At 40.5% G+C, this 72089-nt stretch overlaps 1 protein-coding gene across 1 annotated transcript; it reads right to left on the reverse strand.

The window, feature by feature from the left end:
* Positions 1–2386: 2386 nt before the first annotated feature.
* On the reverse strand, positions 2387–34698 carry LOC104241550 (MICOS complex subunit MIC60, mitochondrial). Its single transcript, XM_009796497.2, has 12 exons — positions 34537–34698; positions 34178–34241; positions 22336–23055; positions 22153–22254; positions 21876–22016; positions 21604–21681; positions 21344–21436; positions 21138–21257; positions 15306–15383; positions 6649–6828; positions 3264–3365; positions 2387–3172 (listed from the first exon to the last, which is right to left on the reverse strand). The coding sequence occupies exons 1-12, from the start codon at positions 34545–34547 to the stop codon at positions 2939–2941; spliced, it is 1923 nt and encodes a 640-aa protein (XP_009794799.1). The 5' UTR covers positions 34548–34698; the 3' UTR covers positions 2387–2938.
* Between the last annotated feature and the right edge of the window lie 37391 nt (positions 34699–72089).

Genomic DNA, 72089 nt, shown 5'->3' on the forward strand with positions numbered 1-72089 from the left:
AACTTCAGCTCTAGAGCTGAAGTTTTTGCTATTCATTACTAAGAATCTACAATAATCTTCAAAGCGGGAATCACATCGTATGGCAATCCACGACGATTTTCAAAGTGTGAATTCACATCGTATAGCAATCTAAGTCCTTGTGAAATCAAACAACTAGTATTCTTGCCAAATTACTTGTCGCATTTGAGTTTTTAGTACTTACAATTAAAAGGAATTTTGAGTAATAGTAAGAAATATGTATTTAAAGAGATAGCTGAAGAATAAATTTCGTCAAGAATATCTCCACAACCCATGTCAAATACTGGAATATTTTCACAATCAGCCACTTCAGAAAGGAGTGGCCTATCAGATTGAGGGCGGATATAACTTTGAGGAGGAAAAGGAGGAGGAGAAAGGGGGCTGAAGTCGTTTAAAAAGTGGGTACACATTAAAACTTTTTTTAAAAATAGGAACAGGTTAAATGGGGGAGACCAAATAGGGCCCTCCGTGCAATTTTTACTTGAATTTTTGATATATGTTTGCCTTTGGAATTTAAGTATAGACTATTAGTGAAAGATATAGAAATTTGGATAGTCAGTTTTGAGCAGTTACATATGGTTCCCGATCGTGTGTAGGTTCAGATAGTGTAGATTTAGGTAAAATCTGAAATTTAGGGCAAGTGGGATATAAATCTAAAAAATTTAAATAACAATGAACTAAAAAATATTAACATCTTGTTAAAAAATAAAAATAAAAACTGAATTTTTAGTTCACAAAAATAGAATATAGACTTTTATAAGAGATTTTTCTCCCAAATAGAGGTCTAAAAATGGAGCCCTTCTTAAACATACACATTAGTATCTGAATAAGCTTTAGAATGTTTTTGACCTTTTGCTTCTTTAAAAATAAGAACTACACAATTTTAATTCACAAAAGTATTTTGTTTGAGATTTTTCCCCCAAATAATCTTTTAGTTCCTATTTTGTTGGAGCTATGTCCTAAAATGCCAAATGTCTTATTGTGATGATGCCACTTGTCCAAAAATGGTGGCTTTTGCCTGTCCTTTTATTAATAGATAGATTATGCATTCAGAGTAGTTATCACTTGAAAGTACACGTTCTATTTAAGCTGGACTATTTCTGAATGGAGTTAGGTGAACCTAAATGAGTAAGGAGCATTTGCATCTATACCCGCTTTTTGTGTCACGTTTTAACTTGTGTCTGCTTTGCAAAAAAAATTGCAAGCGCACCCGCTTTTTCGCATAACTTCAGCATACGAGGCTGAAGTAGCAAAGGTAATCACGCAAAACTTCAACATTCTAGTAGCCGGGCCTGAAGTTCAGCTCTAGAGCTGAAGTTTTTGTTTTGTAACTGGCGAACTTCAGCTCAGAGCTGAAGTTTTTGTTTGTAATTGGCGAACTTCAGCTCTAGAGCTGAAGTTTTTGTTTGTAACTGGCTTATGGTTTCTGCTATTTCTGAAAATTTCTTGCTATCAGAAGCAAATCCAACCACTGAGCAAATAGTTTCTACAGCTGAAAACACAGAGCAATTAGTTTCTTCCACCAGTGATGATGGAGTGTCAACCATCGTATCAGCTCTCCTTTTCGTTGCTTTCGTTGGCTTATTCATTCTCACTATAGGGGTAATTAATTATAAGTTTCTTAATTATATTAGCTTGGTTGTTGTTAACTGTGGATTTTCTTTGTGTGAATATAGGTTATATACATAGTCGTAACAGATTTCTTGCAGAAAAGGGAGAAGGAGAAGTTTGAGAAAGAAGAGACGGATATAACTTTGAGGAAGAGGAGGAGAAATGGGGCTGAAGTTGTTTAAAAAGTGTATACAAGTTCAAAGTTTAAAAAAAATGGGTATAAGTTAAATGGGGGCGACCAAATAGGATGCCTCGCGCAATTTTTACTTGAGTAACGTGTCTTGACTTATGGTATCACTCTTTTATTTATGGAGTTGTCAGTTAAGAGGTCGTTATCTATATAATTTGGAAATTATGTCGCACTGGAATTAGATGAGCCTCCTTAAGCAATGTATCATATTTGGTATCACATACTTCATGGAGTTCCCAATTTAAAATTCTTATTTTCGTTCTGGTCTTTTTAAAGAAAAAAAATTCAACAGCTATATTAACTGGAGAAAAACACGCCAAAATCTAAAAGCAATAAAAAATAATCTCTGGAAACCCAGCGTCCAGACTGAACTGCAGAAGCTTATTACCTACAAGTCTGAAAGATCGTCAAAATTTCAGGTTTAGTTTCGAAAAGGTTTAACGATCAAACAGGTACTATAACAATTAAAAGGAAGTCTAGTAATTTATTAAACATGTAATCCCATTAAAGTTACAATTTCACAAAAAACTTTTGCTTTCCAAGCCGATGTTTTAGAACTTCTGAATATAAATGAAACTTCAAACCCTTACTAGCATTTCATAATGAATTCAACCAGAATTGTTAGAATATACATAATCGATGTTTCTTGAGAAATTTCAACCTTAATTATGTCCACGTATCCTCGAACAGAAGAGAAACCTTGCAATGCTTGGCTGAGCTCTTTGAAATCCAACTCCTACGGAAAACTACCGAAGAAGTTATACAGTTGACTGAGCTGCCTTTATTATATATACCAATCAAGGTAACAGCTAATAGGATCGTCCATCAAAAAAGAAAAATCCAATGGTTACTGTTGCTAAATATATCCTCTTCATGGTTGACCTAAAAGAAATGAACAAAAGTAGCCGGTTTTACAACAATGCTGCTCAATAATGATGTATCTTTCAACGAAGATTATTCCCGGATAAAGAAAGGCATAACTATTTTACTTGGATTGCAACAAAAATAGAAGTGCCACAATCACTGAAAATTTCAACATGTTAATCATCAAAAAGCCATTCTCGAGCAACTTTGTAGGCAGCAGATAAACTGAACCTTGATGCTATAATGATAATGGTTTCAAGTTATGCTGATAGTGGTGGCATAAGATTGCAGTAAGGTTAGTGCTTGCTCGGTTATAGCTCTATTCCTAGCACGCTTAACCCAATCATCAACAACTCCTGCCGCCTGAGTGCCCTTTAAACCCTTCTCAAGTGCATCAGCAGCTTCTGATAGTTTCCCTTCAGCCAATAAACTCTCAACTCTGTTTATGAGGGATTCAACCCCATCACCAGACTGGTCAGCCTCCTTAACCTGAAATCAGTAGACAAAATTATCTTGTATGAATTCAGTAAACTTGAATAATCAGACTAGTTTAACTCAAAGGAGGGCAAAGCAAAGAAACCTTTAACCAGGATGCTACACTAGCCAAAGAATGTGTCAATATCCCACCACCACCTGGAGGAATCAGGCTAAAGTGACGAAGTGTCCCCTTTAATGTATCAAACTGTTAAAATGAGAAGTAATTAGAGATAGAACCATCGAGGTTTTGCTCACTGTAGAAGTATCAGCAACAAATTGTAACAGCAAAGAAAAGAGCTGCAGACTTCAATCTAAGCGCTACAAATTCCATTAAAGGAAAAACCTGCTCTACTTATCCCCCCCACCCCACCCCACCCCCCCACCCCACAAATCCAAGAAAATACTTTAGGCACAAGGAGCAAAAGAGCAAAGAAACAAATCCAGATAATTTCCAGCAGAAACCACACAATTCAAGTTTCAATTCTTGAGGAACAAGTCGACTGTTGACACGCTAATTAAATGATCAAAAAGAGATGCAAATAGAAAGCTAGGATAATTTGAACAATGACCAAACCTCCTCGATCACAGTCATGCACATTTGTTTAAGAGTGATGATTCAACCAGAAAAAGATCCATTGAACTTGCCGAAAAATATCAACTGTGTAGAGGATTAGCCAATTTAATCAAATTATTCAAATTCTAGGATTTTTTGATAGCACATCTCTTTCTCAAACATTAGGGAAAATCTTTAGCTTTAAATTTGATAACAAACCACATGAAATCCCAGTTTTTGACAATAGTCCTACCGAAGAAATGATCTTACATAATGGTCCAATGAAATCTATTGTAAGGCTTTGAGTTCTTGAAGCATAAATTGGTTCAAACTCTGATATACCATGGTAGGACAAGAATAACTATACTGTTGTGAAGCAGTCAAAAACGCTGAGAGATCAAAAGGTCGATCCAAGAGTACCATGATTACGCCATTCAAAGAAGCTTGTTAGTCTATAGACAAGCTTGAGTCTATTGCCACCTCAGAGCGACCGGGGAATTAGAGCAGGATTCATAACCACAGCAATGCCATATCCCCATGGCAAGAATTTTCGACCTAGTGTATCTAAAGCCACTTATAAGTACCTACTGGACTGAGCAAATCATAAAGTCTACATCAAGCATTTGAGCCTCAGAAGGTAAACCCGACCTTCATAGACACTCCGCATACTTGATGTGCAAATTGGCAGACTTTTATAGCTTCCAAGTACTGACAATGAAAAGGCCTCCATTCTACATTGCCAAGGAAATTGAAGCCAAGATAATCATATGGGAAACTGGAAAATGTCTTCACCTAAAACATGTATGGAATCAGCTCCAACAGGGTTCCTTAAAGGCTTTAGAGCCCAGGTTGACATTGCCTACCATTCTATTGTTTGGCATATTCAGACTGTGAGAGATAACAGGGCCTAGACACAAGCTAGTCGATCAGTTGTCCTAGCAGAGTAGCAGTTAACCTTTCTGCGAGATCACGGAAGTAAATGCATATTGCAGATGGCAACAAGAATCAAATCAAACTTTAGAGCTTAAATACTACTGGATCCTACGCCAACACCACTTTTCAAACCAGTAACTTGTATAAGGCATGTACCTCTCAAATGATTCAACTCTGTGACACGTCACAAGTCTTGTCCGTCTTCCACCCAGAGGCCACTCCAGTGTAATGTCGAGTTTGGCCCCTAGCACCCTACCCAGAATATTTTGTCTTTCTGTGCCCTATCCTCATTCTCTTTGCATTATCATTCTCAACCAAAAATCATGGCACCTTCACAACAATTATCGGATCTAAACTGGATGCAAGTTTTATCACCCATATACATACCGATTTGGGATCGGAAAAATTTCAATGTCTAATATACAAATGCTCCCTTAGAATATCTCAGAAAAGAATTGAAGTTTAACCAAAACTGTAATACAGCCGCGTCCATGGAGTTCCATATTTGAAACTTCCTCCAGGTTCACATTAGTAAGAGTCCTACATGAGTTCTAAATCTTGGAAATTAAATTAAATTAATAGGAATACAACTTGGAAGTTCGAAATTAGCTTAGGTCTTCCAGACAGCTGGTGTCAGGACAACACTAATCTTGGATGGACAACAAAGAGAACCAGGTTACAGCTCTTCTAACACTTCACATAAATATAAATGAAGGAAAAGCATCTCTATTTAAAAACTGTAAACCAAATTATCCAGCTCCTTTGCAATGAGGATCCTTGCTTTACCAATGCATCACCTTCGGTAGCATTCCATTTCCAATGATTTCTTCTTCACCAACACAGAGACAGTAATTGTATCAGGTTCTTCTGGTTTTTTTGGGACTTAGCATGAAAGTTCAGAAGACAAGAGAATGCAGCAGGGAAGGGAAGATTTCTCCTGCCGTAGTAGTAAAAAATGTAGCAAAAGGAAACAGCAAGCGTCACTCAGGAAGAGCACTATGCTAAAGAAAAAAGGAAAAAAATATTCCTTTTTGTTTTCTTCTGTAAGGGAGAGAGAGAAGTTACTAAGTGGATATACCATCAAGGCTTTAAAATATTTGGCAAAACATAGGTTGCAAGCAGCTAGCAACTTCAAATGTGTAAAGAATCGGGTGAAGATGTCAATCACCTCCTTTTTACATTGCTGGATAGCATCTCGATTGCGGTGGGAAATACTATGTTGGTTTAGTCTTCAATGGGTGATGCCAGGCACTAGAGGTGGCAAAATGGTTAAAAGAAAACAGTTATCCATCCATATTATCCATTAAAAAATGGGTTGGATAATGAACTTTTTAAGAACGGGTCGAATATGGATAAGAACCATATTATCCACTTAGAAAATGGATAACCAATGGATAACTAATGGGTTTAGCTTTTACATTTGTAAAGCCTCAAATTGGGGGTTCCTCAAGTTTGGGAGACTAGGAATTCTCCCAAAAGTGATCATATTCAAGAAGCCATGGATAATATAGATACCCATATTATTCGTCGGATAACCCGTTTTTTATCCATCTCAAATACGGGCCGGGTCGGTAATTTATCCGTTTTCGACTCACTCATATCCGACTCGCCCGTTTGCCACCCCTACCAGGCACAGTCAGAGATTTAGCTGGACCTTTAGAAGACGTGAGAGACAACACAGGTCGTGGGATGTTGCCCCACTAGCACCTATGTGGTATCAAGAGAGAGAAATAGGAGAGCTTTTGACGGAATAGAGAAGGACTTTGTACACTTGAGGAATACCCTTTTATCCCTTATTTCCTTTAGGTGCACCCATAAGGTCCCTATAGGTATAGAACATTGGGTGTCATTCGTGAAAACCATATCATTTTGTAAGGTTTTCTACTTTTTGGATACTTCTTGTATAAGGGTGATTTTCTGCCCATTGTTTATAAAATCTTAATAATTGGTAAAAAAAAATAGGAAATGTTCAACCCTAAATCACAGTGCTTCAGATACTTGCCTTATGATTCAGTTGTAAAACAGTATCTGAACCATATCTCCGTGTTTCCTCAGGAAGAGATGATAGAACCAATTCCAGTAGCGAGTTGTTATCTATTCCTTCGAGAGAAGTGTGAAGAACTTCTATTTCTTTTTGAATTGGTAACCCCCTAGACAGTGCATCTTCCAGAGCAAGCACCCCCTGCAACAATAAACAATCAAAGATCGCATGCATAGCTTATAGACTTATATACAAGGTTTAGCTAATATATGAATTGTACCCATTATTTCCCTTTGAAAACCCTTGCTAACACTTAAAAGAAAGGGATACTTGAGCAGTTGGACTGACAATTGGTACCAGTCTCAAAAAAAGAAGCAGTTGGACCGACAATACAATTCAACTGTAGAAATTAACTTGGCTTACAGCTGAACAAATAAAGAACAAATTAGTATCATAACATCCCCGTTCTTCCTCAGCAACAACCACTGTGCTACTCTTCTGGTTGGATGCATTACGTTTCTTGTATTTTAGATGGATAATTTGTTCATGTTCCAAATGTTATTTGCTTATATTGACAATATGGTTTTAGCTTCCTTTTTTTTTTTGTTGAGTAAGGTGGCATCAATATGGTTTTAACTTTCAACTTCAGAATGAGTAACATATCACCTCGTTTTACAGTCTGAATTTCTTTCTCCTAATATACAAACTTTGATAGGTTTTTCTCTTAATATACATTATTCTTGGAAGATATATACTTTCATGAAGCACGAAATCCAATGGCCATTTTTTTATCAGTGCACGAGAGAGCTAATTGACTGGAGCTATAGGAGGAAGAAGAGTGTCAACCTTGTGTTTCAGAAGTTATTTAGCAATAGCATTTGTGAAAATGGTGCTACTGAAATGGTGATTACCAGGAAGGCAGGAATAAGTGAGATGGTTACAGAAGAAAAAGTTTAGCATAGATTTAGGAAAGCTTCAATTGTTCAAAACAGAACTCAAGATCATATTTCACAGAGAAATGGGAGCTGTTACCCAAATTGTTCTGTGCTTTTAGATGTTGGTAAAAGTATTTCAGGAAAACAGAGAAATGACTATTTTAGCTGGTCATTGAGAACGGAAGATGGTTTCTGATGAGAAAAATTTTGAGACTTTGTGGAAGCTGCAATTTTCTAAAATAAATTCAACACCATTTTTGGAAAAAGGGATCTGTTTAGACATGTTACCTAATTGTGCCTTTCTTTATGTATTGACAACAGTATTTTAGGAAAATAAAAATGGGTAGAGATTATTCAGAACTTACCTCAAAAATGCTGTCAGGCACTTTCCCCCAGACATTTCTCTTTCATGAATCCTAGGATTGTATCACCACCCTCCAAGAGCCAAGCCTATCGCGACCAAAACTCAGTGAAAATCTCCGGTGTACGACCAGTCGACCACCCACGCGCCGTCACGCGCGGCCCAGTTTCGGCGACTTCTCAGCCCCGCGCCGGTGCGTGAGGCTTATCGCGACCAGATCTCACTTTTTCTTCTTCAGACAGCTTCATAGCGAGGCTGTTCCGAGCCTACCCATCCAAGAATCTCCAAAATACGACGAATTTCACTATTTTCTGACCAGATCTCACTTCTTCTTCTTCTTCAGTCAGCCTCTTCGCCAGGCTTTTCCGAGCCTACCCATCCCAGTTCCACCAAAATCCGAAGTTTTTTCTATTTTCCGGCAAAAATCTTCAGATTCCGGCTTCATTCTCTAATTTTTCCGGCATCGTGCAGCACCGGAAAATCCCCCTTTCACTCCTACACCCTGTTTACAGCTACTGTGACTTAAAACAGTAGTCATTTATTATGGGGGAAAACGGAATTTATTTTAACGCTGGTTTTAAATCCTTTTGACCCCTTTCCGAGTTCTTCTCTATTCATCCTTCTTCTCTATTCATCCTTGTGATTTAGCAAACACCCAGCAGCTATAGATAGTATTTTGGGACAGCCGAATTTAGATATGATGGATTCTAGAGAGAGAAGTAGGATCAAAGCCGCCTCTTGGCCAGCCTTAGAACTTAGGGGAAGATGTCATCGAAAGCTCGATGTAGGGCAGGAACCGCACTTCTCGCTATCTGAGTAGCACACTCTCAGGCGTAAGGGTTTCTTGGAATCTTGTCTGATTGGGACTTTCTCCAAATGGGTTGGTTCTCCGGAGTCTGTTAGGAACTAGGCAGCAGAGGTATGGAACGTCAAGGACGGGCTGAAAATATCACAACTGGAGGACACGCAATATCTCTCGATTTGTCGACGAGTCTCAAGCTTCAGAAATTCTTGTCAGAGGAAACAGGTGATTCGATGGGAACTTCTTAAAGCTAGACAGATGGGTGGAGCACGATGGGTGTTTCAACCCTCGTTTCTCCGGCGAAACATTGGTGGTCAACATGGTGGGTCTCCCGGTGCATCTTTGGTGTCTTGACCTATTCAAAAAGATTGGGGAAATCTGTGGGGTTTTTATTGATGTCACTTGCAGCCTACACAATCTCTCGCGAGTGAGGATTGTGGTGAGGAAAGGGGGCAGAATCCCGTTCTCCACTGTGGTGGAAGATGGCTACTTGAGTTATAGGGTTTGGTTGAGCCCTGAATTTCGCCCTATCTTTATGCCAGTGGTAGTGGCGGAAGAAAAGGGAAGGTCAAATAAAAGGAATGGGAGGGAAAATCAGTCTCTGAAGGGAGGGGAGGGCTCATCGCATTAGTGGACAAGCCGGAATCAGACGTTAGATCGATAAGAGATGGGGGTTTGGATTTAGGAGAAGAAGACAAAATCTTATCACGAAGAAAAGACGTGAACGCCCCTGGATTCGTGATGCAGGCTGAAAAGGCAGAATGGGTCAGTCCTCTTTTTATTATTATAGGGCCGACCAAGTTTTGAGCAAGTATAGGCTTGGGCCTCCACACATGGGCCCAACAACTTTTCCCAATTCTATTAGAATTGATCCGAAGGGGCCCAGATTATTTTAGGATACTTCTGATAAGGCTCCTAAGCATATGGGAACAATCGCTCCTTCTTCTTCCACCAATGGTGCTTCACACAGTGGTATTTCTTCACCAAGCTCTAGTGACCTGCGCCCCTTTTCGATGGCCGCTGCTTCAGGGGCAGTACCGGCTAAAGCTAGTGGTGTTATTCCCCGGCCTCCCGCCTCCGGTGGACCCAGCTCCATCGCCCCCTCATCTTCTCATGTGCTTAGCTGTGCTGAAGTTACACTTCAAGCTCCTTTTCTTCTGGGGAGATTGTTGCGGTTGTCCCAATTGATGTTAGTGTCGGACCAGTAATTCCAGTTAATATGCCGCCAAGGATTCCATGGTCTCTTCATTCCCGCTACCCTACTAGCGTTTCCGACCATTCCTATATCAGCGAGGTATTAATTCCAGAGGTTGGTGCCTCTCAAGGAAATGGTGAGATCCTTCCAACACCTAAAGTTCCTATTGCTAGCAATGTTATGGTGTTGTATTCCTCCGGTAGGAGCAAGGAAATGGTACATATACAAGATGCCTATCCAATTTCGTCACGGATTGGAGGAGGGGATATGTCCTTCTGGATGGAGGATAAACTATTAAACTTTGGAAAGTTTTTAGGTGTTTCTTTTGAAGGGAAGGAAGATAGGGTGTTAAACTATTAAGGGAGATCGAGCAATAGTCTTTTTATGATGGTGCAGGGAGGGAGTTGGGTCAAGGTGATAAGAAAAATAATTTAGGGGATGTAGTAGTGTACCAGAAGGGGTCGGGTGTGTGACAGGGAGGAAGGGAGCTCGGCTAGGGGGTGGGGAAAAGGGGGATATTGTTACTTATGGAAGTTAAGATTCTTTCATAGAATGTAAGGGGGAAGAATGACCCAAACAAAAGGGTCATCATCAAAGTGGAAGCTAAAGAGTGGGGTGCCAACCTAGTTTGTTTTCAGGAGACCTAAATGGAAGTTTTGTCGGAGGCGATCGTGAGGAGTGTCTGGGGGTAGTTGGGTGATGGCTGGGTGCCAGCAGCAGGAAGTGTCGGGGGCATTCTTCTTATGTGAAATGATAGAAGCTTGGAGGCAAAGGAGATTAAGAAGGGAGTTTTTTCTTTAGCAGCTCTTGTCAAAGATAGAGTGAGTGGGGCGGAGTGGGGATTTGGGGGAATGTACGGATCGGTAGGAGAAGGGTCCAAGGTGTCTTTCTGGAAGGAACTGGCCAATGTTATGGGGGAATGGGACATTCCATGGGTTCTAGGGGGAGACTTTAACACTATTAGATGCCCGGAGGAGAGATTAGGGTGTAGTCTGATTTCGAGGGCCATGGAGGAGTTTTCTGACTTCATCAATGATCACTTTCTCATTGATCTTCCTCTGTCAGAGGAAAGGTTTACTTGGGCCAGGGCGGAGGATTCCAACTCAAGGTCTAGACTTGATAGATTTCTAATATCACCTTCCTGGGATGAGCTGGTGCCGAATGTGCTGTAGATTCCTTTACCTAGGCTGACTTCGGATCATTTGTCTATCTTGCTAGATGGATGCAGAGGGGGGTGCTCCTTTCCGATTCGAGAACATGTGGTTGAAAGTGCCAGGATTTGGTGACAAAGTGAAAGAATGATGGACAAGCTACGGTGTATCAGGGACACCTTCATTCCGTCTTTCGAAGAAACTTAAATTGCTCAAGGGAGATATTATTAGGTGGAATAAGGAGTTTTTTGGGAGGGTAAAGGTTAAAATGAGGGAGCTTATGCATGAATTGGGGGAATTAGAGAGAGGGTAAGGGGCGGGAGAGCTAGATGAATCTGAGAAAGCGACATTGAGGGAGGTTAAGAGGGAAATAGTCGAGTTAGCAATAGCTCAGGAGACTAGTTGGTAGCAAAAATCGAGGGCGCTCTGGTTAAAGGAGGGGGATTCGATTACCAAGTTTTTCCACATGGTTGCGATTGCAAATCAAAGGAGAAACTTCATAGAATCCTTAGTTGTGGATGGGGTGAGGAGGAGGTAAAAGGGGCGATAATGGGGTTTTATGAGAACTTATACAAAGAGGAAGTTAGTTGGAGGCCTACTTTGGGGGAATAGAGTTCAATCACATAGGGGAGGGAGACAGTGAGTGGCTAGAAAGGGCTTTCGAGGAGGAGGAGGTGCACGAGGCTGTGTCGAGTTGTGCTGGTGATAAGGCCACCGGGCCTGATGGTTTCTCATTGACCTTCTTCCAGCTCTGTTGGGACACCATTAAGGGGGAGTTGATGGAAGCCATTGAATACTTCCACGTGAATGGTGTTTTCGAGAGAAGTATCAATGGTTCTTTTATTACTATTGTGCCTAAGAAAGAAGGTACATCTTGTATCAGAGACTACAGGCCTATTAGTCTCGTGGGGAGCATTTACAAGATTATTTCTAAAGTGCTCTCCAATAGACTCAAGAAGGTTCTTGACGTGTCTGTTTCATCCTCCCAGATTGCGTTTGTGGAAGGTAGTCAGATCCTGGACGCTGCTTTGGTGGCAAATGAACTTGCAAACTCCAAAAAAAAAATAGAGAACCCGGCTTACTATGCAAGTTGAACCTTGAGAAGGCTTTCGACCATGTCCATTGAGAGTTCCTGGATTTCATTATGATGCGGATAGGGTTTGGGGTAGGGGTGGCAAAATGGTTCAAAGAAAACAGTTAACCACTCATATTATCCACTAAAAAATGGGTTGGATAATGAACTTTTTTCAAAACGGGTCAAATATGGATAAGAACCATATTATCCATTTAGAAAATGGATAACCAATGAGTCTAACTTTTACATTTGTAAAGCCTCAAATTGGGGGTTCCTCAAGTTAGGGAGACTAAGAATTCTCCCAAAAGTGATCATATACAAGAAGTCATGGATAATATGGCTAACCCATATTATCCGCCGGTTAACCCGTTTTTTATCCGTATTAAATATGGATTGGGTCAGATAATTGATCCATTTTTGTCATTACCCGTTTCCAACCCGAACCATATCCGACCCGACCCGCCCGTTTGCCAGTCCTAGTTTGGGGTAAGATGGAGGGGATGGATCAAGTTTTGCATTTCTTCAGCCAGATTTTTTGTCCTGGTTAATGGTAGCTCGTGTGGTTTCTTTGGCAGCTCCAGGGGTCTCAGGCAAGGTGACCCCCTATCCCCCATACTATTCATTCTAGTGATGGATGCTCTGAGTAAAATGATGGACCGTGCGGCGGGCGGAGGCTTCTTGAGAGGATTCTCAGCTCCGATCGGGATGCTCAGTGCCCGAAGAGTCTCTCATTTGCTTTTTGCTGATGACACCCAGGTTTTCTGTGATGCCGATATGGATCAGTTGACCTACCTGAAGCAGGCCTTGTAGTGGTTTTAGATAGTATTAACAGTCAAAATCAACCTCAGCAAGTGTGAGATTTTCTCGGTGGGTGAGGTTACTAACATTGATGCTTTGTCTTATGTTCTCAGATGGAAGGTGGGCTCTCTTCCCACTACTTACCTGGGTCTCCCATTGGGCGCTTTGCATAAGGATACTACGGTTTGGAATCCAGTGATCGAAAGGGTTGAAAAAAGATTAGCAGGCTGGCAGAAACGATACTCGTCAAAAGGCGGTAAGGAAGTGCTTATTAAAAGCACTTTATCGAGTATGCCCACCTATTACTTGTCCATGTTGCAAGCTACTGTGAGCATCACAGAAAAACTGGAGCGGCTTCAAAGGAATTTTCTTTGGGATGCGGCGGATGGAACTAGAAAGTTTCATCTAGTGAATTGGCAGACAGTCACTTCCCCAAAGAAGTGGGGTGGACTTGGAGTAAAAGATCTTAGGGTATCCAACAGAACTTTGTTGGGGAAGTGGCTGTGGAGATTCGGGGTAGAAGAGCATGCTCTATGGAGGGAGGTCATAGTAGAAAAGTACGATTCCACGGGAGGGGGTTGGAGGACCGAGGCAATCACAGCACCTTTCGGGTGTGGCATGTGGAGGAACATCATGAAGAATTGGGAAGTCTTCAATAGCAACATCACTTTCGGGGTGGGAGATGGAAGAAGAATCAATTTTTGGAATCACAGGTGGTGTGGAGAGGATACTCCGAGGGTCTCTTTCCCCCACGTCTTCAGAGTTCCAAATCAGAAGGAATTGATGGTCTAACAGATTCGCAAGGAGCATGAAGAGGGGTAGTATGTGACCTCTCATTTAGAAGAAACATGCAAGATTGCGGAGCTCCAAGATTTGTTGGACTTCTATATGGGCAAGACAGGCCCCAACCATCTTGTGATTCTTGGAGATGGGGGTTGCGTGGCGATGGTTTGTTCACCGTAAAGTCCTTTTACTAGAGTGTTGGTGAGAGAGGAGGCCATTTTTCCGTACTCCTCGATCTGGATTCCTAAGGCGTCCACGAAGGTGTGCTTTTTTGCATGGTTAGCGGCGAGGGGAGTGATCTTGACTGCTGAAAATTTGCGAAAGAGAGGAATTACACTTGTTAGTTGGTGCTACATGTGTAAAAGCTCAGGGGAAGAAGTTGATCATCTTTTGTTGCATTGCCCTGTGTCCTCGGGTTTTTGGAGGGCAATCCTGAATCTTTTTGGTGTTCAATGGGTGATGCCAAGCATTGTAAAGGAAATGTTATATAGCTGGGCCGGTTTCTGTAGAAGAAGAAAGCAAAAGGCGTGGAAGTTCACCCCGTTAGCTCCAATGTGGACAGTTTGGGGGAGAAATAGGAGAGCTTTTGCGGGGATTGAGTATCCTTTTTCACATCTTAAGAATAGTCTTTTATCTTTGATCGCTTTTTGGTGCACTCATATAGCCGCTACTTGTATAGAAGATTGGGCGTCTTTTGTAGAGAATCATATTTTGATGTAAATTCTCTACTTTTTGGTATACTTCTTGTATACGGGAGTTTTTTCTCCCTTTTGATTAATACAATTTACCTTATCAAAAAAAAAAGGAAAATAAAAATGGTTACACATAGAATTTATCACGTTCATGTAGGAGGCTAACTCTCTCTCTCTCCCTCCCTCTCCTCACCCCCCCCCCCATACACAAAAAAAAGGGTCCCTCTCAAATTTCAACACCACCAATTAAAGAAATTAAAGACCGAAGATGAAATGTAGACAGCAGTGGTTGATATTACTAAAAGGTGCCATTCGACGGATATTAGAGTGTATGGCTAATCTCTTCTTACCAGGGCATGGCCAAAGCGAGTACAGTGGCACCAACCTCAATCATGCAATGATTAGTAAACAGAAGTCAACTGAAAATCAGCTGAGAAAGGACGGAATGGATGTTATTAAGAATTAGAATGGTTGATTTATGGCTTTCAACTTCCAAGGTGTTTCTAGTTGAGTTGAAATTAATTGTCTGGAAATTCCAATGGAATTCAAGGTTTGATTTTAGACCTTTCGGACATGATACCAGATGTTCCCAAATTCTTGCAGGGCAGTCATACACATAAAGAAAGGATTACCAGAACGAAGTCTTGCAGTGGCATCATATATGTGGAGAGGGCAACGTAGCAAACCATATATAGTAACATATTTCTGTTAGAAGATACTCTGGACTAAAGATGTAATATCATCCCTGATGACGAGATTCTTCTTCAGAATGAAAGAATTTATTTATATATGGTTTCACGCCCACCCTCAGGATAAAAGACATTTTTTAAAAAGGAGGGAGAATACAGAAATAAAAAGAAAAGCACAGCAGAGGTAGATACGTTACCAGAGCAAGCTTGTGAACAGAATGACTCTGCCGAGCCTCTTCAGATCGTGCATAAAATGCCATGCACAGAGCATTTATCTGCAAAACAATAACAATTCAAATCAAATCAGCCATAGAAAATGTCAAGCACTTAGACAAACTACGGAGAAATACTCTAGAGAATAGCATTTTAAGATAAGTAAACATACGAATATATAAACAGCAAATTTAGCTAGCATAAGAAGATATCTAGGTTAATGCTGAGAATGGTATAAATGAAGATGCAACACAGAGAATTGAAAAGATTTTATGAAAAAGAGGAATGTTGCTGGACTGTTATGCAGCAGGAGGATACCTACCCATATAGAACGGTTCTAAGACTAGCAATGTTATGTGGGAGTGAATCTTGGGCTTTCTCAGGGTAAAATATTGGGCCTCTAGTGCCAACATATTCACAAGATGAGCATCACATAGATGCATATGTTAAGATGAATATGCAACTCCCACCATGTTAGACAATAGAAAATCATAACATCTTAAAGAAAGTGCAGGTAACACACAGGATAAAATAAGAGAAGATCACATCATATAAGATGAATATGCAACTCCCACCATGTTACAACAACAACAGCAACAACACAGTGTAATCCCACTAGTGGGGTCTGGGGAGGGTAGTGTGTACGCAGACCTTACCCCTACCCCGGAGGAGTAGAGAGGCTGTTTCCGAAAGACCCTCGGCTCAATAAGACAAAAGGACAAAAGACCAAAAGGAAACAATATTAGTAACACCCCAGAACAATATGAAAGAAATACATATATATATATATATATGGAAAAATAAGAACAACATGAAATCAAGAGGCATGATACCAAGCAAAAGCAAAATAGTATCCTTACCAAACTAGTCCCCCAAAGTTATGACATAAGACGATATTCAGCTACCTCCTAGCCTACAACCTTAATACTCGACCTCCACATATTCCTATCAAGTGCCATGTCCTCGGAAATCTGAAGCATCGCCATATCCTGCCTAATCACCTCCCCCCAATACTTCTTAGGCCGCCCTCTACCTCTTCTCGAGCCCTCCACAACCAGCCGTTCACACCTCCTTACCGGAGCATCTGGGCTTCTCCTCTGAACGTGCCCGAACCACCTGAGCCTTGTTTCCCGCATCTTGTCATCAATGGGAGCCACGCACACCTTCTCTCGAATATCATCATTCCTAATCTTATCCATCCTACTATGCCCGCACATCCACCTCAACATCCTCATTTCTGCTACCTTCATCTTCTGGATATGTGATTTCTTAACCGGCCAACACTCAGCCCCATACATCATGGCCGGCCTAACCACCGCTTTATAGAACTTACCTTTGAGTGTCAGTGGCACTCTTTTGTCACACAATACTCCAGATGCTAACATCCACTTCATCCATCCTACCCCGATACGGTCAGTAACATCCTCGTCGATCTCCCCTCCCCCCTGGATAACCGATCCAAGGTACTTGAAGCTGTCTCTACTTTGGATGACCTGCGATTCAAGCCTCACATCCACGCCCACTTCCCTCTGCTCAGCGCTGAACTTACACTCCAGGTATTCCGTCTTTGTCCTGCTAAGCTTGAAACCCTTAGATTCAAGAGCTTGTCTCCAAACCTCCAGCTTCTCGTTAACACCGGTTCGCGTCTCATCAATTAGAACTATGTCATCCGCGAATAGCATGCACCATGGCACATCCCCTTGAATGTGGTGTGTTAACGCATCCATCACCAGGGCGAATAGGAACGGACTGAGCGCAGAACCTTGGTGTAACCCCATAACAACCGGAAAATCCTCAGAGTCGCCTCCCACTGTCCTAACACGAGTCTTTGCCCCATCATACATGTCCTTAATCGCCATAATGAAGGGAACCGACACGCCTTTTGCCTTCAAGCTTCTCCAGAGAACTTCTCTATGAACCTTGTCATACGCTTTTTGTAGGTGAATAAACACCATGTGCAGATCTTTCTTCTTATCTCTGTACTGTTCAACCAACCTCCTAACAAGGTGTATAGCTTCTGTAGTAGAACGACCCGGCATGAAACCAAATTGGTTGTCGGAGACGGATACCGTCATCCTCAACCTTGCTTCCACTACCCTTTCCCATACTTTCATAGTATGACTTAGTAATTTGATACCCCTATAATTGCTACAGCTTTGGATATCACCTTTGTTCTTATACAGTGGGACCACCGTACTCCACCTCCACTCATCTGGCATCCTCTTCGCCTTAAAAATAACATTCAACAACCCAGTCAACCACTCCAAACCTGTTTTCCCCACACACTTCCAAAATTCCACCGGAATCTCGTCAGGCCCGGTCGCTTTGCCCCTACTCATTTTACTCATAGCTCCCACGACCTCCTCAACCTTGATGCGCCCGCAGTACCCAGAGTCAGCGTGACTCTCGGAATGCTCCAATTCACCGAGCACAATATCCCGATCCCCTACTTCATTGAGAAGTGTTTGGAAGTAAGTCTGTCATCTCCTCTTAATCTGGGAATCTTCCATCAATACTATACCATCGTCGTCCTTAATGCATCTCACTCGGTCTAAATCTCGAGCTCTCCTCTCTCTCAGCCTGGCCAGCCTAAATAACTTATTCTCCCCTCCTTTCTCCCCTAGTTCCTCGTACATACGACTATAAGCCGCAGTCTTAGCCTCTGTAACCGCCAGCTTCGCTTCCTTCCTAGCTACCTTATACCTCTCCATGCACGCTCGCCTCTCCCCATCACCTATGCTCCCCACTAACTTTCGGTACGCCTCCTTTTTTGCTTCCACTTTACCTTGTACCACTTCATTCCACCACCAGTCTCCTTTGTGCCTGCCAGAGACGCCTGTTGAGACCCCTAACACCTCTCTCGCAGCCTCTCTTATACAGTTTGTTGTCGTTTACCACATAGAGTTCGCGTCACCACTGCTCCTCCAAGCTCCCATAACCGACAACCGCCCTTCCAACTCTTGAGCTTTGTCCTTAGTTAAGGCTCCCCACCTGATTCTCGGACTTCCTCGAGCAGACATTTTCCTACTCTTCACCATAATACCAACGTCCATCACCAAGAGCCTATGTCGCGTCACGAGTGTCTCACCTGGAATCACCTTGCAATCCTTGCACAACCCTCTGTCGTGCCTCCTGAGAAGGAGATAGTCAATCTGAGTCTTCGCCACCGCATTTTGAAAAGTAACCAAATGCTCTTCCCTCTTCGGAAAGCAAGAGTTAGCAACCACCAACCCAAAAGCCTTAGCGAAGTCCAGTAACGAGGTTCCTCCTCCGTTCCTCTCCCCAAAGCCGAAGCCTCCATGCACTTCGTCATACACACCTGCGGTCGATCCAATATGGCCATTGAAATCCCCTCCTATGAATAACTTCTCAGTAGGTGGTACCTGACGTATAATCTCATCCATCCCCTCCCAAAAGCGCAGTTTAACCTCCTCATCTAGGCCCATATAAGGCGCATAGGCACTAACAACGTTTACGGTGCACTGACCAACCACCAACTTAATAATCATCAATCTATCGTTCACTCATCTAACCTCAACAACAGACTCTCTAAGTTCCCTATCCACCAAAATACCCACTCCATTCTTACCCTTCTGGGTTCCAGAGTTCCAAAGTTTATACCCATCCGCGTCCCTTGCTCTCGACCCTGTCCACCTTGTCTCCTGGACACACGCTATATTGACCCTCCTCTTCTTGAGGATCTTCGCCAGCTCTATAGATTTACCTGTCAATGAACCTACGTTCCATGACCCAATTCTCAACCGATGGACACCCTTGTTCCCTTTACCTCCCTTGCATCCCAACCCACCTCCTAGCCCCCGCCCTACCTCCCGACCCACCCCCCGCATGCCCCGAGGACATGGACTCACTCGACCATCCCAGACTACAGCCACGGTAACTCCACGGACTAGGGGGAGTCACTACCAGACACCACGGAATAAACTAGAATAAGACAAGATGCCACTACAGGCGCCCTAATCCGGTGACTAAACTAATAAGAACTAAAGGACAACAATTTTATTAACACAATAGAGATAAATAGGCAAACGGGAGGTACCAATTCCCGTGACTATAACCTGGGAATTGTCTTGGTATACTCGACTGTATTGCGTACACCTAGCTCGTTCGCGTCTAACTCCGGTTGTTCCGTGCTGATACTCGTGTTGTTTTTCACTGTTTGCACGTGCACGTCTCGCTCGCCGCCCAAAGCCACCGGTCCTAACTGAAACTGTCAGACAGGTCCTGCTGCGTCGTGTCGGAAAGCTCCGGCTTGAAGACGAATCTGGTTTATGTGTCACCACGGCACCGCAACCAGGCCTGAAACCTGACTGTGGTTGTTCCCACTTGTCGGCGACTGATTCGTGTCTCGCCGGAGTAAGAGGGGGAGAAGACAAAGACGGGAAAGGAGGAGAGGCGGGGTGAGAGAGATGGGCAGAGAGAGAGGAGGGGTGTTGGATGATGGGGAGTAGAGAGGGGCGAGGGTACTTACCTGGGCGGTGGGTGGTCGGCGGCGACTGGATTAGTCGCTGTTAGAAATTTTTGTTATGTTACCGTTGGGCGTTGGCAGTGAGCGTTTGGAGAGAGAGAGAAAAGTCAATACAACACTGTTTCAACTCCCACCATGTTAGACAATAGAAAATCATAACATCTTACAGAAAGTGCAAGTAACACACAGGATAAAATAAGAGAAGATCACATGAAATTGTTTGGATATGTCCTACGTAGATCTCCAAATGCACCAACTTGTAAGTATGACACCGTGATCTTTTTTTTCTGAATGACACCATGATGATTGAAGGTGTAAAAAGGAGGACAAGGGGCATCTAAAGACATATTGAAGGAAGTTTTTTTCTTGAGACCGACAATTTCTCCAAATCCATATAAACTTAGCAAAAATTAGATGGAAGCAAAAGCCAACATAGGTGACACCAACTAGTTAGGATTAAAGCTTGCAATTTTGGTTCACTTACATCAAGTACAAAGTTCGGGAGGAGCTATTTTAGTATTTTTAGAGATTTGTATGCCAGTAGTATGTAGAGAAAGTCTAGAGTTAGAGCCCCAAACTATTGAGTATTGGTATGAACGGGTCTGAATGGAGCAAAACACCCAGATGATTCATAGAGATTGAGGAGTAATTGTTATTGTTGTTAGGATTATGATATAGACCTTTCAGCAGACATTCAGCATTAGGACAATTCTGCAACTTACCTTTATTTCAAGTAGTAAAATTCCTACTGGGAGAAAAGGAAGAAACATAAGTTAAGCAGCAATAGACGCCGAATTCTAAATAACATGACAAAGAATGTAATTTGTTCTCCCACCAATCATGCAAGGCATCTCCTGACTTAAATATTATTATACTTACAGTCATGTGAAATCTAATCCCAAAGACAAAGCAAGAAATGAAGCCAAGCATATAGCAATAGACTCATGGCAAAAATGAAGAAATAACTGCAGTCAATTACATCAGTTATTTCCCAATGCACGTAAGACAAACATTTTACTTGTATCCAACAAAAAAAAAATCAAAATGAGAGTTTTGTCTGCCAACAATACTTCACTGAAGCAGTCACGATGGGGTAAGTTTTTCCTTTTAGCACAAAATTGGATGCAGGTGTTGGTCTATACAGAATTTAAGATGGCAAATTATCTGGTTTCATTATCTGTGGTCCAAAATCTCCTCCTATAGATGTTTCAAGACAGGGACAGTTTCTAACTCTCAGTTGAATTGGAATGTGCATAAAAAAGATTGGTGTAAAATCAAATGAAAAGAGTAACTTCTATATGTGGAAAATTAATATCAGCAGAAGCTGTACATGGAGATTAGCTTCAGCCATTTTTTCAATTTGAGATGCTTTCTCACTTGCAATAGCTGCATCCAGTTCTGCTTTACCTAACTCCTCGGCTTTTTTCAGCTTTAGTTCTGCTTCAACTTCCTGCAGTTACAAAATCTCCATAAGCCTGCTGGACGGAAAAAATAGTTTTAAGAGAGTTGGCAAATGCTGTCAACATCAAATAGCACCTTTTCCTCGAGCTCCATCTTATGTTCTTCTTCTAATTTTTCTTGAAGTGATTTCAAAGCTGCAATGGCTTTTGCTCTTTCCTTTTTCAGTTCCTAATGAAGTGGACCATCATTAATCAGTTCAACAAAAACATTAGGGTCATGAAAAGGCAATGATAAATCATCAACCAAGAATAGTTGAATAAAGAATAAAAGATATGATGCACTGCAGCAGCGTATATGAGGATAAAATATGAAACCAGAAACAAATGCGCTACAACCTTATCCAGTAAAGCCTCTCGTTCAGCATACATTAGTTCCCTGGCCCTGGCATCTTTAAGTTCCTTTTCATATTTCTCCTAAATCAAGTGAGCAGAAAAAGTTTTAGCAATAACAATAACAACAACAACAACAACAACAATGATAAGCAGCAACACTGTGAAAAAGCAAATCATGCGGGAGAAATAACACAAAAATCTTAAGAGTAAAGCATCACAAGAATGTCATAACATCCTATTTTAAAATTTGTGCTGAATTCCCAAAGGTCTCACACCTTCATATGTTTCTTTTCTTCAGCAAATAAATGAGCATCTATCTCTGCTTGTCTTCTCTCAGCTTCATGAAGCGCTTGTAAGAAATCAAGCACCAATTTTCCATCCTTCGATATATAGGCATCACCCAGATCATCAGTAACCTTCAAAGTCATAAAGCAGAGGTTAAGGAAACCAAATAAGAGATTCTCTCTCATATCCTCGTCTTTTCCTTCTTGTCTTTTTTTTTTTGAAGGGGGGGGGGGGTGGAGGGGGAGGACATGAGGAAGGAGAAGATACCTTATGCTTGTCAGAGGAGGCTGTAGTGGTAGCTCCACCCCCATCTCTTAAACAGTATTCATCAAGGAGGGAATTAGGTTTTTCATCATGATAAGGAGCATCCTTCAAAAAGTAGCTGTTCAGAGAACCATGACAAAAATTTGTAACTCATAAGATTAAAGTGTTAGCACAAGTTGGTTATACCTCCATCTTGGCTTGACTGGTTACATGCTCTGGGGGCATGGCTCTAGCCTCATTTTCCTTCTGAAATGTATCAGCCTGCGTAAGAGTTGGAGTGATTTCAATTGCCTCAGGCAGCACCGCATCAGTAGTTACCTCTGGGCTCTTTGTGTCCAAAGTGTCTTCAGGTGATTGAGTAGAATTAAGTCTTGTTTCATCAGGTGTCATACTTTCCTGAACGGAGCTGGGTGACAATTTTCTTACTTCAGTGTAGTTGGCTTCTCCACCAGTAATTTCTGATGAATCCTTTCCCAGAAATTTACTTTCTGCTCCCATTTTGCTTGGCTCTTCTGGTCCAGAGGGATCTTGTAGAGTTCCAATGTTCTCGTCAGTTCGCTCCACACTATCAGAGTCTACAAATTTAGACTCGGGATCTGGTCTTCCTAAAGTTTCACTATCTTGTGAAACTTCACTACTTTCCTTTAGCTCCTTCCCATCTTGAATGGCAGTTCCTGTCCTGGCTAATTCAGGGGTAGAATGTGGCTCTTTAACGAGGTACTTATCCAAATATCTAGTTTGATAAGCTGCAATAAATCCAGCACCTAAAGCGACAGATCCAATAATAAATCTCGGCAAGAGACTCTCTGTCTCTGGGGCTTTGCCAGTCGAACCTGGCCCCCATGGTGGCCCATTTTGTTTGGGTGAGACTGAAAATGCTCTTCTGGAGAAAAGATAGGAAGGTACCTGAACCAATATACAGAGGAACAATTGGGCATACAGAAACTCAATTTGATCTAGTTACTGTTAAGACATAACAGAAATTCAATGTGATCTATTGTAATACATAACACTAGTACTCAAAGAAAATGCAATGATTTCTTTTTTTTCTTTTATTTTTCTTGTGATAAAGGGAAAAGGGAAAAAGCAAGGGGATGACAATCAAACATCAAAATCAAAGTTCTGAGCATTGCCAGGAAGGTCCACTTATGCCAGATCATTGTGTTTCTCTCCAATGGCATTAGATTTGTTCTACCTCCACTGATCCATCACAATTTACAACAATACACCAACTCATTTTGGTGTCACTTATCACAACAACATACCCAGTGTATTCCCAGTAGCAGGGTCCGGGGAGGGTAAAGTGTTAGCAGACCTTACTCGTACCTTGTGGAGGTAGAGGCTGTTTCCGAAAGACCCTCGGCTCAAGAAAAATAATTCTCAACAGGTTTGAACAAGAGAATAGCAATGAAGAGGCCATGTTGAAAATACTAAATACAAGAACACTAACAACAAGAAAATAACAAAGCAATAAGAAAATCGAAGCAAGGGGAACAACAAAAAATAATTGGAATCGGAGAATAAGAAAAATACAAAAAATGTTAATACTAATATTGATATGGAAAAAACGGAGCAGATACGGTGTCCCAAACTCGACGGCCTACTAACCTTCTACTCTAATCGTTGACCTCCATATCTTCTTATATAGGGCCATGTCCTCGTTAAGCTGGAGACATATCATGTCATGTCTCATCACTTCTCCCTAATACTTCTGCCGCCTACCTCTACCTCTCCTCAGACTCACAATAGCCAACTCGCTTCCCTCATCTTGTCGTCCACAAAGGTCACTCCCACCTTCTCCCAAATAACTTAATTCCTAATCATATCTCTCCTAGTATGCCCATATATCCACCTCAGCATCCTCATTGTTGCTACTTTCATCTTCTGAGCGTGAGAGTTCTTGACTGGATGCTCATATATCCACCTCAGCATCCTCATTGTTGCTACTTTCATCTTCTGAGCGTGAGAGTTCTTGACTGGCTAACACTTCGTGCGATACAATATAGCTGATCTAACAACCACACTATAGAAGCTACCCTTAATATCCTCTCTTCGTTTTAAAAGAAAGAAAGAGAAAAGTAGTACAGTAACGGTTAACTCCTACAAATTTAAAGCTCAAAACTTGAACGCTCTCAGATTTTCATTGTATTGCATTTTCTTTTTAGTTTTGTACAACTTGGAAGAGAAATTAGAGGAAGGCTTAAAACAGTGGCCCTCCCCCATTTTTGCTCCCTTACACTCAAACTCATAACCTCATGGTTAGACAACGCTTTACTCAGTGTTATCACAGGCGCGCTTAAGCCCTGAAGCGAGGCTCAAACATGTTGAGTGCTTCGCCTCGCTTAGCGAGCGCTTCAGTATGGTCATCAATGCTCTAAGGCATACTTTTCCTTGCCAATGAGCTTAATCCTGAAGAGGCGACACTAAATAATTGTAATTTCACTTTTATCGTAAATTTTCTTCAATTTCTTTGTCAATATATTTGGTATTCATGCTTATAGATACTAGTCTCGGACTACACATACATTTGAAATTTTTCTCAATTTATGTCTTTCTTCATTAAAGCCCACGCTTTGCGCTTAAGCCCCAACAAACCTTAGAGATTTTTTGCGATTTTCGTCTTTGATAACACTGGTTTTACTCTCTTCAAAAAACATACTTACTATTTCCTTGTGAAAATGTTAATGTTAGAGATTGAAACCAAAAAAATAAAAGCACAAAACCACTTACAGCATCCAAAATTCTGAAAAGTTCCACTTTTTACCCGGCCACCGTGAGGCCCCCAAAACATTCAAGTTTGTCCATGTCATAGATAATAAAAATGGCTCTTTCTTCTTGGCATAAGAAGCACAATAAACAACGCAAAATACACAACAAGGAGCAACGCCTTCAAATTTTGCCCAGATCATCTTTGAAGCTTGAGAATTTTGATGAGATACACAGAAACACCCACATCTAGGAGGCATTTGAACAAGTTTTTCGGAAATATTTATATAAAAATTACAAGATACATTTGTGTTTAGGTCTCTGATTTTTGAATAAAAATATTAGCAAAAATGGTATTTGGGTTGGATGCTTTTTTTTATGAAGTAATAAAATTCATTAATGGCATCAAGAAGATGCAAGATGATAAGTACAAAAGATGAGTGTTAGCTCCAGAATAGGCTAACTAAAGTTCCAGGGAGCTAACAAAATCCAAAAAAAGCTCAGGGGAATTCACAGGGGAGAGTTTGCACCAACTAAAGAGTAATAAAAAACATTTAGCCTTGAGTGCATGATTTGAAGTTGATAAACCATCAAAACATCTACGATTCCTTTCTGCCCATACTACCCAAAAAATGCATGTTGGTATCATGTTCCAGATCTTCTTGATGGATTTGCCAACTTTCCATGAGCTCCAAACTTCAACCGCCTCTTGGTACTTTGTAGCATGACCCAACTTAGCCAAAAATAGAGTAGACCATACACCAAATGTCATAGACAACTGAACAGTGCAAAAGAAGGTGGTTGGTGGTTTCTGCAGCTTGCCTACACATATAGCATCTGTTTGGAATCTGAAAGCTTCTTTTGATGAGATTGTCCTGAGTTAAACATGCTTCCCGAATTGCTATCCAAGTGAAGCATATGACTTTCGTCGGAAGTTTAGTTCTCCAGATCAATTTCCATGGCCAATTATTGATCAAATCATTTTGAGCATGGAGGTGAGTATAACCTGCCTTCACTGAATAAATTCCTTCCTTTGAGTTCCCCCATTTTAATCTATCCGCTGACTGTGTATCCAACGTGCACTCTTCCAATCTTGCAAGTAGAGTCAGTAGTTCTTCAAGTTCCCAGTCGTTGACATTCCTTCTGAATAAAGGGTTCCAGCTGCTATTTCTCTGTATTTTGAGATGGTGGAGTCTTTGTCCCTGCTTATAGCCTGTTTGGCCAAGCTTATTTTTGGCCAAAAGTGCTTTTTTTTGGCCAAAAGCACTTTTGGCCTCAATTTGAGGTGTTTGGCCAAGCTTCTGGAAGGAAAAAAAGTACTTTTGAGGAGAAGCAGAAGCAGAAAAAAGTAGCTTCTCTCCAAAAGCACTTTTTTGAGAAGCACTTTTGAGAAAAATACACTTAGAAGCAGTTTTTTAAAGCTTGGCCAAACACTAATTGCTGCTCAGAAGTGCTTTTCAAACTAATTAGCCAAACACAAACTGCTTCTCACCAAAAGTACTTTTGAGAAAAGCACTTTTGAAAAAAAAACACTTCTCAAAATAAGCTGATTTTTGCAGCTTGGCCAAACGGGCTATTAGTCTGAAAAGATTGGGATATTCATTCATTAACACAGAGTTACCAAGCCATTTATCCTTCCAAAATTTGATATTGTTGTCGTTACCCACTCTGAAAGAGGTATTTTCCGAGAATTCATTCCAGAGGTTGCTAATGTTTTTCCAAGGACCAACACCATGAGAGGCTCTAGATACTTTAGTGCACCAGTGATTAAGAGTACCATGCTTGGCCCTAACTATCTTTTTCCACAGATCTTGATTGTCTTGGCTATACCTCCATAACCATTTCATTAACAAGCTTTTGTTGTGAGCAGCAAGTTCTCTAATTCCTAAACCTCCTTGAGATTTAGGTTTTGTCACTTTGGCCCATTTGACAAGGTGAAACTTTGGTGTAGTGTTGTTACCCTCCCAAAGGAAATCTCTTCTCAACTTATCAAGCTGTTTTAGCACTTTACAGGGAATAGGAAAGAGAGACATGTAGTAGGTGGGGATGCTATCTAGGACACTATTTATAAGGGTCAGCCTACCCCCCATGGAAAGATACTGCCTCTGCCAGGAAGCGAGCCTTTTCTCGAACTTCTCAATGACCCCATTTCAAGCTTCAGTTGATTTGAACTTTGCACCTAAGGGCAACCCCAGGTAAGTGGCAGGTAGTGAGCCAATGTTGCAACTTAGTATATCTGTCAACTCCCTTAGGTTAGGAACTACATTAACTGGGTAAACTACACTTTTTAGTATGTTGATATGGAGACCAGACAGTGCCTCAAAAATTAAGAGGGTGAGATTTAAGTATTGCACTTGGGATGACTCTGCGCCACAAAAAATTAACATAAGCATAAAGCAGATGTGAGATAGAAACTGAATTTTCAGGAACCCTGCCTACATCAAAACCCTTCAGCCATTGTAATTGATTTGCCTTGTCAATCATTTTGCTAAATCCTTCCATGGCAAGGATGAAGAGGAACGGCAAGAGAGGGTCGCCCTGCCTGATGCCCTTTTGAGGAGAGAAAAACCCCACCGGGGACCGGTTAACTAGAACTGAGAATTTAACTGTGGAGATACTATATTTGATCCACCTTATCCACCTATCCCCGAATCCCATCTTAGCATAGATATAAGGCATGACCAATCCAATTGGTCAAAAGCTTTTTCAATGTCCAACTTGCATAGAGTGCCAGCTTCCCCACTCTTAAGTTTCCAGTCTAGGACTTCATTGGCAATGAGGGATGCATCAGTGATTTGTCTGTTTTGAATGAAAGCATTTTGGTGGTTGGAGACCAACTTGCCAATCACTTTCTGGAGTCTTCTAGCTAGAAGCTTTGCCACATTATATACACTACCAATGAGGCTAATTGGTCTGTAATCTCTGAGCTCAATGGCTCCTTTTTTCTTGGGTACCAACGCTATAAAAGAAGCATTGCAAGATCTGACAAGGTGGCAATTTTGATGAAGATGGGATAGGGCACCCATAACATCATCCCTGATAACATCCCGGGCTTTCTGAAAAAAGGCCATTGTATAGCCATCCGGTCCGTGGACTTTGTCAGGAGCACATGACTGGATGGTGGACAACACCTCCTCCTCTTCAAAGGAGCCTTCTAACCAAATCCTTTCCTCTTCAGTGATGCAGGACAGCCCATCAAAAGCAGCAGTTGGTCTCCAACTTTCCTGTTCAGGGTAGAGATTCTGATAGAAGTCTAAGATTTCCCCTTTGATCAGTTCTTTGTCTTCTATAATCTCATCCCCAACTTTTAGCTTGTCAATACAGTTGTTCCTTCTATGATAGTTAGCAATTCTCTGGCAAATCTCTTTGGGTTGGATGTTTTTCAACATAAAACTATAACTGGCAAATCTCTTCCCTCTCTCTTGTACGGCTTGCATCTTCTTGATGCCTTTTTCTATATAACTCATTACTTCGTCAAGAAAAAACTATAATTGGAAAATCTTTACTTTGCAAAATCTATTAATCAACTTCTACATTGTTAACTCCAAATACAATACGTAAACATTATAAAAATATTGCTAGACTAACAGGCACAAGAAGAAAAAGTAAGTTTGTATCATATAACACTATGAAAAACGATAAAATAAAATAGAACTTTTACATTTAAAAGAAGCAGAATGAGATTAAAAATCTGAACTCAGAGTAGCAGGTTTTCGGGGGAGGGCTTTACACACCAGTGCATGTGCCGGATTTCAGCAACTTTCTGGCTAGGTACCTACCATGAGGTTGGGTCCTTGTCCAGATCTCACCCATCTAAACAACACTTATGTCCGACAACTCTACAGTGAGTAGATCCAAAAAGTACCAAAATGGCCCTGCTTGTTTGTCTCTCTCTAGTCTCAAAAGCTAGAGCAACATACATACAACGATTCTTTATGACTAATGCTAGATTTGGAAAGAAACTGCAAAAGAATGGAAACCAGAAAACAACCCATTTTACGTGTAACTCACAAACACAAACAAAAGAGCAAAGGCTTTTTTGTTTGTTGAGAAATTGCCTAGCTAGACGCTTTGTCCGATGGGTCGGCTACTCAGAAGCTATGATCTCGTGCATAAAGGCTATGAGAATTATGAAAAGTTCGGAGATCCCATATTTGTGAGGGGAAAGAGAGATTTGAGACGTGACTTTGGTGACTGATGATAGGCTATAATTACATATTTTAGTCGCTTATTACACTCTAATTTATTGCACTTTAATTGAGTTTGAGCTTTAATCGCTAGTGTCTTGCACTAATTGTGTGTTTTATGCCTTGTATGAGTGATTTCGAGCTATGTAGATGTTATGGAATGAACTCAAGTGATTTGGAGCTTTGAAGTCTGAGTAAAAGCTCAAGGAATTAAGCCGGGATCGTGTTCGGGGGTCAACGGATGATAGTTAGAACAAACGAAGAATCGAGTAGGCATATTGCGCACTGTCTAGTAAAATGCACATAACTTTTTGCTCAGAACTCCATTTGGGCTCCACAATATATGGTTGGAAAGCTAACTCAAAGGGCTACAACTTTCATGTTTTACGTTTTTCCAAATTCCAAACGGAACAGGGTGAAAAGTGCACGTCAAAAGCGCGGCCCCGCTCATCAGGCAGAATCAAAGTGGATATGCGTGGTCCAAACGCGGCCGCGCACGTCTTGTCCGGAAAATATGTCCTTTTCGCGTAGGAGAAGGTGTAATTGTTTGGGTCCAACCCTACTTGGTATATATACATGGAAAAACGGTATTTTGAAGGAGTTAGACAGATTTGAGACACAGATTCGACCTAAGGAGGCAGAGACACAATAGGAGCAAGTCGAGGAATTCTTCTACGAATTTTTCCTTCCTCTTCCTATTTTTCATTGTTGGTTATGACTTTTAGTATTGTAGTTTTACATACTATTATGAATAGCTAATTTGTTATCTAGGGTTTTGATGGAACCTTTTGTAGGATAAATTCTTGTTATGTTTTTATATAATTGAGCCGTAGTATTTTCTCTATTTGTTCAACTATATTATTCTTGTGGTTGACTGAAGGGCCCTCAATTAGTTGTGCCTATTTAGTATGTATTACTCGGGAGAGAGTGCATATTTAGGTAGTTGTTGAACAGCATCACTCCCGATGTATGTGAGGAATCAATAACCAAGGGTTTAAAGGTGGGATTAGGGATAACGAAACTCTGGGTGTGATCTAAGTGAGCTGTAATTAAAGCCAGCTAGCGTAACTCGGGAGAGTATGTCTAGTAAATTGTTGTAATTACTCAGGAGAGAATTACAACACGCAGAGCGCTCATGATCGGTAGAGAATACTTAGGCAAAATTATAGAAGACATAGCGGGAAGGATTCCGACAATTGGGGAAATCATAACTCTAGACCTCCTTAATCTTTTCTCCAACCTGTAGTATCTTTAGTGTTAATTTATTATTTTAATTTGTTAGTTAGTTAGTTAAACACAAGAATCTTAATATCTATAAGTTAGGAATTGTTCAAGCTTGTATTTTTGGTGATAGTGAACAATTGTAGCTAAGCCTTAGTTCTCTGTGGGATTCGACTCCGGACTTGTAAACCGGATTATATTTGCAACGACCGCTTTGTCCTTTTTATAAGGCATAGTTGGGCGTGAGCAGTGACAAACACAATAGTGGATCAACGAGTACGGAGGGAAAGCCCAGGATTTTGTGCAAATTGCAAAGTTGACCTTTAGAAGAAATACGATCATGTGAATTAGCAGTTCTTGGTTTCTGTTGTGATGAAGATATGCATTCATGGGTCAATGGAGTAAGTAGATCAAGTCTTGTATCTCAACAAACATAAAATTGGTCTTAGTAAATGGAAGTCATATTGGTTATTTGGAAGCTCGAGGGACTTGTGGTAGGGTGACCCGTTATCTCTCATGTTGTTCACCTTAACAATAGAACCTTTGAGCAAAATGATGCACAGAGCAGTGACAGGAGGTTATTTGAGGGGTTCACTGATGCTATCGGGAAAACAGCGCAGAGTGACAATCACATCTATATTTAAGGATGACACATTGGTGTTCTGCGATGAAGATAATTCCTAGTTGACATCCTTGAGATAGATCCTTGTATGGTTCCATAAGTGTCAGGACTTAAGACCTATCGCAGAAAGTGTGAGATAATACTAGTGAGCGATATGAACAATATTGAAGACCAAGCACAAGTGTTTGATTGCAGGACTTGACCACTCTTGACCATTTACTTCAAACTGCCTTGTGTGCTTCGAACAAGGACCAATCTATGTGGAACTTGATAATTCAAAGATTTGAGAAGAGACAAGCAACTTGGCAAAGAAGGTATTCGTCAAAAGGGAGAAAAAAGTATTAATCTAGTATGATGGGAAAGTATTAATCTAGTATGATGGGAAGGTGGAAAGGCTCATTCAGTAGATGAAACTGGAAAGTATTACTTGGTCAATTGGAGACTATAACGACAACAAAAATAGGGAAGGACCTGAGGTAACAGACCTTTAAGTGGTCAACAAGGTGATGAATTTCAAAAGGTTGATCAATAAGCTCTACAAATAGAACGCCACATACCATGGACATGACTCGTGGAAGTTGGGTGCAAGGAGCTATGAAGTGTTTACAATAGTCATGCTATCACATACTTTTGGTGAGGAAGGACTCGGGATTCCCATATGAATCAACTTAGACTTCTAAAGCCCCCCTAGAAAGTGGGCTTCTTTGCTGAGTTGGTGGCAAGGTTGCGACAGTTGAAAACTTGAAGAATATGAGGATAATGCTTCATGCGCAACCTTTTGAATGAAGATGTGGATCACCTATTGTTACATTAGCAAGTGGTTGCACGACTATGGTGGGTAGTTCTGAATTGGTTCAGGGTACATTCAATGACGTTATGCCAACTGAAGCATGCGCTACATGGCCGAGCCTTTAAAAGAAGGAAGAGAAGATGTTAGGCATATGATGACCCCACCAAACTATCATATGGGCCCAGTCAAAGAGAAGAAATAGCATAAATTTTGAGGGGATAGAAAATGACTTTCTATATTTTTGCTCTCTTTTTTAAGGGTTAACGGGAGGCTAGAGGTTTGGAGACAGACCTGGGAATCTAAAGGTTTCAAGTTAAGCAGGACTAAAACAAAATACTTGGAGTGCAAATTCAATGACGGGAATCATGAAGCAGACGTGGATGTAAATCTTGATACTCAAGATATCCTAGAGAGAGGCAGTTTCAAGTATTGCGGGTCTATAATCCAAGGTAACTGGTAGATTGATGAGGATGTCACACATTGTATTAGAATGGGATGGAGGAAATGGAGACTCACATTCGGTGCTCTATACGATAAGAATGTGCCACAAAGACTTAAGGGTAAATTCTACATAGTGGTAATTAGACCAACTATGTTGTATGGGGTTGAGTGTTGGCCAGTCAAAACTTTTATGTTTAGAAGATGAAAGTTGCAGAAATGGGGATGTTGAGATGGATGAGTAGGTGTACCAGGAGAGATAAGATCGGGAATGAAGTTATTCCAGATAAAGTGGGAGTAGCCTCTGTGGAAGACAAGATGCGGGAGTCGAGGTTGAGATGGTTCGGCCATGTTAAGAGGAGAAGCATTGATGCTATTGTTAGGATGTGTGAGAGGTTGGTCATGGCGGGTTTGAAAAGAGGTTAAAGGTAGGCCAAAAAAATATTGGGGAGAGGTGATTAGGCAGGACATGATGTTATTTTAGCTTACTGAGGACATGACCCTTGAAAGGAGGGTGTGGAGGTCGAAAATTAGGGTAGAAGGTTAGTAGGTAGTTGAAAATTTCCCCTTTTCTTACCAGTAGTATTAGTAGCACCCATGTACCTTCATATTCTTAGATCTATATTACGTTATGTCGTTTAGTTCACTTCAGTTATCGTATTTCCTTGTTGCTGTTGTTTGATAATACTTCTTTTCTTCTTCTTTTATTTTCATTTTCTTCTTCTTCTTCTTTCTTGTTCTCACCTTTTCTTAGCCGGGGGTCTATTGGAAACAACCCTTCTACCTTCACTAAGTAGGGGTAAGGTTTGCGCACACACTACCCTCCCCAGAACCCCACCCGTGGGAATGTACTAGGTTTGTTGTTTTTGTTGTTTATTTTTAAGGAGTAGCCAATAATTCTGAGTTAGCTTTTGGTGCACCTAAGAGGTTGTTGTTTGTAGAGAAGATTGTGTGTCATTGTAGAGAACTATATTTTGGTGTGTGCTCTCTTTTTTTTGATAAACTACTTGTACACGAGTTTTTCAAATCAATAATATTATTTAGCTAATTAAAAAGTGAAATAAATTATTAAAAAAATAAATTAATGTCAAAGATGGGAAATAGGTGAAAATACAAAAAGGTAAATGCTCATAATGGTCGTCAAGACGTTCAAAAATATTTGGATTATAGTAGAAGTAAGTTTATTTGGTTGACAGTCTTTTGCTTGTTCTTTTTTTTTTTAAAAGAACTTTTGTTTGACTTTCAGAATGCAGTTTTATTTTGTTAACCAAAGAAATATGTTTTCCTTCTCCAGTCAACTCTTCAGAAGAACTTCTCTATGCCAACAATGGCCTGGGTTCAATTTTGCAAAGAAGAAGATAACACAAACTAGTACAGGATGCTAACATACAACGAATTTTTGGTTATGTTCTTTTCCAATTTTACTTATGTTACACTAAGGAAAATGTGATACCCACCCAAGACCACGTTTCCCTTCACATTTCCCTCCCTAATCCCTTATTGCTTGTGCTAAGGAGGAAAGGAAAAGGAAAGAAAAGAGAATCACTAACACTTTCACATATTCACTTAAACAAGAAACTTTTAAGGATCGCGCCCTTTTTGGAACATCTCCTCTCATCCTTCATCTATGCTTCCAACTAGATTAATAACCATCACCTATGATCCACCTTCTTTTAAACTTTAATGGACCAAACCTTTTTCCTCGTGCCTTTATCTGAAAGCCAAATACTCAGCATCTATATGTATAGCCACCACTGACTTATAAATTTCATTATATGCAAATCCAATATCCTCATAAACTACGCAAAATTACTATAATGGGTGATAGACGCTAACCAATTTACTTCATTAACACCACCCAATATTTATTTTCATAATGGTAATCATGAAATGAAGACAACCAGACAAAGCTTCTGCATAATGTGATACACCAAAGTGCCATAGATATGTTAATCACCAATCAATAAATTTTGTTTGGCTCCCCAGCACCGACAACTGACAAGAGATAAATAAATAATAGAGAACATTCTTTATCTAAACATGAATAAGAAAATATAAAAGTACCTGTGTTGTAACCTCTATTGGAATTCTTTTTACTGATTGACCAGCCGAAAGTCGCAGGATGGACCTTTAAAAAAAAGGTAAAGTAGAAGAAATTAGGTCAACCACTTTATTCTCATTTCAAGCAACAAAAATTCATCTCAGAACCCTAGTTCGTTTCATTCAAATAGTTCGGTAAAATTAATACAAGTAATATTTTAACTAATAAAATCAATAATAATATGGACAATCAAAAAATACATATCCATAATCCGGATGAATAAGCATAATTTCTGTTCTTAATAACCTGATCAATGAAAAAACACTATGAATATTAAAGTAGATATTGATACGGTACAAATTCAGATTTGCTTTAGGTTTACCTTCGAAACATGGTGAAAGGGGTTGGCGCCCAAATAAGCTGATAAATTGAGTTGATTTATTTATAGCTTTGTCTAGGAGGAAGCTCGCGCCAATGGCGGACTGAAAATGCTTCAGCGCGGCGATTTCATCTGTTTCTCTTTACACTCCGTTTTTTCTTTATTTGTGCACCCGGAACTTTTCTTTCTTTTATTTCTCTTCTTTTTAGTTAGTAAATGTTTTTTACCTTTTGTATTCTGACAAATTTTCACCTTTTACTGCATTATTTTAACCCCAAAAAATAGATTACTGCATTAGATTTCTACCTATAAAAATTTAAAAAACTAATTATAAATCAGATCAACCTACACGTAGAAGAACAAGTTTTTTTTAATTGAAGACTAGAAGAACAAGTTGTTAGTAGGGTTGGGCATCCCGCACTTCGGATTGCATATGAAAATCTCATTTTGGATTTTTAGTTTTCGGTTGAAGAATTGACAATCCAAATCCAATTCAAACAAGTTCGGATTGGATTGAATTTTTTAAGTTCGGTTTCGACTTAATCGGTTTGGATGTTTTGGATTTTTGGTTTTGAGCTTATACGATGAGATGTTTCTTCTTTTTACAAAAATGAATATCCAAATGAAGTACTCGTGTTAAATTGCCTGAAAAGTTCCTCATTTTCTCACCGCAATTATCCAAATATAGTATTCAAGTAATTAAATTATTTAAAAACAATAGTGTGATGACCCAAAAGGGTCATCTTTGTTTTAGAACTCGATTTTGCGCTTTTAATCCTTAAAAATCTCATTTTTACCCTCCTCAATTTGCATGCGCAGTCCGGACATATTTCCGAAAAGCTTCTATATTGGAAGTTGATGAAAATAATAATTTTGCCTTAAAAGTTGATTTTCGGTTGACTTCGGTCAATGTTTTGAGTAAACGGACCCGTACCCATGATTTGACGGTCCCGGTGGGTCCATAATGAAATATGGGACCTGAGCGTATGCCTGGAATGGAATTCCGAAGTCCCTAGCTCGAGATATGAATTTTTGTTGAAAATTGAAAGACTGAAAATCTAATGGTTTTAAGAATTTAGTAATATTTGATCTTGTTGGTATCGGGCACATATTTTGGTTTCGGAACCTAGTACAAGTTCATTATGATATTTAAGACTAGTGTGTGAAATTTGGTGATAAACGAAGTTGGTTTGACGTGATTCAGACGCCCGGTTGTGAAAATAGAGGTTTTAAAGTTTTCTTGAAAATTTCATTCGATTTGGTGTTCAATTCGTAGTTTTAGGTGTTATTTTGACGATTTGATCGCGCGAACAAGTTCGTATAATGTTTTTAGGACTTGTGTGCATGTTTGGTTTAGAGCCCCGAGGGCTCGGATGAGTTTCAGATAGGCTTCGGGATGTTTTGAACTTGGGAAAAATCTGGTTTTTCTGCAGTTAGTATTTCTGGTTTTCTTCTTCGCGTTCACGAAGCTACTCCCCCGAACGCGAAGTGTAAGCCAGGCTGGGGGTGGTTTTGTTAAACGAGAACGCGAGGCCATAGTCGCGAACGCGGAGCACTGGGGGTCTACTTTTCGCGAACGCGACAGGCAACACGCGAACGCATAGAGTAAATAGAGGTGGGCTGGGAATCTGTAGGTTGTTCTACGCGAACGCGAGCCAAGGCCCCTGAATGCGATGCCTGGGGGGGACAAACCATCGTGAACGCGAACAACCTTTTGCGAACGCGTAAGCTTTCTGGGCCACTACCCTTCGCGAACTCGAAGAAGGCCTACCCAGTGATTTAAAAACAGAACTAAAAATGGGATTTGGTCATTCTTTCTAAAATTTCAAAACTAGAAGACCTAGAGGCGATTTTCAAAAGATAATTTCTTCCCCAATTTGTTGGTAAGTGATTCGAATCTACTTTCTTTCAATTACCCATTACATTTCATGAATTTTCAACCTAAAATCTAGGGTTTTCATGATGGAATTTGGGGGTTTGGGTAGAATTAGGAATTATTGTATAATTGGAATTTAGACCTCGAATTGACGTCGGAATTTTTTAAATAAATTACATAATCGAACTCAGGGGTGAATGGGTAAATGAATTTTGGTCCGAACCTTGGGTTTTGACTAAGGGGTCTGTGGTCGATTTTTGACTTTTTGGAGGAAAGTTTGAAAAATCTAAATTTATGCATTGTAGTTGATTTCTTTAGCAATATTTGATGTTATTGAGTTAATTATGGCTAGATACGAGTGGTTTGGAGGCGAATTCTAGGGGAAAGGCCCCGATAGAGCTTTAAATTGACCGTGGGGGTGAGGTAAGTATTGTGTCTAACCTTGACTTGAGGAAATTAGGACCCCTCGGACTTTGTGTTATGTGAATTCCATGTGATGATGTATATGCAAGTGACGAGTGCTTATATGCCGCCGAATTATCTGGTCTCCCTGATTTATCGCTTTTCCTTAATTGTTTTCCTTCCTACCTTAATTGTTATATGCTCTAAATGCTTTCCATGCTTAACTGTTACGTGTTAGTCAATATCTTCTTCTGTGAATCATGTTAGCTCTTTTCATAGTTTCCCCTAATCCCTGCCATTTGTTTAATTTGACTTGTTTGCATCTCCTAACTGTAAATTGCTGGTTTGGTATCATTTTGTAGTGTTATTTGAGTAGATTCTATATTGAACAAGGTTTCCTTTTTCTTGGTTTAGTTTGGTATTTATTTATTGTAAAGGCCTTGTGATCTAGATTGTTGATTTGACTGTGTACATTGAGTTTTTCGTACTGATATGATTGGACCGGGCTGCACGCCGTAGCAGGTGTAATAAGGAGGAATGATATAGTGGAATAAGGGTGAATACGTTTATACGGTGGGATCGAGTTGCTTGCCACATTAGGTGGAATAAAAGTGGATTGATATGGTGAAATAAGGGTGAATTATAATACACATATTGATATATGATGGGATCGGGTTCCGCGCCGCATCATATTATTATTACTGATATTGATATTGACACGGTGAAATAAGGGAGTATCTTGTGTTGTCTGGTGGGATCGGGTTGCGTGCCGTAATAATATATATGTATCTTTTGCTCGAGCTATATTGGCTTCCGGTATTTGTTTGAACTGTTAAAGATTGGTGTTCTTGTACGGTGCTGGTTCATTCTTGAGGCTGTGCTTATCATTTCCAATTACTTGTTTAATTTTGTTCAGTATTTCTATTATGCTGTCATTATTTTATATATTGCGTACAGGTTTTAGTGTAAGTGACATGCCTTAGGCTCGGCACTTTCCAGTACATGGGGTCGGTTGTACTAATACTACACTCTGCACATTGTGCAGATTTCGGAGTCGGTCCCAGCAGCGGCTACTAGAGGGATCGGATTGGACAGCCACGGAAACTTGAGGTACAGTTGCCCGCGCCCGCAGCTCTTGAAGTCCCCTTCCTCTTATTATCTAGTTATGTATCTTTATTCAGACAACTTTCTGTTTATTTCAAACCTTTATATGTACTATTCTAGCAGCTCGTACACTTGTGACACCAGGTTCAAGGAATAGTAGTAAATGTTTTGGCTGGTTTAGTTTCCACATATTTGCTTAAATTATTTTAGTTATTTCAGTTCTTTCTTATATAACTACTACTTAAACTTTTAAAAGGAATAAATTGTTCTAACGTTGGCTTGCCTAGAAAGTAAAATGTTAGGCACCATCACGGTCCCGACAGTGGAAAATTCAGGGTCGTGACAAGTTGATATCAGAGCCCTAGGTTACATAGGACTCATGAGTCACGAGCAAACTTAGTAGAGTATGGAGGATCGGTACGGAGACGTCTGTACTTATTTTCTAGAGGCTATGGAGTTGGGAACGGTTTCACTTCTATTCTTGTATATCGTGCGACTTTTATTCTATCATTGCTGATTGAACTCTTCTATTCTGTTCTCTCGCAGATGGCAAGAACACGCACCACATCTTCAATTGAGCAGCATCCATAGCCCTTAGTGGCAGCTCCTACGAGGGGCAGAGGTCGAGGCAGAGGCAGGGCTCAGCCTAGAGCTCGAGCACCAGCACCAGTAGCGGAGCCTCAGGTGGAGTTTAGTGATGAGGTTCCAGCCCAAACTATTCCTGTCGGACCAGCTCAGGTCCCGGAAGGGTTCATAGCCACCCCGATACTTCAGGATGCTTTGGTCCGTCTGGTGGGCCTCATGGAGAGTGTGGCACAGGCCGGCACATTCCTGTAAAACCAACCATCTCTCAGGCTGGGGGAGGAGAACAAACTCCCGCTACTCACACTCTAGAGCAAATGGCTCCTTAGTTTTAGACTCCAACAGCTCAGCCCGTTGGGGTAGTTCTGCCGGGTGTTGCGGCACAGACCAGTGATGGATCAGCTATGTCTTCTAAGGCTTTATGAAGACTGGATAGGTTTACCAAGCTGTTCCCATATCATTTAAGCGGTGCATCTTCAAAGGATCCCCAAGACTATTTGGGCAGTTATCATGAGGTGTTACAAAACATGGGTATAGTGGAAACCAATGTGGTCAACTTTGCTGCATTCCATTTGTCGGGTTCTGACAAGAAACGGTAGAGGGATTATATGTTGACCAGACCAGTTGGGTCGCCTGCTCTTACTTGGGACGAGTTCTCTCAGTTATTTCTTGAGAAGTTCCTTCCTATCACTAAGAGAGAGGACTATCGAAGGTAGTTCAAGTGTCTGCAACAGGGTTCTATGACTGTCACTCAGTACAAGACTTAGTTTGTAGATCTGGCCCGTCATGTTATTCTTCTGCTTCCTACCGAGAGAAAGAGAGGGTGAAAAGGTTTATTGTGGGACTTGCTCATCCTATGAGATTGCAAATGGCTAAGGAGATTGGAAGTGAGATTTTTTTCAGGCGGCTGCCAATATTGCCAGGCGAGTCGATATGGTTCTAACCTAGGGGAGTGGTCATGGATCTGACAAGAGACCTCGTCATTCAGGTGGTTTTAGTGGTGCCTCGTCTGGAGGCAAGGGTACTTTTGGTAGGGGCCATCCTCCTAGGCCATATCATTCAGCGCTTCAGACATCCCACAGCGCTTCAGGGAGTCGTGGTCTTTATGTGCCTCATTCTGGGCAGCCAGCTTACAGTGCACCACCAGCTTCTATTAGTGCACCTCCTATTCAGAGTTATTACCGTGGTCACCCAGCCCGTTCGGGCCAGTCTCATTTCCAGCAGCCATAGTATCGGGATGGATGTTATGAGTACGGTGGTTTTGGGCATATCAGGAGGACTTGTTCGAGATTATTGGGTGGTACGCCATAACAAAGTTCTTGTGCCATAGTTCTAACATCGGTTGCATCACTAGAGGTAGGGGTCATAGAGCTAGAGGTTGGGGTCAGGCCGCTAGAGGTAGAGGTTAGGCCATTAGAGGTGGAGGCCAGGCCGTTAGAGGTGGAGGCTAGCCAATAGGAGGTCATCCTAGAGATATGGTTCAGAGTTGTAGGGCCCAGCCCCGATGCTATGTTATTCCAGCCAGGCCTGAGGCTGATGTCTGATGTGATTATCACAAGTACAGTTTCAATTTGCAGTAGAGATGCCTCAGTTTTTTTTGATCCGGTTTCTACTTATTCATATGTGTCATCATATTTTGCTTCATATTTGGTTATGCCTTGTGATTCTTTGAGTGCTCCGGTGTATGTGTCCACACCTGTGGGAGATTCCATTGTGGTAGATCGTGTCTATCATTCATGTGTGGTTACCATTGGGAGTCTTGAGACTCGTGTAGATCTTATACACCTCAATATGGTTGATTTTGATATTATATTGGGTATGGATTAACTATCACCTTATCATGCTACATTGGATTGTCACACCAAGATAGTGACCTTAGCCTTGTCGGGGTTGCCTCAATTAGAGTGGAGAGGGATTCCTAGTCATTCTACCAGCAGTGTTATCTCTTATATGAAGGCTAGACGTCTGGTTGAGAAGGGGTGTATAGCTTGTTTGGCTTATGTCCGTGATTCTAGTACGGAGGTTCCTTCCATGGATGATGTACCAGTTGTTCGAGAGTTTCCAGAGGTATTTCCTGTAGACCTACTGGGGATGGCACCTGACAGGGATATTGACTCTTGTATTGATTTGGTTTCGGGCACTCAACCCATTTCTATTCTGCCATATCGTTTGGCCCCGCTAGAGTTGAAAGAGTTGAAGGAGCAGTTGCAAGATTTGCTTGATAAGGGCTTCATCAGACCTAGTGTCTCGCCCTAGGGTGTGCCCGTGTTATTTGTGAAGAAGAAAGATGGGTCGATGAGGATGTGCATTGATTACCGGTACTTAAACAAAGTCACTATCAAGAACAAGTATCCTTTGCCGAGGATTGATGACTTATTTGATCAGCTTCAAGGTGCCAATGTGTTTTCAAAGATCGATATGAGGTCTGGCTACCATTAGTTGAGGATTAGGGCGTCTGATGTCCCTAAGGAAGCTTTTCGGACTCGATATGGGCATTATGAGTTCCTGGCGATGTCATTTGGCTTGATAAATGCCCCAGCATCATTTATGGATTTGATGAACCGGGTGTTCAAGCCTTACCTGGATTCCTTTGTGATTGTGTTTATTAATGATATCTTGATCTACTCCCACAGCCGAGAGGAGCATAAGCAACATCTTCAAATCGTACTTTAGACACTGAGAGACAACCAATTATATGCTAAGTTTTTAAAATGCGAGTTTTGGTTGGACTCAGTCGCTTTCTTGGGGCATGTTGTATCAGCAGAGGGTATTCAGGTGGATCCTAAGAAGATTGAGGCCATTCAGAATCAGCCTAGGCGTACCTCAACCACAGAGATCCGTAGTTTCTTGGGATTCGCAAGTTATTACCGTCAGTTTATGGAGGACTTTTCATCTATAGCAGCCCCGTTTACCAGGTTGACCCAGAAGGGTGCCCCGTTCAAATGGTCAAACGAGGGTGAGGCGAGCTTTCAGAAGCTCAAGACAGCCTTGACTATGGCACCTGTGTTGGTATTGCCCACAAGTTCAGGGCCTTATACAATATATTGTGATGCATCTCGTATTGGACTTGGTGTGGTATTGATGCAGGGTGTCAAGGTGATTGTATATGCGTCGCGGCATCTGAAGGTTTAAGAGAAGAATTATCCTATTCACGACTTAGAGTTGGCATCCATTGTTCATGCGCTGAAGATTTGGAGGCACTATCTTTATGGCGTGTCGCGTGAGGTGTTCACGGGTCATCAAACTTTGTAGTATTTGTTCAAACAAAAGGAGCTCAATTTGAGGCAGAGGAGGTGGTTAGAGCTATTGAAAGACTATGATATCACCATCTTGTATCATCTCGGGAAGGACAATGTGGTGGCTGATGCTTTGAGTAGGAAGTTAGTGAGTATGGGCAGCCTTGCGTTCATTCCAGTCGGTGAGAGACCGCTTGCATTAGATGTTCACGTTTTGGCCAATCAGTTCGTGAGGTTGGATATTTTTTAGCCCAATCGTGTTCTAGCTTGCACAGTCTCTCGGTCTTCCTTGTTTTAGAGTATTAGGGAGCGACAGTATGATGACCCTCATTTACTTGTCCTTAGGGACACAGTGCGATACGGTGATGCCAAGCAGGTTACGGTTGGGGATGATGGAGTTTTGAGTATGCAGGGTCATGTTTGTGTGCCTATTTAGATGGACTTCGTGAGTTGATTCTAGAGGAGACCCATAGTTCCCAGTATTCTATTCATCCAGACGCCACCAAGATGTATCAGGACCTGTAGCAACATTATTGGTGGAGAAGGATGAAGAAGGATATAGTTGCATATGTAGCTCGGTGTCTAAATTGTCAGCAAGTAAAGTACGAGCATCAGAGACCTGGTGGTTTGCTTCAGAAGATAGAGATTCATGAGTGAAAGTGGGAGCGTATCACTATGGATTTCGTTGTTGGACTCCCACTGACTTAGAGGAAGTACGATGTAGTTTGTGTTATTGTGGATAGACTGACCAAGTCAGCACATTTCATTCATATGGCAATTACCTATTCTTCAAAGCGGTTGGCAGAAATTTAGATCCGTGAGATTGTCCATCTTCACGGTGTGCCCGTGTCTATCATTTCTGATCGAGGTACGCAGTTCACCTCGTATTTTTAGAGGCAGTACAACGTGAGCTGGGCACCCAGGTTGAGTTGAGCATCATTTCATCCTCATACGGACGGACAGTCTGAATGCACCATTCAGATATTGGAAGATATGCTCCGCGCTTGTGTTATTGCCTTTAGAGGCTCTTGGGATCAGTTCTTTCCACTTGTGGAGTTTTCCTACAACAACAGTTATTAGTCGAGCATCTAGATGGCTCCCTATGAGGCATTATATGGTAGACGATGTCAATTGCCGGTCAGATGGTTTGAGCTGGGAGAGGCTCGATTATTAGGTACAGATTTAGTACATGATGGCTTGGATAAGGTTAAAATCATTCATGATAGACTTCGCTTGGCTTAGTCCAGGTAGAAGAGTTATGCCGGCCGTAAGGTTCGTAATGTTGCATTCTTGGTCGGAGAGAGAGTGTTGCTTTATGTATCACCCATAAAGGGTGTAATGAGGTTTGGAAAGAAGGGCAAGTTGAGCCCTAGGTACATCAGGCCTTTTGAGATTCTTCAGAGAGTGGGTGAGGTGGCTTACAATCTCGCATTGCCACCTAGTTTATCAACAGTTCATTCAGTATTTCATGTGTCCATGCTCCGTAAGTACCACGGTGATCTGTCTCATGTACTAGATTTCAGCTCTATCCAGTTGGACACTAATTTGACTTATGAGGAGAAACCAGTAGCTATTCTAGACCGACAGGTTCGTCGGTTGAGATCGAAGAGTTATCCTTCAGTTCGAGTGCATTGGAGAGGTCAGCCTGTTGAGGCAGCTACATGGGAGTCCGAGTCCGATATGCGAAGTAGATATTCCCACCTTTTCACCAGCTCATGTACTTTTCTATGTCCGTTCGAGGACGAACGATTGTTTTAGAGGTGGAGAATGTGATGATCCAAAAGGGTCATCTTATGTTTTAGAACTTGATTATGCTCTCTTAAGCCTTAAAAATCTCATTTTTACCCTCTTCGATTTGAGTGTGCAGTCCGGATATATTTCCTGAAAGCTTTTATGTTGAAAGTTGATGAAAATAATAATTTTTGCCTTAAAAGTTGATTTTAGTTGACTTCGGTCAACGTTTTGAGTTAACGGATTCGAATCCATGATTTGACGGTCTTTATGGGTCCGTAATGAAATATGGGACCTGGGCGTATGACTGAAACCGAATTCCGAGGTCCCTAGCTCGAGATATGAATTTTTGTTGAAAATTGAAAGACTAAAAATCTAATGGTTTTAAGAATTTGGTTAATGTTTGATCTTGTTGGTATCGGGTCCGTAATTTAGTTCCGGATCCCGGTACAAATTCATTATGATATTTAAGACTTGTCTGTGAAATTTGGTGAGAAACTGAGTTGGTTTGACGTGATTCAGATGCTCGATTGTGAAAATAGAGGTTTTAAAGCTTTCTTGAAAATTTCATTTGATTTGGTGTTCAATTCGTAGTTCTAGGTGTTATTTTGATGATTTAATCGCGTGATTAAGTTTGTATGATTTTTAGGACATGTGTTCATATTTGGTTTGGAGCCCCGAGGGCTCGAGTGAGTTTCGGATAGGCTTCGAGATATTTTGAACTTGGGAAAATCTGGTTTTTCTGTAGTTAGTGTTTCTGGTTTTCTTCTTCGCTTCGCGAAGCTACTCCTGCGAACGCGAAGTGTAAGCTGGACTGGGGGTGGTTTTGTTCAACACGAACGCGAGTCCATGGTCGCTAACTCGAAGCACTAGGGGTTTGCTCTTCGTGAATGCGACCGGCAATACGCGAACGCGTATAGTAAATAGAGGTGGGCTTGGGAATCTGTAAGTTGTTCTACGCGAATGTGAGCCTAGGCTCGCGAATGCGATGGCCGAGGGGGGGGGGGCAGGACATCGCAAACGCGAACAACCTTTCGCGAACGCGTAAACCTTCTGGGCCGCTACCCTTCGTGAATGTGGCAGGCCCTTCACGAACGCGAAGAAGGCCTGCCTAGTGATTTAAAAACAGAACTAAAACCAGGATTTGGTTATTCTTTCTAAAATTTAAAACTAGAAGACCTAGAGGCGATTTTCAAAAGATAATTTCTTCCCCAATTTGTTGGTAAGTGATTCTAATCTACTTTCTTTCAATTACTCATTACATTTCATGAATTTTCAACCTAAAATCAAGGATTTTCATGGTGGAAATTGGGGGTTTGGGTAAAATTAGGGATTTTTGTATTATTGGAATTTAGACCTTGAATTGAGGTCAGATTTCGAAACAAATTATATAATCGGGCTCGAGGTGAATGGGTAAATGAATTTTGGTCCGCAACCTCGGGTTTTGACCAAGCGGGCTCGGGGTTGATTTTTGACTTTTTGGGGAAAATTTTGAAAAATATAAATTTATGCATTGTAATTGATTCATTTAACAATATTTGATGTTATTGAGTTAATTGTGGCTAGATACGAGTGGTTTGGAGGTGAAGTCTAGGGGAAAGGCCCCAGTAAAGCTTTGAATTGACCGCGGAGTGAGGTAAGTATTGTGTCTAACCTTGATTTGAGGGAATTAGGACCCCTCGGACTTTGTGTTATGTGAATTCCATGTGAGCGACGTATATGCAAGGTGACGAGTGCCTATACGCCGCCGAATTATGTGTTCTCCCTTATTTATCGCTTTTCCTTAATTGTTTTCCTTCCTACCTTAAGTATTATATGTTCTAAATGTTTTCCATGCCTAACTATTACGTGTTAGTCAATATCTTCTTTTGTGAACCATGTTAGCTCTTTTCATTGTTTTCCCTAATCCCTGCTATTTGCTTAATTTGTCTTGTTTGCATATCCTAACTATAAATTGCTGGTTTGGTCTCGTTGTGTAGTGTTATTTGAGTAGATTCTATATTGAACAAGGTTTCCTTTTTCTTGATTTAGTTTGGTATTTATTTATCGTAAAGGCCTTGTGATCTAGATTATTGATTTGACTATGTACATTGAGTGTTTGGTACTAATATAGTAAGATCGGGCTGCACGCCGCAACAACAGGTGTAATAAGGGAGGATTAATATGGTGGAATAAGGCTAAATATGTTTATACGATGGGATCGAGTTGTACGCCGCAACAGGTGGAATAAGGGTATATTGATATGGTGAAATAAGGGTAAATTATGATACATACATTGATATATGGTGGAATCGGGTTGCGCGCCACAACATATTTATATTATTACTGATGTTGATATTGATACGGTGAAATAAGGGAGGATCTTATGTCGTCTGATGGAATCGGGTTTCGCGTCGCAACAATATATATGTATCTTTTACTCGAGCTGTGTTGGCTCCAGTATTTGTTTGAACAGTTAAAGATTGGTGTTCTTGTACGGTGCTGGTTCATTCTTGAGGATGTGGTTATCATTTCCAATTACCTGTTTAATTCTGTTCAGTATTTCTATTATGGTGTCATTATTTTATATACTGCGTACATGTTTTAGTGTAAGTGACCCGCCTTAGCCTCGTCACTACTTCGTCGAGGTTAGGCTCGGTACTTATCAGTACATGGGGTCGGATATAATAATACTATACTCTGCACAGTGCAGATTTCGGAGTCGGTCCCAGTGGCGACTACTAGAGGGCTCGGATTGGACAACCACGGAGACTTGAGGTACAGCTGCCCAGTGCCCGCAACTCCTGAATTCCCCTTCCTCTTATTATCTAGCTATGTATTTTTATTCAGACATCTTTCTGTTTATTTCAAATCTTTATATGTTATATTCTAGCAGCTCGTGCACTTGTGACACCAGGTTCAGGGAATTGTAGTAAATTTTTTGGTTGGTTTAGTTTCCGTATATTCGCTTAAATTATTTTAGTTATTTCAGTTCTTCCTTATATAGCTACTACTTAAAATGTTAAAAGGAATAAATTGTTCTAACGTTGGCTTGCCTAGCAAGTGAAATGTTAGGCGCCATTACAGTCTCGACGTTGAGAAATTCTGGATGGTGACAAATAGAAACATTAATACGGCCGATAAGAAGTAGAAATAGTAAAACCATGTCCAAATAGAAAGTATTCTCATAGTAACTTCGTAATTAATATTGAATATATGATATAATATCTAATGAGTAGGGTGTTAAACTTATTACTATTGAAATATGAATAATCGACTAAATATAAAGTATAAGAATTACGGATTTTCAGATATCCAAAATTTGAAGTACCAAATCCAATATCCAATCTGAAATCTAAAAACTTTAAAAATTAAATCCAAAATTCAATCCGTAATTTGAAATCCATACCATAAATCTAAAAAATTCTGATTCAGTTTGAATTTCGGGTATGCTCAAACTATGCCACCCCTGTTGTTAGTTTCAATTTTTATCGTTTCTCATTTTTTTGTCGTTTTTATTTTATTAAGTTCTTTATTTAAACTTATCTTGATAATGTGCTTAATCATATGAAGATTCTAAAGTTTATGCAATTTTAAAAGAAAGAAAAATTAAACTTTATAAAATCGACAATGGTGTCGTAGTTTAATTGACCTTGTGATTTAAAAAATGTGTTATGCTATGATATACTTAGGAAATAATTCCCTTGTATATATACATAATAGATTTTGTATGATTGCGTGATTTAACACAAAAAAAATAAAAAAATCTTAGTCTATCTCTCAATCATATAACACGACAACTATTGTCAGTATAATTACTAAAACATAATAAAATTTATTTAATGCCAAAATTTATAAATACTCGCATTGTGCGTGCATAGATATTGTCAACTTGGCTAAATTTTGGTCCAAGCAAATAAAAAACTTTAATAATTTCTAAAGTCAATTCTAAATTGTGTCTAGAATAAACTAGTCTATTAAGTTCGTTTTGAATTGATTTTTTGGAGTTATTGATTTTTAGTGAACTCGCCATTCACAATTCATTACGAATAGACTTTACAAATGATGAGTATTATAAAAATAGCTTTCAGTCTTAATTTCATCAATCTTTGAAGTTAAGCTAAAACTTATTTTGATGAAAATTATCTTCTCGATTCTAGTATTAAGGAAAAAAATTGGAAAAAAGTTGTGTCTTATGTCCTCCCGTTCAGACTCCTTAATTGTGTCAAATAATGCATTCACTGCCTTGATATATATAACGTTTTACAATCGTTGAAGATTTGACATATTAAGATTGAAGATTTTCTAACTAATACTAAGAAAGCTCAATCAATAAAGATCAGCTTTTGAAATGACCTAATAAAATTATTTTTCCATATGAGATTGACAAAAAACTAGCAAACATATAATCAACAATGATAAAGAATCTATTAGGGAAGCATGTGAAAAGTCTGCCAAGATGTCAAGGTAGATTGACAAAGCTAGAAAGAGACTCCTTATTAAGAATTTAATATTCGCGGTACTTATAATTTTCTTTTGAGTTTAAATTTGATTTTTTTGGGGTTAAAATTGTTAAAGAACATTCAAAAAGTATATGTATACTTTACAAATAATGTTTAGCAGAGACCTAGACACGTGATCCTTTTTTTCTCAAAGCCAAACTTGATATCCATTTTATCCTTCATTTACTGTAATTGTGTTTTTACTTTCTAAAAGATTATTTAGCACACCTCAGGTAGATAAACATATAAAATTTAAGTAATCTACTATTTTGGATATCCAAAAGTAAGAAATGATCTCCTAAGAATTTACAATTAGAAGAAAATGAGCTTATGTATATTTTTTTGTGTTTTATTTAGAAATCTCTTTTATTATTTATTACTTATTTGTAGGTATTGGTCATAAACAAAATAATACTTGTAGTAGATTACAAAATCAAATGCAAAAAAGTTTCAAACTTTTGCTATTTGATATATTTGGCTCAATAGAAATAATAATTCTTTCGGTAACCTATGTAGCCAACTGTCCCTAAATATGGTTATCATGCGTTTGCATGGAATACAAATAATGTTCCAACTCTTCACGTTACACCCCTCCCGCTTCAATCATCATAATAAAGTGACTCATGTCCACAACATCTAACATTGATTGTGTCTTTAAGGATAAGTGTATAAAAAGGAAGCGTTGACGGAATTTTTAGAAACAATCATGGGGATTGGATTATGGAATTTTGCAATTTTGCCGATGTCTCTCCTTCTTACATGGAGCTACTCACCCTTAGAACTGGGCTTCAATTAGCTTGTGAAAAAAAATTCTTAGGTTTAGAAATTGAAACTGATGCTATGGATATCATTCGCCTGCTTGGCGTTGTCACTTGTTTACTTTATACTAATTTGGTTACTAAGTGCATGTCACTACTGAAGAAACGGGGGAATCTACTGATCTGGCATAATTTTAGGGAAGGAAATAAGATTGCTCACTTTTTTGCTACTAAAGGATCCAAGCAAGCAAGCAACAACTCATTGTCTCTTTGGACGTACCCTCTTGCTGCCTTTTTGAAACTTGTCCATGAAGATAAAATCGGCTTTACTAGCTCTAGACTTGTATCTACTAATGTTCTTAATAACTTGGCTGAACTTGAAAATCCTTTTGTTACTTGTAATTCTACTGTTTACAACATTATGACTGTTACTACCAGATGTAACGATCCGGCCGGTTGTTTCATGAGTTATCGCTCTGTTTTCCTCATTTCTGCTTTTTATTGGTTTTTTCAGCTGTATTATATGTTATCCGGTTGATTGGTTCGGGTTCGGAGAGGTTTTGGTAAGGTTTGAGACACTTAGTCTCTTTTGAGTAAGCTTAAGTTGAAAAAGTCAATCGGATGTTGACTTATGAGAATAAGGGTTCGGATGTGAATTTCGATGGTTCGGATAGCTTTGGGGGAGATGATTTGGGACTTAGGAGCGTGATCAGAATGTTCTTTGGGGGTCTGGAGTAGATTTAGGCTTGAATTGGCGAAATTAGAATTTTGGCGTTTTCCGGTTGATAGGTGAAATTCTGGTATAGGGGTCGAAATGGAATTGCGGGAGTTTCAGTAGGTCCGTTGTGTCATTTGGGATGTATGTGCAAAATTTCAGGTCATTCGGACGTGGTTTGATGGACTTTTTTTTTATCAAAAGCGGAATTTGAAAGATTTTGGAACCTTAGGCTTGAATTCGATGTGATTTTGTTGATTCGATGTTGTTCAAGGTGTTTTGAAGATTTGTATAAGTTTGGATATTGGTATGTGACTTGGTTGCGCTTTTGGTTGAGGTCCCGGGGGCCTCGGGGTGATTTCGGATGTTTGGCGGAAAGTTTGAAATTTGGAAGTTGCAGTTGAAGCTAAGTCTGATGTCATAACCGCACCTGTGGCTAGGGGACCGCAGGTGCGTGCTCGCAGAAGCGGAGATGGAGCCGCAGATGCGGCCAAAGAAGGGATCAAGTGGAACCGCAGAAGCGACTAAAAGAGTGCACCTGCGGTAGTGCAAGTGCGAGAATGTGATCGCAGATGCGGACATGGACCTTTAAGTGGAAACCACAGATGCGGTTGGTTGCCGCAGAAGCGGTACTGCAGAAGCGGAAGTAGACCGCAGGTGCGAAAAGCCTGGGTCAGAAGGTATAAAATATTTCCTTCGCGATGTTTGATTTATTCTTCACCATTTTCATGCGGGTTTGAGCTTGAGGGAGCTATTTGAAGAGGGATTTCAAGGGGATTTCATAGAGGTAATGAGGGAGAGGATGCCCAGGGTTTCTTGGATAAGTGTCAGAGGATTCTTCGCATAACGGGTATTCTGGAGACCAGTGGTGTAGCATTTACTACTTTTCAGTTTTCTGGAGTTGCCTTTACTTGGTGGGAGGCTTATGAGAGGCGTAGGCCTGTTGGTGCAGCGCCCCTTACCTGGCAGCAGTTCTCTATTCTCTTTCCGGAGAAGTATGTGCCACAGTCTCGCACAGAGGAGCTGCACAGGCAGTTCGAGCAGTTGCGTCAGGGATATATGACTGTGACACAGTATGAGATGCGATTTTCTGAGTTAGCTCGTTATGCGGTTTGGTTGGTTCCCACGGATCGAGAGAGGATCAGGAGGTTCGTTGATGGTCTCACATATCAGCTTCGGATTCTTATGAGCAGGGAGAGAGTGTCAGGTGCTACTTTTGAGGAGGTTGTTGACATCGCCCGCGAGATTGAGTTAGTTCGTCGCCAGGAGCGAGAAGAGAGAGAGAGGCCAAGAGGCCTCGGGGATCTGGTAGCTTTGGTGGTGCTCTTTCGAGGGGTCAGTTTCAGTACGACAGAGGTCGTCCATTTAGGCAGGATCGGTCAGCCCGCCCAGGTTATCGCGGGGCATCATCGGGTCATGGTTTTCACAGTTCTCATCAGGGCTATTCATCCATCGGTGCCCTTCCAGCCCAGAGTTTGTCCCGTGCTCTATCAGTTCAGGGCTCTTTTATGCCAGGTGCATCTGCTAGTCATTCCGGTGCCAGGGGTCCCCTTCAATCCCCGTCTCTAGTACCGGGGAGTTGTTATGAGTGTGGAGAGTTTGGGCACATGAGGAGGCAGTGTCCTCATCTTCTTGATGGTTCGTCCCAGTAGAGGGGTCAGCCCTCGACTTCAGCTCCAGTTACTTCACCACCCGTTTAGGCAGCTAGAGGTTGGGGTCAGTCAGCTAGGGGTCGCCTTAGAGGGGGAGGTCGATCATGTGGTGGTCAGGCTCGTTTCTATGTACTCCTAGGTAGACCAGATGCTGTTTCTTCAAATGCGGTGATTATATGTATTGTCTTAGTCTGTCGCAGAGATGCCTTTGTGTTATTTGATCCCGGTTCCACTTTTTCATATGTGTCATCATACTTTGCTCGTTATTTGGATATGCCCCTTGAGTCTCTTGTTTCATCTATTCGTGTATCTACTCCAGTGGGCGATACTATTGTTGTGGACCTTGTGTACCGGTCGTGTGTGGTGACTATTGGGTCTGGAGACCTGAGTGGATCTTTTGTTGTTATGTAATGTGGATTTTGATGTTATATTGGGCATGGATTGGCTATCTCCGTGTCGCGCTATTTTGGACTGACATGCTAAGACAGTGACTTTGGCTATGCCGAGTGTGCCACGGATCGAGTGGCAAGGTTCGACTGATTTTGTCCCCAGTAGGGTGATTTCATTTCTGAAGGCCCAACGTATGGTTGGGAAGGGTTGTTTGTCCTACTTAGCCTTTGTGAGGGATGTTGGTGCAGAGACTCCCAGTAATGATTCTGTTCCGGTTGTGAGGGATTTTCCCGATGTATTTCCTGCAGACGTGTCGGGTATGCCACCGGATAGGGATATTGATTTTGATATTGATATGGTGCCGGGAACTCAGCCCATTTCTATTCCATCGTATCATATGGCACCAGTAGAGTTGAAGGACTTAAAGGAGCAACTTCAGGAACTCCTTGATAAGCGGTTTATTCGGCCTAGTGTGTCTCTTTGGGGTGCGCCTGTCCTATTTGTGAAGAAGAAGGATGGCACGACGAGGATGTGCATTGATTACAGGCAGTTGAACAAAGTAACAATCAAGAATAAGTACCCTTTGCCTCGTATCGATGATTAGTTTGACCAGCTTCAGGGAGCGAGAGTGTTCTCCAAGATTGATCTCCGTTCAGGATATCACCAGTTGAAGATCAGGGACTCGTATATTCTTAAGAGAACTTTCAGGACCCGATATGGTCATTATGAGTTATTGGTGATATCTTTTGGGCTGACCAATGCCCCCACAACATTCATGCATTTGATGAACAACATGTTTCGTCCTTATCTTGACTCGTTTGTCATAGTTTTCATTGATGATATTCTGGTGTATTCGCGTAGTCAGGAGGAGCACGGAGTATTTGAGAGTTGTGTTGCAGAGATTGAGGGAGGAGAAGCTTTATGCAAAGTTCTCCAAGTGCGAGTTTTGGCTCAGTTCAGTGGCATTCTTGGGGCACGTGGTGTCCAGTGAGGGTATTCAGGTTGATCCAAAGAAGATAGAAGCGGTTAAGAGTTGGCCCAGACCGTCCTCACCTATAGAGATTCGCAATTTTCTTGGTTTGGCGGGTTATTATCACCAGTTTGTTCAGGAATTTTCATCTATCGCATCGCCCTTGACCAAGTTGACTCAGAAGGGTGCTTTATTCAGGTGGTCAGATAAGTGCGAGGAGAGCTTTCAGAAGCTCAAGACTGCCTTGACCACAACTCTAGTATTAGTGTTGCCATCCGCTTCAGGTTCATATACTGTGTATTGTGATGTATCGATAGTTGGTATTGGGTGTGTGTTGATGCAGAAGGGTAGAATTATTGCTTATGCTTCTCGCCAGTTGAAGCCCCACGAGAAGAACTACCCTGTTCATGATTTGGAGTTGGCTGCCATTGTTCACGCGTTGAAGATTGGAGTCATTATTTATATGGTGTGTCTTATGAGGTGTTCACTGATCATCGTAGCCTCCAGCACTTGTTCAAATAGAAGGATCTCAATTTGAGGTAGTGGAGATAGTTGGAGCTGCTAAAGGACTATGATATCACTATCTTGTACCATTCGGGGAAGGCCAATGTGGTGGCCGATGCCTTGAGTAGGAAGGCGGTGAGTATGGGGAGTTTGGCGTATATTCTAGTTGGGGAGATATCTCTTGCAGTTGGTGTTCAGGCCTTGGCCAATCGGTTCGTGAGGTTGGATATTTCGGAGCCTAGTCGGGTATTGGCTTGTGTTATTTCTCGGTCTTTCTTATTTGATTGCATTAGAGAGCGCCAATACGATGATCCTCATTTGATTGTCCTAAAGGACAGAGTTCAGCATGATGATGCCAGAGATGTAACCATTAGTGATGATGGGGTGTTGAGGATGCAGGGCCGGATATGTGTGCCTAATGTGGACGAGATTCGAGAGTTGGTTCTAGAGGAGGCCCATAGCTCGCGGTATTCCATTCGTCCGGGTGCCACGAAGATGTATCAGGATCTGAAACAACATTATTGGTGGAGGAGATGAAGAAATACATTGTGGGATTTTTGGCTCGGTGTCTCAATTGTCAGTAGGTGAAATATGAGCATCAGAGACCAGGTGGCTTGCTTCAGCGGATGGATATTCCAGAGTGGAAGTGGGAGAGGATCACCATGGACTTTGTATTTGGGCTCCCACAGACTTTAAAGAAGTTCGATGCTATTTGTGTGATTGTGGATCGGCTGACCAAGTCCGCGCACTTCATTTATGTGTGTACTACCTATTCTTCCGAGCAGTTGGCAGAGATCTATATTCGGGAGATTGTTTGTTTGCATGGTGTCCCAGTTTCCATCATTTCAGATAGGGGCACTCAGTTTACTTCGCAGTTTTGGAGGTCTGTGCAGTGAGAGTTGGGTACTCAGGTTGAGTTGAGCACAACCTTTCACCCTTAGACGGACAGGCAGTCTGAGCGCACTATTCAGATATTGGAGGACATGTTGCGTGCTTGTGTCATTGATTTTGGAGGGTCACGGGATCAGTGTCTACCGCTCGCAGAGTTTGCTTATAACAACAGTTAGCAGTCGAGTATTCAGATGGCTCTATATGAGGCTTTGTACGGGAGGTGGTGTAGATCTCCAGTTGGTTGGTTTGAGCCGGGCGAGGCTAGGCTATTGTGTACAGACTTGGTGCAAAATGCTTTAGACAAGGTGAAGGTGATTCAGGAGAGGCTTCGTACAACGCAGTCAAGGCAAAAGAGTTATGCTGACAGGAAGGTTCGGGATGTGTCCTACACGGTGGGTGAGAAGGTTCTGCTGAAGGTTTCACCCATGAAGGGTGTTATGAGATTTGGTAAGAAAGGTAAATTGAGTCCTCGATTCATTGGGCCTTTTGAGGTGCTTTGGAGGGTTAGGGAGGTGGCTTATGAGCTTGCTTTGCCACCCAGCTTGTCGAGTGTGCATCCGGTATTTCATGTTTCTATGCTCTGGAAGTATATTGGCAATCCGTCTCATGTTTTGGATTTCAGCACGGTTCAGTTAGATGATGATTTGACTTATAGTATGGAGCCAATGGCTATTTTAGACCGTCAGGTTCGAAAGTTGAGATCAAAGGATATAGCTTCAATGAAAGTGCAATTGAGAGGTCGGCCCGTGGACAGGCTACCTAAGAGACTGAGTGGGAGATGCGAAGTAGATATCCTTACCTATTTGAGGCTTCAGGTATGTTTCTTGACTCGTTCGAGGACTAATGTTTGTTTAAGAAGGGGAGGATGTAACGACCCGACCAGTTGTTTCATGAGCTACCGCTCAGTTTTCCCCATTTCTGCTTCTTATTATTTTGTTCAGCTGTATTATATGTTATTGGGTTGATTGGTTCGGGTTCGGAGAGGTTTTGGTAAAGTTTGAGACACTTAGTCTCTTTTGAGTAAGCTTAAGTTGGAAAAGTCAACCGGATGTTGACTTATGAGAATAAGGGTTCGGATGTGAATTTCGATGATTCGGATAGCTTCAGGAGATAATTTTGAACTTAAGAGCATGATTAGAATGTGTTTTAGGGGTCCGGAGTAGATTTAGGCTTGAATTAGCGAAATTGGAATTTCGGCGTTTTCCGGTTGATAGGTGAGATTTTGGTATAGAGGTCGGAATGGAATTCTGAGAAATGCAGTAGGTTCGTTGTGTCATTTGGGATGCGTGTGCAAAATTTCAGGTCATTCAGACGTGGTTTGATGGACTTTTTGATCAAAAGCGGAATTTGAAAGATTTTGGAACCTTAGGCTTGAATTCGATGTGATTTTGTTGATTCGATGTTGTTTGAGGTGTTTTGAAGATTTGTGTAAGTTTGGATATTGGTATGTGACTTGGTTGTGCTTTTGGTTGAGGTCCCGGGGGCCTCGGGGTGATTTCGAATGGTTGGCGAAAAGTTTGGAATTTGGAAGTTGCAGCTGAAGCTAAGTCTGCTGTCATAACCGCACCTATGGCTAGGGGACCGCAGGTGCGGGCTCGCAGAAGCGGAGATGGAGCCGCAGATGCGGCCAAAGAGCGATTCAACTAGAACCTCAGAAGCGGCTAAAGGAGCACACCTGCGGTAGTGCAGGTGCGAGAATGTGATCGCAGATGCGGACATGGACCTTTAAGTGGAAACCACAGATGTGGTTGGTTGCCGGAGAAGCGAAAGTAGGACCGCAGGTGCAAAAAGCCTGGGTCAGAAGGTATAAAAGATTTCCTTCGCAATTTTTGAGTTATTCTTCACCATTTTCATGCGGGTTTGAGCTTGAGGGAGCTATTTGAAGAGGGATTTCCAGGGTATTTCCTAGAGGTAATGTTTTTGTACCCTAAACTCGTTTTTATGGTGTTATTTCACTGATTTGACTCGGAATTTATGGGAATTAAGTGTTAAAAATTGAGGGATTAGGGCTTGATATTTGAGAGCTTTGAGTGGGGATTTGAGGGGCTATTTGTGGTCAGATTTTGGTACTTTTGATATGAATGAACTCGTGGAGAGATAAGGATTCCATTGATGTAAATTTTGTCGGATTCCGAGACGTGGTCCTTTGGGTCGGGTTTGGCCAATTTAGTGATTTTTGGTATAATTTGATTATTTTCGCATGAGCTTCGTTCCCATAGCATGTTCTAATGTTATGATTCTGATTTTGGGTAGATTCGGCGCGAGTTGAGGTCGAGGCGAGAGGCAAAGGCATCGTGGAGTAGTATTTCATCCGGTTTGTGGTAAGTAACCATTGTAAATTTGGATCTGAGGGTACAAAACCTCGGTATTTCGTATTGTTTTGATAAATGAGGTGACGCACATGCTAGGTGATGAGCATGTAGGCGTGCACCGGTAGGGATTGAGACTTGCTCCGTCCCGTAGCGACTATTAAGCCCGTACTTGATTTGAAATCTTATGATATCCCGTATTTTAGAGATTGACACTATATTTTGGGTTGTATGCCATATTTGGGGCCTTATGCCGACCTGTTTAGACCCTTAAGGACATTTCTACTATTTTCCTCACTCTATTTGATTAAAAGCATATTCTCAGTCATGTTTTACCTGTTTATTTATTAAATCTGGTTTTATCCCTCTACCTCTTAATATGTGAAAACTGTTTGGGTTGATTTTCCCTGATTTCCACTGTTATACTGGAGTGGCTGTGAGGTTAATGACTAAGAGAGGTTGAGGACCTAATGGTGAGGATTATATGTATATTTCAGATCAGATTGCACGCCGCAGCTATAGTTAGTATATATATATATATATATATATATATATATTATGGATCAGGCTGCACGTCGCAGTGATACTTATATGGATCGGGCTGCGTGCCGCAACGATATATATATATTGAATCGGGCTGCGCGCCGCAACGATATATATATATTGGATCGGGCTGCGCGCCGCAGCGATCTGACGCTTGGGGTGTAGGAGCCCCTCCGGAGTCTGTACACCCCCAGTGAGCGTAGTCGATTATAAACTATGGATCGGGATGCACTTCGCAGTAGTTATTATGATTATTGCTATTATGAGATACTATTGAGCCTGAGTGCTGAGTGTGAGTACTCTTTGACTAGAGTTGAGTCACGAGTGACCGAGAGACTTGCCCGAGAGTCTATATCTATGAGTGATATCTTTCCCGAGGGGCCCATTTATGATATTTTTGCTGATTTCACTCTTCTTTTATAATGAGCCTCTGTTGAAAACTGCTAAGTAAATGATTTCTAATATTTCAATTGAAAAATGAAGTTTTTATGAAGTAACAAGCTTTTAAACTGTTGAGTTTGGTTTGATTATTTGTTGCATACTCATATATATATATATATATATATATATATATATGATTTTTTAACTGCTCGTCACTGTAATCAGACCTTATTTACTTTAGTTACTTACTGAGTTGGCGTACTCACGTTACTCCTTGCACCTTGTGTGTAGCTCCTGGTGCCCGAGCGGCAGAGTGAGGGTCCCCAGCATTTGTCGGAGCTTACCAGAGATTGCAAGGTAGCTGCACGGCATCCGCAACCCTATTTTCCTCCTTCCTATCCCCGTTTTCCGCACATTTCGATGATTTAAATACTTCTTATGAACAATTGAGACTTAATTCATGTTAGAAAAATATTTTTATTAAAAGAGATTTGTGGTAGATATTTGATTGGGTTGGCTTGCCTAGTATTGTGATAGGCGCCATCACGACCGGGTAATTGGGGTCGTGACACCAGTGATCCCAATGGGACTCTAGATTTATGTAATTATACTATCTAATGAAGATTTCGTATTCCTACCAAAAAATAAAAATAAAAAACTCTTAAACATATTCGATCCACTGCCAAAAAAATCCCATATGGTTGTAAAGAAAAAGAGAAAAATAATTACTCTTCCACGACAATGCTATTTAGTGAAATTGAAAATGTTATATCCACGTTACATATAAGCTCATTCCTTTCTACATTTGCATATGTCCTATAGGAGAAATGACCTGGGGGGAAGAAAACTTGTTGACCTGTTTGTATCCTTTTATAGCAAAGGTTTGGATTATTATTTGCTGCTGATTTCTCTCAATTATGGGCCTTAGGCATAACTTGTTACAGTGTAACATACTTTTTGCAGTCTAATGAGCCTAGTTGTTCATTATCTCGTAGTTTCAGATTCCACAATATTATGTTCTTTTTTCTATTTTTTGAGTGCTCTTACATATACATCTTTACATGTTTGCCTTCTCGTTAACTTCTTGATGGTTCGATTAGGTAGTATTTTTGGATAAAAGTAATATCTGAAAGAAACAGAATGTCGTCACCATATCCCATTCTTGATAACTGACCAATTAATTAGTTGAAGGCCGTAGAGCTAAAAGAAGAGCTTAAAAGATGTAAGCTACCTACAAAGGGGTTGAAAGAAGAGTTGATAAGGCGACTAGATGAAGCACTTCGCCAAGAACAGAATGCTGCTCATTCTAAAGCTGAGAATGGTAGTGATTCCTCGCCTGGGCCAGATGAAGAAATGGTTGAACCCATTGATGAAGAGAGTCCTAATGCTAATTTTGATGCTGACAATATCACATATAAGAAAGCGGATCAGAAAATGAGTAAGATCGATGCAGCTGAAAACAGAGTGTCGTTGGATGAAAGGAAATTCTCAAATGAGGAGCCGATTGATGGTGCTATTTTTACTATTGTTAAAACGGTCAAATATCCCAAATAACTGATGCGAATAGCATTGCTATAACAAAAAAGGACTAAATAGCTGAAGTTAGTGTTGTGTAAATCAGTCAACCTGTCAATGTGAGTGTAGAGTCTGCCACAACTTTAACTGGACAAGAATCACAAAAATATGAAACGAGAATGAGAGTGGGGATTTAAAAGTGCAACTAGAGAATCACATTTCAAATTCTTCACTGGTGGAGGAAAAGGTCAATTCATCCAATCTGGGAAACCAGGTATCTGATTTCTGCCTTGTTTTAAGGTTTTAAGTAAATTCTGATTCTGTTTTCGCTGATGTCTCAACGGATAAAAAAGCATAATTGAAGGACAATGTAATAGCTGATTATGTCAAATTATAATTAGATGTTAAACCTGAGATGATGCAGCTTCCGTTGGGCAGTGTTGTCCTTGATGATGGAAAATTCCATCTAATGAATGTTGAAAATCCACGTGACAAGAAATCTATAAAAGAAGTAGGAGACGAAAATAATAAATATGTTGATATAGTGAAGACAGATGACAATGGAGATTCTGCAGAGAAGTTGCAGTTAGACCGAAGTCCTGGGGATGATTCCATGGAGGAGGATGTTTCAGAGGGTAGATTAGTTGATTCTAAGGTAGACTCAGAGAAAAAAATAGATGGGAAGAAAGAAATCGAAGTGGAGATGAGTAAGGAGGCAAGATCTATTTCTTTTGTGGATGATGCTAGTCTGTTGTCCATAAAGATACCAATATTAAAGACAAATGGTCCCACTGTGCAGTCTATGAAAATAAAAGCTTATGGTAAGTTGTCCATAATTGTTCATTTTGCTATCCTTTCCACTTTATTTTTGCTTCACAATTTTTTTATAGATTTTGGTTGGTAAAGTGTCGCAAGACTCTTATTTGCTCTAATTTCACTGGCTATTGACTGATAGTAAAAGTGGAAAAAATGAGTACAGACATTGGAGAAACATTCTATGTAGACTTGGGTAGTACTTATGTGATGTTTCCAGTTGAACCTAGATGTACTAGTCTCCTTTGTTCTAGCCATACAAACCTACTTGCATTGAGAGTGGGGGAGATTACACAACTCATGTTTTAAGGAGCTCTCATTTCACTCAGTACGAACTATAAATTTTGAAACGTCTTCCCATCTATCTCCTTGAATTAAAAAAAATAAGGGTCAAAATAGTAAAGGAACATTAAAGATGCTCTTTTTAATATTGAATTACATTGTCGATATTTTTTTAATTTTTTTGGAGACGTTTTAAAAGAGTTAGTTAAAATTTTAAAGTTTGTAATTTTACCAATTTAATATTTATATAATTGCTCTTGAAAGTTCTTAGATTTTCCCACAATATTATTTTTTATGTATTGTTATAGATCAAGGAACAACACCTGAGAGCGATAATGTTGTAAAGAGGCAGCGTAGAATAAATTCAGAAGATCTTAAAATTCATAAGAACAAAAAAGGTGATGTTGTGGCCTTAACTACTCCCAATGATTTTTTCCATACACCTTTCAGATGTAGTTTCTCTAGATCTGATTCAGTGGCCACAGAGGAAGCACCAAAAGAACGTGTGCGCGTAAGTTGCAACTTGTTTGATGGTGAAATGTGTATACTCTATGTGTATATGGTATGAATAATGCTACTGTGTTGATTGTAACAGTTCCCCCATCATCGCAAGTGCCGACTAATTCTCTCTTGATCGAGAATTTTTTTGTGGCCTTTCACCTTGAAAGCGGTGCAAGAGCTACTTAGCAAGATGGGTATTGTGACAAATTTCTGGATGGATGCTATTAAAACCCACCGCTTTGTTTCTGTAAGCACTCTATCTTTTTTGGTTTTCTCTCAGCCTCTTATGACATGTTTTGTCTTAGTGGATTTTAACTTGATGTCTCATTTTGTGCAGTTTTCATCTGTAGAGGAAGCTATAGAAACTTGAAATTCTATATATAACTGCAATGCCCTCCAAATGGGGGGAAGCTACTTGTTACTGAATTTGTTGATACCCTGGAAGTGAAAGATAAGGTCGATTCAATCTCCCTTAACTCATGCAACTCCTGTAAGCGCAATCCCTACTTCTCCTACTCCACCTTCTGTCAAGCCCCAACCATCACCAAAGCAGCATATGCAGAATAAGCAGCTTCAACCTCCTCCATCTTCCCCACCCCTACCGTCATTGTCTAATCCGCCACTATCAAGGAAGGTCCTAACAGCTAGGGAGCAACATCCTCTACCAACAGCACCTCCACTACCTGAGAAACTTAACCCTTCAATTGTCACTCTGGAAGATCTTTTTAGGAAGACAAAGGCAACACCTCAGATTTACTATTTGACTTTGTGTGATAAACAAGTTACAGAAAAGTTGAAGGCACAAGGGAAGAGTATCGAACGGTAGGATTAGGCTATTTTTTATCCTAAGCTCTTCTTTGGTTTCTCATGGACCAGTCTTACACTATAAGATAATGGTAAGAGAGTATCATATTATTGCATCTTTGCAGGTCTGCGGGTCTTGTGCGTTGGAAGCTGTGGTTTGGTTGCTGGAGGAAGCTGGTTCGATGATAATTTTTTCTTTTCCAAGTGTTACCTTGGTCTAAAGGATAAGTAATCAAGATAGCTTTCCCCCATGGCAAGGAAATTCTGCTAAAGCTCATTGCATTTCTCCACCATATAAGATCCCTAGTTTTGGGGAGCTTAGAATTTTGCATCTTTTATTTGGTGGAATAAAACCTTGTGGATTTGTCTCCATAATTATAATCATGTGTGGTTTAGAGCAGAAGCTTGATTTTGGGGTATACATTTTGCCAAAATACAATCCTTTTAATCCATCATGGTTTGCTCTCATGTTATTTTGAGGAATTAAAGAAGAGATTGGTAACAACACCTATCATAGTTGCGCCCGATTGGGAGCAACCATTTGAGCTGATTTGTGATGCGAGTGACTATGCTGTGGGTGAAATTCTTGGGCAGCAAAAATATAAGATCATGCATCCAATATACTACACAAGTAGAATGCTGAGTGGAGCCCAACTAGATTACATTGTAACCGAGAAGGAGATGTTGACAGTGGTGTTCGCATTTGACAAATTCAGGTCATACCTGATAGGATCAAAGGTAATTGTTTATACTGACCATGCTGCTCTCAAGTACTTAATTGAGAAGAAGGTGTCAAAACCGCACCTGATTCGATGGGTGCTACTGCTGCAAGAATTTGATTTGGAGATCCATGACCGAAAGGGAACGGAGAACCATGTAGCTGACCATTTATCCAGGCTGGAAGGCGTTGAAAAGAAGGTTGAGGTGGAAGAAATTCTGTAAACTTTTTCAGATGAACAACTTCTAGCCACGAGGCTCGAGGAAGCGCTATGGTATGCAGACATTGCTAACTACCCGGCGAGCGGTATTATTCCTACCTTTCATCTGCTCAAAAGAAAAAGTTCCTTCGTGATTGTCGCATGTATTATTGGGATGAGCCTTATCTGTTCAGGATTTATGTTGATAACATGATCCGGAGATGTATCTCCAAGATAGACCAGTCTTCTATTTTGCAGGTATGTCATGCATCACCATATTGGGGGCACTTTGGGGGAGTAAGGACAACTACGAAAGTCTTGGAGTCGGGGTTCTACTGGCCAACACTGTTCAAAGATGCACATATATGGATAGAGGGTTGTTACGAATGCTAACGAATCAGGAACATTTCCCGCAAACATGAGATGCCCATGAACCCAAATCAGGAGGTAGAAGTGTTTGATGTATGGGGAATCGACTTCATGGGGCCTTTCATCAGCTCATATGACAAAAAGTACATACTCGTCGCGGTGGACTATGTGTCCAAATGGGTAGAAGATGCAACACTCCCTACATATGATGCAAATGGGGTAATAGGTTTTTTGAGAAAGAACATATTCACCCGATTTGGCACCCCAAGGGCAATAATCAGTGACAAAGACACTCACTTTTGTAATCGAGCCTTTGCAAAGTTGTTGGAGAAGTATGATGTACGCCACAAGGTAGCCACCCTATATCATCCACAAACAAGCAAGCAAGTGAAAGTCTTGAATAGAGAAATAAAGAGTGTGCTGACTAAAACTATGAATGCTACTAGAATAGATTGGGTGGTGAAGTTAGATGATGCACTTTGGGCGTATCGAACCGTTTTCAAAACTCCAATTGGCATGTCGCCATACAATTTGGTGTTTGGGAAGGCATGCCATTTACCAGTAGAGTTAGAGCATAGAGCTTGGTGGGCGTTGAGACAGTTGAATCTTGATAGTGAAGCTGCAGGAACAAGTAGAGTAACGGAGTAGATTGAGCTTGATGAGTTTAGATATCACGCGTTTGACAGCACAAGATTATACAAGGAGAGAATGAAAATGACACAATATAGGAATTTTATTGAGCGGAATTTTAAACCTGGAGATACGGTATTGCTATACTACTCACATCTGAGATTGTTTCTGGGCAAATTGAAATCACGATGGTCAGGGCCTTTTCGTGTGGTTGAAATTCACCCCACAGGTGCCGTAGAGATTGCTACGAGTAATGACTCTTGTACATTTAGAGTCAATGGGCATAAATTAAAAAATTATGTGGGCATGGAGGAAGCAAAGGAAGTGTCAGTGACCCATTTGATCGAGCCTCCAAAGTTGAGCATACTTTAAATACCCTTATCTACGTCGTGTTGAGACGTTAAATCATGCGCTTCATAGGAGGCAACCCATTGACTTGTTGTATTCGTCGTGCCGCGACATTAAATCAGGCACTTATTGGGAGGCAACCCATCAATTTTTTTTTTCACTTTGATCGGTCTGCTAAGGTGCAGGAATGAAATGATGCGCAACGGAAGGGCTCGGGGTGACGAAAGTATCCCGAAGGTAGGCAAAAATAAGAAAAAGCAATAAATAAATAAATATCTTGGACGCCTAATCCTTGGCCGCGGATCAACTGTAGATTTTGCAAAACTTCTGTCTGCGGCTGCGGGTCTGATCGCAGATCAGGCTGCGGACCTAGTGCCGTTAAGGTGTAAATTTTTTATTTTATTTTATTTTCTTCCCCCCTCACCCCCCTTTTTAATTAGTTTTTCTTTAATTAGAACACCCCCTTCATCTGCATCCCCCATTCTTTTATGCACCCCCTAATCATAAACAACACAAAAACAAAACACAACCCTCCCCCTTCCCAAAATTCTTAACAAATTCATAATGCATCTCGTCCCGCATCTTCACCAAATCCCCTTCTCTTCTCCATCCTCTCTACTCACCCACTCTTCAAGCTCCGGTCCTCACAAGATTATCAAGTAAGTGCATGCTCCTACTCTCTTTTTTGGTTTCTTTTGTTTTGTTGTTTCGATTTTTTCATTTTTTTTCACCTCTATTGTGGGTGTAAGAAAGTAGAAATCTAGGTACTCTTGTCTATGTTGTATTTGTTGGTATATCTGATAATATGTGAGGACATTAGGTTGGTTGGGTTGGGAAAACATTGTTGAGCTGTGAGGAATGGGAGTTTAATTGGGTCCTTGGGTACATTGGGGGGTATATGCACAGAAGGTGTTTGTAGAATTGCCACAATGAACTTTCTAGTATAAATTGTAACCCAGGGGGCGAGTGAAGTCTGAGTAACTACACGTGGTTCACCTATTCCGCTGATTCTTGATAATGGTGGTTGTGTGTAGGTACAATGAGATCTTCAAAGAAGAGACACACTATCGGTGGTTCGTCCCGGGCACGGGCATCAACCGGTTCAGGGCAGTTTGATAGCACCAGGTTTGTCTCCAGAGCTGCCCAAGACTGTTTCGGTTGTAAGGCTATTAGAAAGATGGTACAATAAAGGAGAGTTGACTGGGGTTCCCTCCAGGCTCAGTTCCCCAATATGTATTGGGAGCTGATTAGGCGCAGGTTTGACATCTTCTTCGAGGAGCCTGAGGACGGTAACTTGTTTCTTGTTAGGGAATTCTACGCCAACTGTTCCGAACATGAGGATCACATTTTCATTGTGTGACAAAAGAGGGTGAATGCCTCGATTGAAGCCATCAGGAGAGTGTATCGCTTGCTTGCATTTACTAGGGAGATAGATTACTACGATACTTGTTGATACCCAATTTTTCCCTCATATATTTTTAAAAATGCATATATACTTTCAAAATAGGGCATGAGCATCAACCAGTATTTTCTCATAATTTTCTATAATTTTAAAAGGATTTTAATTAATTTATTCTAGCATTTTATTATTCAATAATTACTAATTGAATCACAAATGGCTTTATGATAATTTTATTGCTTACTTTTATCATTTATATTTATACTAGACTTTAATTATTCCATGAATAGTCATGTGTACATGTTAGGGTTATAATTGCAATAACTTTGTAATAATGGCCCATGTGTGCACAATTATCTTATTTCACAAGAAAATAACTTTTTGTATTTTTATAATATTAAGTAATTATTTTAAATCATTTTCATGTATAAAAATCATTTTTATCATTTAATTAACTATTTTTACAAATTATTTTATCAATTAATCGGGTATTTAACAAATAGCCTTTTTAATTTTGTTTAATTTCGGACCTAGCCCAAAACTACCTTAGCCCAAATACCCTAACCCAATTCCTAACCCGCCTAATCCCTCTCAGATCAAATCCCGTCCGTTGATCTCATAAGATCAACGGTCCAGGATCATTTCCTTTTTTAATTAACACCAACTACCTCCTAACCCTAGTCACTTCTCTAATTCCGCCACCCCAAATCCCTTCCATCCTCTCTTCTTTATCAGATGCTCCCCTAACCCTAGCCGCCATCACTTGAAAACCCTCTGTTCCATGAGGTTTCCCTTTGATTTTAGGCCCAAACCGGCCTCTTACGTTCACTGGTTGTTCGATTTCTTCGTGGTTGAAGGAATCTCAAAGAGATTCAACTTATAGTCGACCTAGACTCTTCATTTTTTCCGATGAACCTACCTCGTGTTCAACGCTATGTTTGTGAGTATTGTTATCTTTATGTTTATGGCTTGAAACTCTGGTTCTTAACTGGATTTTTCTCACCTCGTTTCATTCTTCAAAACCCTCATCTCTTTCTACTTGAGTCTGTTCAGATCCTTGTAAGATCTGAAATGATTTTATGTTTATCTGTTGTTTTCTTTAAAAAACCTTATGTTTTTCCTCATTACCAATCGATATTAATGTTTCTCTAAAACTAGGGTTTCACTTCTTTGCGTTTCTGCAAAACTTTTCTAAAGAAGTTTGAGTGTTTGATTCCGTTACTCTTCGTTTGCTTGACTATCTATGTTCTAAACCCTAGAGTTTCTGACTACTTCATTAGTTGTTCTGGTATTTTTCCATTATTCCTTGTCTATCAATTAGCAGAGATTAATTGATGTTATTTGACTATTTAGGGTTCGAAATTATATTATTCTGCTTAGATTGTTACTTTCTGTGATTTTTACCTATTTTCCTTATTTGTGACTCCTAATTAGTACTACTTGCTTTAATTGATTTATTAGCGTTATTTCTAGGTTTTGAGTTATTCAAGCCGACTTATAAATGACCTATGACTTATTTCTTGCCTTATTTAAACCCCAATCTGGGCTGTTAATTGATTCTCCCTATTTTATGGGGTCTTTCCCGGATTCTTCTGTGTTAATTGATTGAGTTTAGCAGCCCTAATCAACTGGCTGATTTTATTTGTATATCTTATTTGTGAACTCTATTATTCTTTGCCTTATTTGCTTTACTCTGCTACATGCTATATAAACCCCATTCTAATTTTTTTCAAACACACGAACACACTTAGAAAGATACAGAAACACACACAAAAACTCTTATTCACACACACTCTCCATTGTAATTCTTTCTGTTACTTGTGTTTGCTGCACTGTCGAGCTGGCTGAAAGCCAAGGCTGGACTATTAGATTCAACTTGCCTTCACCTTCCTGTTTGCTATCTCTTAACTGGTATGCCCCTATTTCTGTTATCATAATCTCTTCTATGTGCTATGTGTCTCAGTATACTTCTGCTTTGATACTTGTCTCCTAGCCATCTCCTTCACAACTACTATGCTTCAATTCCTATTCTCTATGACTTTCATGATTAGTTCACTCTGAACCTCAACATGTGCATGTTTATTATATGCTTCTTGTTTATTTTAACTAGTATACTTTAGTCTTGTTACCTCTTTATCCCATGTGGCTGTGTGGTTAGTGTTCCAACATGCTTCTGTTCTGCCCTATGTTTCTCTTAACTAGCATGACTTAAGTCCTGTCCTATTCTATGTGATAGCATGTCTCTGTTTTGCCCATGATATTGGTTTACTCATTCTGAAACTAGCATGTATAATTTCCATTGCCCCACCCTGTTCTGTATGGTAGTTTGATTAGTCATTTTGATTTCAGCACGTTTTTCTATTTAATACATATCTATATGCTCACCTAGTAATAGTTAATGGACTAAGTTAATTCCAACCATATGAAGCCTTGTTTGACTTCATTGTGACTCTTTTTTGTATATGATTCTAGTGTTCCTAGTGATTGTAACTACTTGAATTCATGTCTGGACTCAATCTGTTAAATGTGGTTCTGTTTGTAGTTTTTGATCTTGTGACCTGTTTCTATTCACTTCTAAAAATCCAAACTGTTTTTTCCTAAAACTACCTCATACTTTTATATACTATTTTCAACCCCTACTCTTAGATATCTAGGGTCCTGCCCCTTCAGTGTGAGCACTGCCTAGGAGTCCATGAGACTCCTCCGAACTCTGACACGTTGGGCCTGGCTTTTCCAAACTTGTTTACAAAAACTATTTCTTTGAAAAAGTTCTGGTGTGAGCATTATCCGGGGTCCCTGAGGCCCTTGGGAATTTTGACACACCAGAAGCCCATTTGGTGTAATATGGACTATTGGTGTACTCTAGATCTAATTGAAGGCCTGGCTTCCAGGTTGATTTTAGGCCTGCCAAGGCTCCCTATAGTATAGTAATTTCATTATGTAATTCATTTGTATTGGCCTGTAATAACAATCTTTGTAAAATAGATATGGGGCTACTTAGTAAAAAACTAGGAAGGGATTTTTATATCTTTGTTGGGGTTCGGGTAGAAATCATGCCCATAGGTGATTGTGATGACATTTATATGCATTAGAAACCATGTTATAGGGTTTATCTCATTATGCTGAATTTTCATATTTTGTCTTAGAAATCCTGCTTATAGGATCTACATGTATTTTCAACTCAGCGTGCACTAGTGACCATGTCCATAGGGTATTGTTCGTTTGATTAACCAACTTTCCTGGCGATGTGCTTAAGAATTCTGCCCACCTGTGATTAATAGAAATAATGCCTATAAGGTCTAAAAAATTAGTTTTTGCATTTAGAAACCATGCTTATAGGATTTCAAAATCAGTTCCTACATTTAGATATCATGCCTATAGTATTTCAAAAATCAGTTTCTGCATTTAGATATCATGCCCATAAGGTTTTAAAATCAGTTTCTGCATTTAGAAAGCATGCATATAGGATTTAAAGATAAAGTCTGCCTATTAAAAAATCAGTAGTTGATTTACGGCTGAGATGCCATGTCTATAGGGTTCTGCCCGACTATCACTTAGGCAAGCCTGTAGGTTAACTAAAATTCTGGGTCTAAAACTGTGATTGCTTGTTTGAAATATGCCCAGATTCATAGTGTTAACAGAATTAGTAGGCAAACTGATAGGTACTCATCTGCCCGCTTCAATAAAACTGATGTATATTCTGTTTATGCTCACTAGATATCCTGCCTATAGGATCCTAAAATTATTTATTTGAACATCGTGCATTTGTTTGTCTATTTATGGAGGTTAACACGAGCCCACTTAGTTTCTTCCTTATGTGATAGTCCTATTTGACTTTTGTCTGTCTCTTAGTTTTCTCCTTTTAAACAACATAGGTGAGTCTAGAACCGCCTTAAATAGAGATCCTAAACACCTCTAGGGCCAGAGGTAAGCGACGGATAGTGCACGCATAGGGTACGTACTGGTTGTTATTAGAACGCTTAGGTAATAATCAAAAAGGGGAGGATAATTGGGTAGTAAAAGGAAGTGATGACCTGTGCGTTAATGCTATGTGTAGCACCCCAACTTGGGGACAATTACCAAGTATTGCACAGAAGTGATCCTATATGCTAAAAAACCTAGGACCCCCTTTTACTCCTCGTTTTAAAAGTAATATTTGTTTGTTTATCTACTTATAAGACTAATTCGCTTAAATTGAGTTTGGCCGGGACCCACCGCTGTGGACCTCAAGGGGTGTCTAACACCTTCCCCTCAAGATAATTTCGAGCCCTTACCCAATCTCTGGTAATGTAAACTAGCTCATGAGTTATTTGCTTTAGGTGCCTAACACACCTTAATCTGTTAGGTGGCGACTCTTCAAATCTCATAACCAATTTCCAAAAGGAAAGGAGTTGTCCCAAAATGTCGAAACCCGGACTCCGCGAGGAAAAAGGGGGCGCGACAGCATGGCGACTCTGCTGGGGATATTTTAGGCTCTTACCATAACAAACTTACTTTTTGTGAATTAGTCCTAAGCATGTTTTATTCTGCTAATATGTGTGAACCCTTTCCCCTTCCCCCTTTATTTGGATTTAATTGCCTATTTTTCAAGCATTTATGATTTCTTTTATTGCGGAAATTGACTTGTCTCCTTGTTTTCTTTCTTAAACATCTTTCAATTATTAAAGACTGCATTTATCATTTTTAACGTACAAATATGTGACAACATGCTATTTATTGTTGCATAAATCATGCTCAACATCATATTCCACTCGTGCGTAATCAATCCTATAGCAACTCTTGATGAGTGTTTGCGCCCTTCCTATATATTACCCTTTAAATTTTGAAAGGTGTATTTGCATTTAAACTAGTCGATCAGCGGTGCAGTCGACGATTCCGTGCCTTTCCCCCTCAAGTTGTCCACTTGAGGGTACCAGTCTAGACCTCTATAGAAACCTTACTTTGATTAATTGTACATGCATCATGGTCAAACCTAGCCAGGTTAATATGTTGTCCACACTTTAAGACAAGCCTCATCCAAAAGTCCACCAGGTTTTCCATAATCCTAACGGACGCAACCACGATTGTGTACATTAATTTTGGAGAAATAAGTGCCAACATGCTAATCATTGTTGTATAAATAGTTCAATCTGGAGGGGGAAGGGGCCTAACTATATTTGTTTTACAGAAAATGAGGCACGAAGTCCCCAGGTTCGGCATGGTCCGTAACATACCACCATTGTTGCTAGATTGGTGGGAGGATCTTCCATCAAGTGATACGGATCATGTGAAAAGGTTCTTAGGAAATTTGCCTTCTTTATTGGACCTTCAGCCGATCAACATGTTAATCGAAGCTGCCAGAATATTCTGGGACAAAGAAAGAGCCGTGTTTCGCTTCGGAAACATAGAAATGACCCCTCTCCTAGAAGAAATAGGGGGATTTGCTGGGTTACCTTGGGATAGTCCAGGTTTATTGGTACCGGAAATCGCTCTACTAGGGGTTTCTGAAGATGATGGGATTAAAGAAGAATGATGACTTGGAGTGCCTGAAGAATTCCTATATACCCTTCGAATTCCTCTATGAATGATACAGTCACGATAGATATTATTGTATTTTTTATGACGAATTCTCCATCACTTCCTTGGGTTGGATCCACCGCAGGGTTTTTATGTTCATTGTCTGTTTCTTAGGTATGTTAGTGTTCCCGATCCAAGGGTACAAAATCCATACCAGACTGGCCATGGTAACCAAAACCTTGATGGATGGAATAGAGGGGCAAACATATACCATTGTCCCTATGATCATAGCAGACATATACCGGGCCTTAGAGTGCTGTTAGAAGAGGTACAAATACTTCAAAGGTTGTAATCTACTGTTACAAGTTTGGTTGTTGGAGCATCTCCAAAAAGGTCAATACCGTCAAGAGCTTCCGTGAAGGCCATGAAATGATCACATAGCTTTCCATCATCCTAAGAGAATGACTTATATCCCAGACAAGTTTGCTCAACCCAAAAATGCTATAGGATGGGTGTAGTTTTTCAGCAATTTGACTGAGGATCAGGTTCAATGGATGTTCGAATGGTTCCCTACCGACGAGTTCATCATCAGATCTAGGGATATTACACACTTGGTACAGATTGGGTTGAGGGGCATATACCCTTATGCTCCCATCAGAGTTATGAGACTGGCAGGCAGGAAGCAATTCATACTGCGAGTTGCTAAAATGAGTCACTACCGGGAAGATTTTCAGGATGACGACATCCCATACAACTGTGAAGCTCAGCATATGTGGCATTTGAAAGTTATCGTGGAAAAGGATACCATCGATCCAGTTCAATATCATGTTGGTCATGTGTACTTTTACCCATCATGGTTAGAGGATAACATAGCAGGAATATTCGAGCCAAGGGTTGGTCTAGGAAATAGAGTCATAGATGAAGTTGCCGAGGCATAAGTGAAGTACAACAAACTACGCAAAAGAGTTCATGAGTCCAAGGCCGAGCACATGGAGTGATACAAGACCGATATGGAACTAATTAATGAATGGAGGGAGATGGTTGTTAAATCAAGCGAAGGCTAGAATATCTAGAGTACAGTTTGATGGAATTGGAGGGAAAAATGAGGAAGAGAGTCACCGATTGCCAGAACGCCAAAGGAAGCGAAGGAGGACATCTAGCAAGGTGATAGGTTTTCAATGTCTTTGCCTTATGTTTTGATGATCTAGCAAACTTACTGTCAAGGACCAGATAGGGAACCTGTCACACTTGGGCTACACTACAAGTTAACGGATTCCAGCTAAATGTGAACCGCTATAGCTTCAAGAGATAGAGAACCAAACAAGGACATGATACCATTGTGGTTCCCTCATAGCAGTACGAAGTCAATTGGACACAGATGGAAGCAACGTGACTGCCTGCACTATTTCTGCCTACACTGCACTCTTTCCAGTGCACTGCACTATTTTTAGTGGCCATTTATCTTTTGACCAACTAAAGTGCTTACATCATTCAAGTGATGTCATCAAGGTGTATCAACAAGGAGTTTATATCAAAACATCACTTGAACACTTGTGACATTCGTTCAAGCCTTTTGCAAAACTGTGAAATTAATTCTCACGAGCTTGAAAAACAAAGTTAAACCCTACTACAGACTAGTTCCTAAAGTTAGTATTTTGTTGTCCTTAGTTGAGTTGTAACTTTGTGATTGTTCTTATTGTATCTCCTAAATTTCTTAGCCAGAAGCGTTGATTAGGAACCATCTTGTAAAATCCGTAAACTCTCCGAGTTTATGTTGTGACTAGGTTTAGTCATAAGTTAAAGTCTTTGTAACTAGAGAGTAAAAAAGTGGCTTGTGGTAAGAGTATCACAAGTTAGTTGAGTTGAATTCTTTGTAATGGAGTCATTGCAAAGTGGCTTGTAATAGATGTTTAAAAGTTAGTGAAGTTGAAAGCCTACGTGTGTAGGTCATGGTTTT

The sequence above is a fragment of the Nicotiana sylvestris genome, chromosome 5 (assembly GCF_000393655.2).
Source record: "Nicotiana sylvestris chromosome 5, ASM39365v2, whole genome shotgun sequence".
In the NCBI taxonomy this organism is placed as follows: domain Eukaryota; kingdom Viridiplantae; phylum Streptophyta; class Magnoliopsida; order Solanales; family Solanaceae; genus Nicotiana; species Nicotiana sylvestris.

Excerpts from the sequence above, each read along its gene's own strand:
- LOC104241550 (XM_009796497.2), bottom strand. Across the intron at positions 22,255-22,335 it reads CCAGTCAAGCCAAGATGGAG|GATGCTCCTTATCATGATGA; the intron begins GTATAACCAACT and ends TACTTTTTGAAG. Across the intron at positions 21,258-21,343 it reads AGATGGAGCTCGAGGAAAAG|GAAGTTGAAGCAGAACTAAA; the intron begins GTGCTATTTGAT and ends TTGTAACTGCAG.